General features: G+C 39.9%; 3 protein-coding genes across 5 annotated transcripts; 2 read left to right on the top strand and 1 right to left on the bottom strand.

Annotated features, from left to right (window-relative positions):
- Window positions 1-331: 331 nt before the first annotated feature.
- Window positions 332-25812, bottom strand: usp28 (ubiquitin specific peptidase 28). 3 transcript variants are annotated; one of them, XM_026181865.1, is made up of 26 exons: window positions 25669-25812; window positions 22961-23035; window positions 21548-21668; window positions 20761-20848; window positions 19594-19756; window positions 16081-16167; window positions 15835-15972; window positions 13729-13799; window positions 13549-13625; window positions 13323-13471; window positions 13083-13210; window positions 12798-12893; window positions 12550-12729; window positions 12137-12345; window positions 11212-11282; window positions 10719-10947; window positions 8965-9300; window positions 8147-8280; window positions 7342-7623; window positions 6971-7066; window positions 6198-6376; window positions 5805-5883; window positions 4867-4946; window positions 4281-4404; window positions 2372-2570; window positions 332-1569 (listed from the first exon to the last, which is right to left on the bottom strand). In XM_026181865.1, the coding sequence occupies exons 1-26, from the start codon at window positions 25726-25728 to the stop codon at window positions 1394-1396; spliced, it is 3627 nt and encodes a 1208-aa protein (XP_026037650.1). In that variant the 5' UTR covers window positions 25729-25812; the 3' UTR covers window positions 332-1393. The 3 variants fall into 3 exon arrangements, with proteins under 3 accessions (XP_026037650.1, XP_026037649.1, XP_026037651.1); XM_026181864.1 differs by having other exon boundaries at window positions 22961-23038; XM_026181866.1 differs by having other exon boundaries at window positions 8965-9297; window positions 22961-23038; window positions 25669-25811.
- Window positions 25813-25885: 73 nt separating this feature from the next.
- On the top strand, window positions 25886-34844 carry htr3b (5-hydroxytryptamine (serotonin) receptor 3B). Its single transcript, XM_026181867.1, has 10 exons — window positions 25886-25940; window positions 26617-26654; window positions 27314-27477; window positions 27668-27712; window positions 27854-27963; window positions 28544-28713; window positions 30119-30276; window positions 33080-33290; window positions 33874-34083; window positions 34492-34844. Exons 2-10 carry the CDS (start codon window positions 26621-26623, stop codon window positions 34755-34757), a joined length of 1368 nt encoding a protein of 455 aa, XP_026037652.1. The 5' UTR covers window positions 25886-25940; window positions 26617-26620; the 3' UTR covers window positions 34758-34844.
- A 2758-nt stretch (window positions 34845-37602) lies between these two features.
- htr3a (5-hydroxytryptamine (serotonin) receptor 3A) lies at window positions 37603-44564 on the top strand. The gene is made up of 9 exons (XM_026182290.1): window positions 37603-37710; window positions 38588-38751; window positions 39049-39093; window positions 39622-39731; window positions 39824-39993; window positions 40455-40615; window positions 42741-42951; window positions 43303-43539; window positions 43681-44564. The coding sequence occupies exons 1-9, from the start codon at window positions 37623-37625 to the stop codon at window positions 43989-43991; spliced, it is 1497 nt and encodes a 498-aa protein (XP_026038075.1). The 5' UTR covers window positions 37603-37622; the 3' UTR covers window positions 43992-44564.
- Window positions 44565-58442: the final 13878 nt, after the last annotated feature.

Raw genomic sequence — 58442 nt, forward strand, 5'->3', positions numbered from 1 at the left:
AAAATACAATAAAGTATGACTCCTTGGAAGAAGCAGCCAGCCCGGAAATGGGTATTATCAATTATCTTCTGTGGATTAAAACACATGGCATATGTGCTATCTATCCAAAATAAGATGTTTACTATAATGCAAAAAAAAAAATCCCCAAACATTGCTGCTCATTGATTTATTTTTCTTTAATACTTACTGGGGAACAGCCAAACTCCTTAGGCGGATTAATTCTGTTTGGGTGTTTGTGATGCTGCTTTGGTTTTGGGAAGGAACAACAGCTGGAACAGCTTCAAAGCCTGCCCACACAAGTCACAATAATAGTCTCAATAATAAGCACGGAGAGAGTATTTAAAACATTTATTTGTATCATCACAGAGCACAAGTGAAAGACTGAAATCAGTGGGCAAAAATGGCTGTTACAGTAGCTCATCTAGAAATCCTCATTCATTCACGATAACGTGTTGCATCTGCGACACAAAACAGGATTGCCAATATCAAGTCTCCTTTCAAAAGGCTTACAGCGTTTACAGATAGACCTTCAAAGATAATAAAGTAATATAAAACATATATTTTTTAAAAATCTATTAAACACTATTATTTTCTGTGCAGTATAAATTTTGTGGGTTTTTTTTAGTCTTGTATATTCACAATCCAAATATCAATCCAGTCACTTACTGCAGAGCTGAGCGACAGGACAACTGTTAACACTTTTTCAAGTTAACGGGGTAGCCCAGCTAAACATTTCCATATATGAACATTTGCACCAATCAGAATTTCAATGCCTCACTGTTCTCCAGCAAGCTGGTTTTGTAAATTGAGATGGTCAGAGCTACTTAAATCTTTATCGGTCTCTTTGTAGCAGGTAACATAAAGACAGTTTCAGACAAGTTTCAAACTTTTAGGTGTTACCTGAAAAGATAATCCCCGCTTTAGAGTTGCTGGTTCTCCATCTTGTACCAGGCAAAACATAGCAATACTGCAACCTTTTGGGCTTCTTTTTGCATATCCTTGTGATGTAGTCCTTAAAATTTTAAGTACAGTTTGTACCTCTTTTACACATTATAGCTGTTTGCGTATGGTGAGCAGTCAAAGTGCATACCTTAATATTCTTGAGAAGAACATTGACTTCTTTTTGAGGCTTTTGGGGTAAAATGCCACGATATGTGTTCTTGTAATAATTATGTATTCGTGTGGTGACAGCCCTGCATGGTCCATCATTTACCCACAGGGTTTGCTATGTGAACAAGGCAAGTGTGCAATGCAAAACAGCAGATATACTAAAATAAACAATCTGTGCTAAAACTACATGATGTCTCCGCCCTACAGTCTGTCAGTGGAGAAGAAACCATCAGCCGGGACACTTTCAGTTAAGATACACAGTTTAAAAAGAGTTGTTGGGATTTCACTTCACAATGACCACTGATGTGTTGTGGATGGATTCCATAACAGCAGCCAGGCGACTGCACAGGTCGTAGACCTGGGTGACGTGGACTTTGGGTGGGTCTTTAAGCACTACTGTGTCAGCTGAACCGTCCAGAACTCTGGGAAGCAACTCGCCGAGCTTCACCTGCAATGACTCTGAACACAAAGGAAGAGCAGCAGAAGTGAGCGACTTAGTTTATTGTTGATTTTCTTTATTGCAGTTTTGTTTCAATTTAAGGTTTAAATTTTAATTAGCTAGCAGCATTACTGGTATAGAATTAAATGTATGTGTGTAATTACAGCAAAATGTTGTCTAAGGGTGCACCTACACTATTGAGTATGCAAACTTTATACTGTATTGACTCAATATAAGCCTTTATGCCTCTGTCCCACATTCCTTTTAATTTAAATGTATTTCAAACTCTCAGAATAAGGGATCCTCATCTACTGTATACACATAAAATATTTATTCAAGATGCACCAACATGCTGACTTAAAGTAATTTGATTACATGTGAATTTTCCATATAATTTTGTTACATAAGTCATAATGTAAAATTTAATGGAATCTGGTCAAATGAAATTTACTTTACTGGTATACATCCAGTTTATATCAAGCACATTTTCCTCAGTGATGAATTATTTGAAAAAATAAACCCTTTCTTTCATATATGTCAGTTGCATTTAACTGAAAATTAATGATTTGTGTTTATTGAAAGTTAAAAAATAATTGAGTGTATTTTGACATTTTTGATGCAAACCCTACAGCAACCTAAAAGCATCCTAAAAGTCGGTATTGCAGAAAATGCACAAAACCATGGCAGCAAGCCACCTTATATATTTATTTCTTTTTGAGCTGCTGTAATTAAAACTTCTAGCTCATCATATGAGACATCATGTATACAGCTATAAGAATAATAGAGCTGGACGGTACAGACTGATGTACAATCTAAACTTACGATCCATGTCTCGGCCCAGGCAGCAGCACCAGTGGCTGCGGATGGCCTCCATTGCATCTCGGTCTTCCTGGGGTAAAGTCGAGTCCCGGTTCATCAGGTGAAGGCAGGGGATGACGGCTTCATCCATGATGACAATACCCTCTTCTACTTTGGCCTCCTCACCGCTGCAAAATAGCTGCGATGCGCTCTCATTTAGTGCCTGTGTGGTGGATGACAGGACATATGTACAAACCCTGTTCTGAAAATGCTAGGATGCTGTGTAAAGTGTAAAAAAAAACCAGAATACAATGATTTGCACATGTTATCACCCTATATTTTAATCACAAGCACCGGAACCACTGTGTAGCCCTCTCAACTCCTTTTAACAGCAGTCTGTAAACATCTGGGATCTCAGGAAAACAGCTGCTGAACTTTTGGGAATGTTGTCTCATTTTTGTCTAATAGAGGATTCTAGCTGCTCAACAGTCCTGAGCTTCCTTGTTTTATCTTATTCATTTGATTATGCTTATGAAATGTTTTCAGCTGTTTTAAGGTCTGGACTGCAGGGCATGAAGCCATGCTGTTGTAATAGATTCAGCATGCGGTTTAGCATTGTCTTGCCGAAATATTCAAGGTCTTTCCTGAAAAAACTGTCATCTAGATGGGAGCACAAGTTGTTCTAGAACCTGTATATATCTTTAAGCACTAATGGAGCCTTTCCATATGTGTAAGCTGCCAATTCCATAGGCACTAATGCAGGCTTTTTAAACTGAGTGCTGATGATAAGTCGGATAAACCCTTTCCTCTTTTGTCCAGAGGATGCAGCGTCCATGACCACGGAGCAGTTTTCCACTTTTGCTCAGTCCGTTTTAAATGAGCTGTGACCCAGAGAAAACATCAGCCTTTCTGGATCATGTTCATATATGGCTTCCTCTTTGCGTGACAGAACTTTAACCTGCATTTGCAGATAATATGGGGAACTGTATTCACAGACACCAGTTTCAGGAAGTCTTCCTGAGCTCATGCAGTGATTTCCATAACAGAATCAGGCCTGATTTTATTATAGTGCTGCCTGAGGGCCTGAAAATCACAGGCATTCAGATTTTTCCAAATTTTAGAACCTTTTCATGATATTTCACGAGTCATATTTCACGAGTCATATTTCACGAGTCTTTGCAATTTTACATGGAGGAACATTATTCTGAAATTTTTCCACAATTGGCAGACACATTTTCTTTTTGAAGATTGGTGAACCTCTGTCTGCTTTACTTATGAGAAACGCTGCCTGACTAGTTACCCAATCATGTAACTGACCTGTTGCCAGTTAACCTAAGTAGTGAAAATTGTTCCTCCAGCGGTTTCTTTTTAGCACCACTCACACCAGTTGCCTTGGTCCCAACTTTTTTGAGACGTGTTGCTGCCATCAAATTCAAAATGAGGTTGATACTAAACTATTTTAAATGTAGGGCATTTTAAAAGTAAAGGTTCGAGAGACACAATCAAAAGCTGCAAAACAGCAATTAAAGAACTGTCGTTTCCAAGTCAATATACTTTATAAAATTCAATACATTGGAGAACAAATCTACTCCTGCTCTAATACTGTCCGACTAGATTTTATACAGGCTGTAATGGGAAACTAAACCAAGCGCAGCTTATCAAAACATTTCCTCTCCTAAATGTGGCCCTCTTGGCCAGTCAGTCCTTCTATCCACATTTTTGGTACAGAGAAATATATTTTAGAAAATGTCAGGGGGACATGGATCACTCCCAGAGGATGGATTCTAATGATCTGCAAACATCTTATTTTAAGCAAACCAAAACCTCTTATTTTTAGATACTTTTTCTTTATTGATATTTCAGACTTTATAGAGAAGAATCGAGCTCAGCGATCTATCTGCAATTCGACGGAGTGGAAAATAGTCCTACTCACAGTGAGACACTTCCTCCTGTAAACAGCAATGAGAGACTTGTCCACACCACGTTTCTCTCCGTTTCGCAGCAGGGTGCTGTTGGTCTCGTAGGCGTGGGCCAAGTAATTCAGTGCATCACGCATCCTGCAGTACGCAAAGGCAACAACTGCTGTCATATTACACAAAAAATACACTTTTTGTAAAAAAAGAAATGGTTATTTCCCACACAATGTAATCAAAATGTAAGCAAAATATTTAGTTTTATGATCTGAAAACATATGAAAAGTATTTAAAATGAGGGTCCCCATGCTTTTAGAAATTGTTTCGTGTTATGTTACTCTAAAGTTATAGTATTCAAGGATATAGATATCTGAACTGTACTATCATTAACTATTCTTTGGTATGTACATCCTGGCTTTAAATGAGTGCATCTTTACTCTGTGTAAAGAATTCATAACTTAATAGGCAGTGTCAAAAGGATCAGTGATGTGTGAGATTTTTTATGTGTAACGCACGAATGAGCACAAACAACCATATATTAATCTGGAAAAATGTGGTCAGACACATGCTGATCGGGTAGGGTTGTGCTGAATATTCGACACCTACTTCCCGTGCTGGTAATGCTCCAGCCCAGTCAACAGATAGACAAAGACCGTCCTGAACAGCCTGTAATCGTCATGCCACTGCTGTGAGAGAGCAAACAGAAATATCACCATCACGTAATTCCCTCTTTTACACTCCTCCTATTTTTTCCACTTGACAGTATTTGAATAAAAACTTCTATTTTGTAGAAAAAAAAAAAAGAAAAAAAAAGAAGTAAAATCAGACTGTTAGAGGCTGCACAGATATAAAGACATAGAGAATATGTCATTTAATCAAAGACAAGTTTGGTGTTAGGTTTATGCTATATTCTTGACATAAGAAACAGTTTATTACTGCAGTCTGTGATTGGTGTCTTCACCATCCCAGCTGTCTTTCCATGCTGGACATAGTTCTCATTCCAGTGTGAACAAATGTCATGGGTTTACATGCTCCCTACTGGAATGTCAACCACGCAGACCCAAATAAACACAGATTAGGGATTTAATATACTGAACACAAACAAACTTCCTTCATAAAGCTGAGATAGCCATGTAATAATATTTTTATAAACGCAAAATACTTAATAAAACTGACATTTGAGAGCAGTGCAGGGTGTCTATTTTTACTTTTGGATTTTTAGCCTTTTATTGCTATTAAAGGCAAGAATGAGGTGATTTGGCCACAAATCTGTTAACAGAGCCACTAATTTTCCACAGATGCTCAGCAGTGGAACAAAAATTCAACCCAGTGAAGCTACTTAACAGATGTCTGCCCCTGTTCTGTTTTGGGGGCAAGTCTCAGCTGCTGTTACAGATCACTGCCATATTGCATCATGGACCTAATGACATTTTTTCATCAAATATCTGTTTGAAAATTATACTAATTTCTTTATTTGCATATTTATGATGTTTTCCCTGCATAAAAAAATCAAACATTTTATCCGTTCAGCCTAGAGACGGTACCATGTATTCTTCCATGTCCATGTCTTCTGGCTTAATGAGACGAAGTTTGGCCCGGGCTTCCCTCATGATACTGATGGCTCTGTAAGTACCAAAAATGATAAATGAAGTTTAACAGCAAATGCATGGAAAGGAGAAGATACTGTAAAGTTACAGCTCTGAACTCTGGACACTAGATGGCACAATATGCATGCTATATATTCTACTGTATTTTTAGTTACCATTCTGCTTTCCAGCCACAGTATTATACTCCTATTCCTGTATATACACACACGCTACAACCTTGAAATGCCTCTGTTCTATGTTAGTTCATTTATAAACTTTTTTATTTGGGGTAATCTAGGACAAAATTCATCTGTGTTACAATTATTTTGGCCACTCAAGGACTGTGTGCACCTCTCATCAAAACTGAGGTTGCGGTCAGTAAACTGCTCAAGCAGCGTCCTCTCAATGACACGCTTGGGTGCCTTGTTCTGGAAGAAGTAGACCAGAGCGTGCTGCAGACGTGCATCCTCCTGTGGTGTGGTCTCCTCTTCAGAGAGCTCATACAAGCGCGAATACTCTTCATGGAAAGCCTGAAAGAACCACGGGAAATTTTAATGTTTTTAATGCTTTATTTAATTAATTGTACACTTTAAGGCCTCAGTGTGACTTATACAAGGACCGCACATTTCACAAGTTAAAGTATTTTCTTTGTTGTTTAAAATCTAGGAAATATGGGGATTTCATCATGACTTTAGTGACAAAGTTAAAATACAGATCTTGCTATTGATGTTAATCTTTTTAAATATGAAACACTGTGCTTCATAGAAGTTCTTTATCAAATACAGAAAGAATACTTCAAGAGGCTTCTCACCCTGCAAAGTGAATCTTGCTTCCCGAGCTTATTGCAAGAGAACCTCCAGTTTAGGATAAAAGGAATTCCTTCAGGGATTAACTTCTAGCGAAAAAGTCCCATAAAATGCGCATTTTTGTTTTTGAGTGGATTTTTAATAAAACTGTCTCGCAGAGAGATAAAAACTGCAATTAGAGCACGGGTTGATCCAAGGACAGTTTATGAGTATCTGGGTCTAAATCAGGTCAAATCAGTCATACAGCTTTTACAGATTTTTTGCAATTTAGAGTTGATGTGTGATTAAAAGAACATCAATATCCCAAACAAAAAATACCTTGATGAGGCCAGCCTCAGGACCCTCCTTATCAAAAATTTGTCTGGCCTTGGCTATGGCTAGAATGACACCCTGCATAGCTGGAGTTAGCATCATCTGGGAAATGACATGACAATGTAGAGAAAAAAGAGAATGATTATACCATGAAATGACAGATAATTAGTCCAAAGGGTAAACAAAGAAAAAACATATGACACATATGATATATGACTCAAAACCTATTGTATCTCTTTAAATCTCATCAACGTTTACATTAACCCTGCATTTGATCATTTAGCTTATATTTGTGTCCACTGACTAGGAAAGCTATCAGCTGCAGGTATGTATTTATAACTGCTTAAATCACACTCCATTAAGACATTAGGCCTTACCTCTTCATTGTATCCGTCAGCATCCGCCCTCACCATGATCCGGCCCACATTGGGGATCTCCACTTCTGAGACCTCATTCTCAGTCTGTCGTGGTCTGGCTGGAACCTCCTCCTGCTGCTGCTGCTCCTGATTGCTTTGCTCTGCGATAGGTTCAGGAGCCTCTCCAGAAGCCTGGGGCTCTTCTTCAGTTTCAGAGACGAGGCCGGCCACCTCTGGGTCATCCTTCTCTACGTGGATGTCAGATGGTGTCTGATCGCAAAGCTCTACATCAGGGCCAGGGATCTGACAGAGAAAGTTTTCAGATAGAACACGTTAGTATATACTCTCTTATATCAGCGTATGCTTTCACAGCTTTTGGGGGTCTTGTCAGCATACCAGTAAGCTCTGGAAGTCTAGTACCTGGCTTGAACAGTGTGTCTCAAAGTGCTAATTTACAGTACTTTGCAATTCTAACAACAAATGTATTCAATGAGAAACATGGTGAGAAATATTGTGATTCAGAATAGTTATCTGCATTCAACAGAAGCGGGTTATCTGGGTCAGCAAAAACAGTTATGTTTATATTATGATCACAACAAAAAGTGCAAAAATTACTTCAAATAACTACTTGTTATCTGTACACTAATCTAAATAGGTCTCTAAATAAGCTCTACATAAGTCCTGAAGGGTCATCACCATGCTAACTGGGGAAATCTGATCGCTGACCCAGATGGACGCACTTTATTTTTGTGGCCTAGAATTTCTGACCCATATTCAACATGGTAGGGTAGGGAATGATAGGGTGAGGTGTCGTGTACTTGTTCACCTGATTCTGCGGCTCCTTCTCCTCTGAATCAGAGCTCTGGCTGACCCCCGTGGTGTCAGTGACTGTTGGAGTGCTGGTATCACCTGGCTGGCAGCCAGGGCCCTCTGGTGGTGGGGGAGATAAATCTGTTTGCGCTAAGGTCAAAAAAGAAAGACAGGCTTTGACTCTTCATGTGTCTTTTGAAAAGAAGAAGTGCTAAATATATAATTACATTACTGGATATATTCTAATCTCATCTGGTATTAGAGACCCCACCTAGAAGGTCTGAGCAATGATACAGTCTATTCGTCCAGCCTGAGGGCAGACTTCTGTCTAGAGTTAAGAAAGCTCTGCAGTAACAAGTGTTCATTACATTTTTGATGGGCTCTTGTTACACAGCCAATAAAACTACATTGGAGGGAGGTGATTTTGTTGGAGAGAAAGTGATAACTGACACCTGCTTAATTGGACAAAGAAGTGCAATCAACTAGTTCAATATTTCATGTAGAATTAGATTTTCTTCTATTGAGAATTGCTTATCCTTGCTAATTATATTTTGGGTCCATACAGTTTTTAAATACAATGTCTACTGCTGTTTTGGGCTCCTTAGGCTAAAGCTTGAACAGATATATAATACTTTGTGTTTTAATCTGCTTCTTAAGTCTCATCCTGTATATATTGTGCTCCTGAAAGAGGTTCAAGATTTGATTGAACTGGCTTAGTTGCCCTGGTGTGAACATAATTACAATGACTACATGTTTCATATACATCTCCACATTATCTAGAGTGGTGATGAAATATTTTATGTCATTCTCACTTTTTCAGGCATCACTACAGACCTTCTGGCTCTTTTCTGAGATCAGGTTCTGGCTCTTTCTCTGCTTCTTGGTCTGGCTGTGGCTCTGGAGCAACTCCTTCATCCACCTCTTCAGTAGTGGATCCTGACTGGGGTGCTGGCTCAACAGGTGACTGCTGTATGTTATCCAGACTGGGACTTGTGGGCTCTGCAGAGGCGGTGGACTCTTCCTGCGGGGTTGCTGTCTGGCAGAACTGCTCCTCCCATTCGCTGAGCTCCTGCTGGAACCAGCGGTTATCTTCGTGGACAAAGCGCCTGAGGATGGGTGGCAGAGAGTCCATGCCATGGAGCACCTGGCCCGTCTCATCATCTGTGTCTTCTGGGTGGGATGTAAGACATTTTAGTTAGGAAATTAACTGTCATTTATTATCATTTTAATGCCTTTCAAGTAATACCATTTGAATTCATGCATATTAATATCCATTGTACAAATAGGTATTTCAATATGCTACTATACTTAAAATGTTTGCATAGAAAAATGTTTATGCGTTTCTAGTTTCTAGTATCTAGCCACTACTTCACTACTGGGTGAACTCCATATAATTTATACATAAATTGTTTTCATTTCAGTTTCCTTTATCTTTACTGAATCTCACTACATGAGTCCAAGTTACAGGAAAAAACATATTTTTTGCTCCTTAACGTTGCTTAGCACTTACATAAGTACATACATAAGTGATGCTGTCTATCTAGTGATGTGTCCCCTCATATAAAAGGTCTTGAATATTTTAAAGACCTCAGAGTACCGTATCACCCCAACAGACTCACTCAGCAGTTCACAGACTGCTGGCTTGTGGTTACTACAGTATTTATAGGTAGAATAGTCACTCTTCTGCGGAACCAGCTTCCAGTTTAGTTTCAGGAGACAGACACCCTCTCTACTTTTGAGATTAGGCTCAAAACTTTCCTAAGGTTATAGTTAGGGCTGGATCAGGTGACTTTAAAAAAACATCTTTTAGTTACACTACAACAGACCTTTGCTGCTGGGGGACTTGCAATGAAGCACAGAGTGTTCTTTCTTCTTTAATAACCATTCTTTCACTCTCCTTTCACTCTACATGTATTTATGCACACTCACAGCATCTCTTGTCCTGTCTCCCCCTCCTCTCACCTCTAGCCCCTCTCTAAGCCTGGTTGTGCCCAAGGTTTCTTACTGTTAAAAGGGAGTTTTTCCTTCCCACTGTCGCCAAGTGCTTGTATCCATCATCTTACAATATAAAGCGCCTTGGGGCGACTATTGTCGTGATTCGAGCTATTTAAAACTGAACTGAATTGAATACTGGAATGAGGAATTCTTGACAAACCATTTTTATAATGATATGCTGAGCATTTTGTTTCATAAATACAGTGTGAATTTTAAATTTACTTGAATTTGGCAAATGAAATGTACTAGTTTGGTATACATTTATAAATCTATAAAATCTCAAATAAATCCTGGCTAATAAACAAAGTGATAAACCTTTGTTTTAAAAATAAATATATTTCAGTTGAATTGACTTGAATGGTACACCTCCGCTTGTCAGCTATAGTATGTTGATGCTTTGGTTTCTGCTCAGGTGTTTGATAGCATTCCTCTCTTGAATATTAAGGTTGGACAAAGGAATCTTTGCACTGGAGAGAGCAGCTGAAACCTCTGAACTGCCTCTTTGCATCAAGTAAACGGAGAACGCTCTGCAAAAATTGCTTTCATTCCTCTCATTTCCTCTTAAAAATAAAATAACTGAAAGGTAGGTGTACCTGTGATGAGCTGAGGTAGCCTGTCGTCAATGTACATTAGGCAGTAGGCACTTGCGTTGGTCATGCCTCCAAAGGAGTCTCGCTCCAGCTCATCCCACGATGACTCAGTGACACTTATGTCATTGTACTTCAGCCAGCGCTGGTTAGCATGGTCATAGATGTAAGCCCAGTAATGACCAGCTGATGCCTGGCCTTCATGGACAAGCACTGCATGGAGTCTGTAGGGGGCCTAAGAGTCACACAAGAGACATAGAGAAAGAACACTGGAATCCAGCTTCCCAACTTAATATCAGCTGTTCGCCATGAACTGCAACATTACTTTCAGTTGACCTGTTCTTATTTGTGTCCTGTTGTCCTGTTTACATGACACTATTTTCTGTTTCTCTGTAGATATCAGTAAAGTTTAATCTAATCTCAGCTCATTCACTTTCTACAGCTGCAGATGTAAAATATGTAATTGAATTGCTAAATTAGGTGAGTGTGCAGGCCTTACCTGGCAGAGACTGTTGTCTGAGTACATGCCCTCGAGCGTCTGAGTGAGCCTGTCAATGCTGGCCTTTAGTTCTGGCAAACAAGCAAAAAATAAACACAGACCCTGAAAGGAAATGATTTTCACGACTGTTGGAACAAAAATAAGTCAATCTGAATAATACTAATTTGCATGCTTGCATAGCTGTCCTACATTTTATATGATATGTGCCATAATGGGGAAGTTGAGAGAGCCGGCCAAATGTCTATCACCCGTATTCAAAGAAATATGACTCATCTTGACATTTAACATATTCTGATGTATTGTCTGCGCCTGAATGAGTCACAGTCAGCAGAAGAACATTGGCTCTATTTTTGTGCAGGTGCACAGCTCTGTGCCAGTACACTTTTTGTTCTTTACTCACCTGCAGCACTTATATTTAATGAAATGTATTTTATTCCACTGAAGATGGCGAATAAGTGTAGCAGACCAAGTGTCATTGGAAACCGTGGGGCTCATTGCAATTTCACTGTCAAGGCTACCCACATTAATGCATCATCATCATCTGCTGTATCCAGTTTGGCAGCAGTTTTATTGAAGCATATCTTTAAGCACAGTGTTTTTATTACTGGGTGTTCAAGTGAGTTTATATAATGTGGAATATGCCAGACAAGGTAAAAAAACCCAAGGAGATTTATGACCCCACTCTACTCTATGCATGTTTGGGTTTTATACTATGCAGCTTGATTGTTTTGGTTTACTCACTCTGAACTTATCAACCCTCAAGCAAGGCACCAAAAGACAAATCGTTTGCAGCTTAACAACTGAAAACACAACACAAAGAAAGCTGAAGGATGTTATGATTTCATATGATGCTTACAAAGCAATATAAGTAAATCTTTAAGGTAATATCAATGTGGGTATAAAAAGAGAATTATCATTAGCATACCATTTATGTCATTCTCAACTTCAGTCCTCCAACGCTGAAGACAGGTTTTAGCAAAGTGCAGCTCTTCTTCTGTGATGCTGTGGGGGGCAGGGTGTGGTGGGCAGTCAATAGGTTGTCTGCACTGAGTGAAGGGCTTGTATATGGGGGTCCTCTGGCAACTGGAAACACTGGAACCCAGGCTCTCTGATGAAACTGATTCTCCGGGATCACTAAAGAAGGCAAGAACAACGACACAGCAGTTACAAGCATGTCAGGATTTCCCATTTAAAGAGACGACTGTGTGGAACCACACTAACTGAGAATAAATTAAATCTATTAAAAGATGATTTCATTTTCGAGATCCCACTTGTGGCCTCGGTGAGTATAATGCTGTTGCTCTACACAAGAAGAGTAGAGTTGAAAAAGGTAAACACCTGCTTTCTTTGGCAATGGCTTCACTGAGGGGGGCACTTGGAGGAGTCGGTGACGATGCGGCCTGTCTCGAGTCTTCAGCTGGGGAAACGCTAGTCGGCTTGGTGGTAGCAAACTCCAGCACAAACTGGAGCATGTCAGCTAGAGGGTACTTTGTAGGTCCAGAGCCATAGTTTTTATAACTGTGAGTAAAGAAAGCAGATAATTAGATGGAGATTTGACCTTAAAAAAAAGAAAGGATAAAACTTACCACTCAAGTTTCTGTTGAAGGACTGCCAGTTGCTCCTTTAGTTTCTTTACTTCTCCTCTCCTCTCATGGGTCTGCTCAATGTTTTTGTGAAGATATCTGTAACCACAAAAACAAGAAGATTCCTACAATTAAAAATGTGGCAAAGTTATATTTAAATATTTACACCATACACACATCATAAAATACCAATGGAATAAAGTTGGATGACCATTTTGGTGGAAATGACCGCGGCCTAAGTTATCAACAAGCCTAGTCTGGAACCATCCCCCTCTGTTTTAAACTCACCTGTCCATATAAATGATTTGAGGAAACTCCAGTTTCTTATGTATCTTCTCAGGGCGCCCAAGCTGGGTGTTGAATTCAAATCTCGAAAGTTCAAATGTCAAGACTGGTGGTAGCTTTTTGAACCATCTCTGAAAACATGAATAAATAAAGAGTTTCTTAGCAGATCATTAAATTTCACAAACTCTAGCCGAGCGTGCTGCACAAAGAGAGATTCAATTTTAAGTTTATCAAATTCTTCACCTCACGTCCAGATGTGACATGATGCTCTGAATGAACCGACTCAATCTCCTTCTCTACCATAGCACCTTCTAAGCATTCATCAAGATTGTTGAAGCCATTGACTTGCAGGGGGTACTGGCCAAACTGCTCAATATTATATACCATCTTACCTGAGAAAAAAATCACATAGATACCAGGGGATGACTGAAAATCATAGACAACACCAATAAAAAGACCAAACTCATACCCTCGTATCTTCTTTCTGTCACAAAGGTACCATAGAAGAGCTGGACCATGGGGTTATGTTGTTTATCTTCTGCATTTCTAAAAGTAAAACATGGCATTATTTTAAATTAATTTAGCAAGCAGTAGTGCACTAAAGATGACAATGACAAAACACGCTGGGTGCCATCAGCTTAAAACGTACTTTCCACTGGCAGCCAGCTGAAATGCATCCTCGAGCCAGTCAAGCAGTTTGTGGGAAAACTCACTGACATCCTAAAAGGGACACATTTCAAAAAGGGCAATTTACTTGTCTGAGTCATTTATTTAATTGTCTTTCTGTTATGTGCTTTTTCTGTACTCTGTCTCTGATGTATAAAGACCTAATGAAGGGCTGTCTAAGAACTAAAGGGACTGCTGAGCATTAGTATGTGCTGAATCTACATAAACATATAAACAACAAATGGGAAGGTTAAATATTATTACATTTACATGACAATCTTCACTGAAAGTTAGATAAAGAAAAAGTCTTTTAGCTCTTAATTAAAATCTTAATAAAAGATCAACTTGTTTCAGTATCATCTCATGGTCTTCCCCAGTGAATGGAGCTTGTCTAAGTGTATGACCACCTGTTGCATGACCACTGGGAAGTCTTAAACCAAGACTAAATGATGACCAGGTGTGCATAGCACTACCTCTGGCATGCTGAACACTTGAACTCAGTCAGCCACATTAGCTAAATCTTCAGCTGATTCCCTTCTGTGAATTTTACCGGGGAATAAAAGAGTCTCAAATTGGCATCCTATTTAAACAGTTTCAGCCTGCTTATAATCTCACTGTCCGCTTCATTAGGTACACCTTGCCAGTGCTGGAATGAACCTTATAGTGCCCTCATAACTGCCTTAATTATTATGGCATAGATTCAACAAGGTGCTGGAAATGACATGAAGTTGCTGCACATTTGTAGACTGCACAACCGTGACGAGCCATCTCCTGTTTAGTCACATCACAAAGGTGCTCTATTGGATTGATATCTGGTGAATGTGGAGCCCAAATGAGTACAGTGAACTCATTGTCATGTCACAAAACGAGTCTGAGATGATCTGAGCTTTGTGGCATGGTGCGTTATTCTGCTGGAAATAGCTATCAGATGATGGGTACACTGTGGTCTAAAGGGATCGGCATGGTTGGCAACATGTGATAGGCTGAGGCATTTAAACAATGCTCAGTTGGTACTATGGGCCCAAATGCGCCAAGAAAATATCCACCACACCATTACAACACCACCACTGACCTGAACCATTGAGTCGAGGCAGGGTGGATCTGTGCTTTCATGTTGTTTACACCAAATTTTGACCCCATTATCCAAATGTTGCAGCAGAAATCAAGAGTCAGCTGACCAGGCAACATCTTCTATTGTCCAGTTTTGGTGAGTGCATAAAAACTGTGGCCTCAGTTTCCTGTTCTTAGCTGACAGAGGTCACACCTGGTGTTAGCATATTGTGCATTCAGAGATGCTCTTCTGCATATATTGGTTGTAACTCGGTATGACGTTATTTGAGTTTTGCCTTCCTATCAGCTTGAAACAGTCCTCCTGAATTCACCCAGAGATCAGCCCCTTTCTTTAATGCCTGCTCTTTTCACTTAAGCAGTCTTGTTGCTGCTCTCCCTATAGACTTTGCAAATCTGCAGGTAGAAGGATTGGAAGGTCCCAGCCTAAAATTCATAATTATTACAGATGAAGTAACAAACCTCTTTTAACTAAAGTGGCCCTGACAGAACTGGGCTAAGAGCAGGTCAGGGCAAACACGGACTGCATGTAAATTTAATGGATTCAGTGCAAAACCCAGATAATGATGCCTGCCGTCTGCTGATCCTATTACAATGGACACTAAAAAAAAAGTTTGTGGGCAGACTTGCTCTGGAAAATTATGGCTGGTTTCTGTCATGGTGGTTTAGAAGAGTTAAAACATCATAAATCCTTCAAAGACACAAATAAAATATTCAGCTGGAAAATAGAAAAAATAAAGAAAATGAGTCTGAGAAGGACAGCAGCTGAAAAATAGAGAGACTGCTGACCATTAAAGCCTACATGTCCCTGTAGTTAATGAGAAACAATGAGGCAGTGGCTACAAATTTCAGAGAAACCAGAAGTCTGAAGTGCCCTGCAGAAAAGGTGCTGACAGATGTGCTCTGGTTACTGTATCTGAGAGAGGAACACCTCAGCTTTATCAGCAAGTCAGAGAGTATTGAAAGCAGGTGCGGAGTTAGGTTGTTCCTTAAAAAGACAAATACTGTACATATCTTGTACCTGTTGGGCCTCATTGGTCCTGAAGGCGTCACGCAATAACTCCACAGCAGCAGAAGGATCCACAAACCTGCGGGTAGAGCCCACCATGAGGGCAAACAGGCAGCGCAGCTCCTGCATGAAGGCTATGTTCCTCTTGTCCTGTTAACGTAAACTCATCAACTTCATCACCCTTATATCACAGCGGCAAAGTAAGAAGAGTTATGTGTTATCCTGTTCTGTATATACTCGTGACAGTAGCTTACTTACTGAATGGCTTTTACACTTCTCCAGTATTTTCTCAGACAGATGGTAGTTGAGAACCAGTCTCCTGAACACAGGCAGGTGGAAGAGTGACTGTAACAAGACAGCATAACAAGGCACATAAATCCAGCCATCCACTGAAGGTTGGATATGGGAGATTACCAGATGGCAGATCATCGCTACAGCAGAACATTTATTGTAACTTGGTTGAGGAGAAAATGTGGACATATGTTTACAAATATGTTGCTTGATTAACAAAGAACACTGCTAATGTTCTGCCACTGACATTTAGCTTGCTGTTTGGAAATTTGCATGCGAGTGTTAAGTAGATTAAGTATTCACACATCAAACAACCATCACAATAACTGAAAGGTGAGGCTAATGACATCAGTTCTATTTTTTTAATGCAATGTTCTGCAGGGAAAAATAGTTGCTTGGGAATGGCTTGAGGAATACATGAGGCACAGGCAACGACCAAGCATCCAAACTTCCAAAGCATCAACTGCGAAAACCACAAAGAGCAACCAAAGTCCTGTATCCATGCCACAACGGGTCAGAGATATTTTGGTGGTTAAATAATTGGTGGAAGGTTTTGATGTTGTGGCTGATCTGCATATGAATACTGTGGTGTAGTTTCACCTGGATTCAAAAATGTAGGCTAAAATAGGCCAACATCCTCTGTTTTTTTGTTATTCTTTTTTCTTCACATACAGTGTTGCGAAAGAGTACCTGCTCCCTTCCTAATCTCTTATTTGTGGACATTTTTCACACTTACATGTTTCAGATCATGAAAAAAACTAGATAAAGATAACCTGGGCAAACACAAAATAAAGTTTAACATGATGAGTATATTTATTAAGGGGAAAAAAGCTATCCAACCCTATGTGAAAAAGTAACTGCCCCCTACAGCTAATAACTGCTTGTGCCACCCTTGGCAACAAGAACTGTAATCAAGTGTTTGTGATAACTGGCAATGAGTCTTTCATATCACTGTGGAGGAATTTTGGCCCACTCTTCTCTCCAGAATTGCTTTAATTCAGCTACATTGGAGGGTTTTTGAGGATGAACAGCCTGTTTAACCCTTTAAAGCCTGAACCCTGAAATTATTGCCAAAAAATAATAATAAAAGACACATAAATTGGCTACATTCCGTATTTTATGGGTGCAATTTATTACTTAAAAATGTATTGAGCTATTTATTTAGGTTTTTTCGGGGGGGAAAACGTTACATTGATGATGTAAAACAGGGGTGGGGGAAACTCCAGGCCACAAAGGCCACTGTCCTGCAGGTTTTAGATATTACCCTGGGTCAACACACCTGACTCAAATCACTAGTTCATTACCATCTGAAACATGTAAGTGTGACAAATATGCAAAAGACTAAGAAGTCAGCAAGTCGGAAAATAAGGTTTTATAACGGTATATGTCAATAGCTTAATATATTTACAGCCAGGAACAAACCCCATATCAATTTGTCATAAGATACCTATGTTTCTCAGGATAAACTAAATGCATTAATACTAATCTTATGTGTCATGTGCAGGGCTGATGGGAGCTTATAAGCACTTCTGAGTATCAAGATATGCATTTACATTTCAGAGGGAAATTCAATTACGGTTTATCTCAGTTTTACTGCAATTTAGTCCACAAAGGATAATTGAAGAAATATGAGCTGACAACTGAGTCACGTGGTCACTCAGCCTCAATCTGATAGCATAAAAATTTTCTAGGGGAGACGACGAGTCAAGCTCTGTTGAATCTACAACAGCTCAGTTGTAAAACAAGGAAGTGACTCTGGTACAATAAACAGAGAAAAAAAGGTATGATCTGAACGCCATTTGTATTCTAACAATACGGCCTTATTTCCCCCATTTCAATTTCCAGATAAAAGCCCGTCATATGCGGGTGGGACTTCTTAACAGATATGGAAGCATATCTGAGTTTAACAGAGAGAAACAATCACAGTCTCTTCTGTTTACTTTATACTCAGGCTGCCACCGCTCACTCCGTCCTCGCTCGCTATTTAATTATCAATATAGCCGGTGTATCTCAGTTAGGGTTCTGGTTTCTGCCGAGCTACCTGATAGGCCTGGAAAAGTTAAGTTAGCTGGAATGGACTTATAATAGAATTAAGAGCTCAGATTAATACTGTATGCTCAAGCTCACCGGGAAGATGTTTAACTTTATTAGCAAGATAGAGGGTTGATGAAAAGGTGAGATAGAAGGGAGATTCTTGTGTAGCTGAACAGGTTCTGCTTTCGCTTTAAAAAGATGTCTGTACTGTACATTTTAACCCAGTGTGGTCAAATTTTACCATGGAAAAACTAGGTGACAGATATTGCTGAAAGCAAAACAGACATGTGATGATTGACACTGGATCAAGGGAAGTTAGAAATCTTTGAAAGGAAACTCCAAGTCTATAAATGTTTGTTGAACTAAGTGCAAGAGCTATTTAGGTCTTGGGAGCAACAGAGGCGAGACTGTTAGAACAGGTGGAGATCGGTGATGAGTTTCATGCAACAGAATACATGCTAGGTGTCGCTATGTTTTCTGAATATGAATTTGAATACTTTTGTGGTCAAGTGTCATATGGGTCTAACATCGACATGTGTTATATATACACTACATTAAAAATACAACACTAATTTATGTTAGTGGGTATCAGGGTTATTACAGTCAACTAAAATTAAACTTAAAACTGTTTACTGCTTAAGCTATTACAGCTTGGCTGATGAGGCTTTGATGGCCTTGTTTTTGAGTCGATAGATGTCTACAAGATTGTGAGTCAGCTGCTTTCAAAAAAGTAGTGTTTTTATTGTAATACCTGAACTGATTTTGCTAAATCTTGCCTCTGACATATGCCCTTTATACAATGATAATTAAAAAGACTGAAACTCAAAATGCTTTCACCCAAAAATGAACCAAGAAAATCAATTTAGGAAACTAAATGAAACAACTTAAAACAAAAAGTAAAAAATAAAAAAAAAAATTAAAACACTTGTGACTGCTAATGCTAACCCTCAACCTCCTAATTCCTCCTCAAATTGGTGGTAAATATCTGTTATAAGTCAACAGATTCCCTATTATGTTTTGCATATTTGTTCTTCCATATGTTTTTTACTTGTCTTAAATACTTAAATTTTAAGATAGTTATTTTATAAGGAATTTTAAGTAAGTCTGTTACAGACAAGTCAATTAAAGTATTACATCCATTTGCTTAAATTCACATGGATCTCATTCTATATCAACATATTCAGGACGTTTATGGCATTACAATGTCATGTGTTCCTATTTGATCATATTTATGATTGAGGGTTTTTTTTTTTCATTCTAAATAAATTACACTATTTTACAAGCAATAATAGATTTTAGCAACATTTTGATTGTTTAGTATCTCTCTGTGAAGCATGATAGGGGTTATATTTATGGACATTTGTTGTTATTAATCTGACCTCTGTAACCAAAATGCTCCTTTTTCATCTTATTATTTGTTAGGTGAAAAAAGCTCCTTGTCCTCACCTGGATGACAGCACTGAACCAGCAGGTGTTTCCTACATTACGAATGCCCACAGGCCAATCTTCCTGACGGATCCACTCTGCAGGGCTACACATTTCACTCTGGGCTTCACATCTCTTCCTCTTTATTCTCGCAGCATTCTCCTCTGCACTGGCTTCCAGAGCCCTGCACAACATCAGTTTACCACTTTAAAATGGTTATCTGACAACGCTATTGAACACAGGTTAACTCATTCCCAGTGTTATGGGTTAGGGTTAGTATAATGTAATCTTTATAAGTAAAATCACCCCAAAAAGATTTGTAGAAAAACATTAAATGTACATCAAGAGGAGCAAATGAGTCTAACAGGTAATCAGTATTGTGGGAATTATGAGCATCAACATGCTTATACATTAAATCCAGCATTTGAAATGAAGAACAGCTCATGGTGAATGAACTATGCTGAAGTAACTGCCCTATTCATCTGCTCACATCTCAGTGGCAAAAGAGCTGCAATGCAAAACGCGGGCCTGTTACTGGAAGCAACTCCAGGTTCAGTGTTAAAACTGCAGCTCCCAAGCTGCACACAGTTTACCCAAGTGTCCTTGGGTAAACTGTGTGGGGTACTGCTGGACCAAAACCGCCATAACTACCCATTTTCAGTGTAAACTGAAACACTGCATGGGATGAAACGTTAAGAAATCTGAGGTTCCCCAAAGACATGGAGCTAAATCATCTTAGGGCCATCTATGATTGGATAAATGAAATCTCCTCTTCATCAAAAGTCAATGAATCACCATTACGATAATTAGTTAAGGTCTTTGATAGATGGTTATCATCTGAAAGAAATTTCATTTCAATCCATCCAGCATGGCTAGAGAGAAAGTGTAGTCAGACACTTAAAGTTCTTTGCTATTTTATCTACTTTTGATCTCAGATTAACTGCTAGACCACACTGTTTTGTGTGTTTTTGCTCCGTGTGAACTGTCAGCTGTCAGCAGTGACCTTTGCTGAGAGTGTAACACTCACACAGCCAAGATAATAGTTGTGGCATCCATGGCCATTTAGTAGCCTGAGAGGAAAAACACTCATGCCGCTAACATTTTAATTTTCATAGTTCTCTCTATTGAAATTAAAAAGTGAATTAAACCAAAAACAAGTGTTGTATCAAATGAAAAGTCGTCCTTTACCTATGAAATTCTCGCTCCTCTTCCTGGGCTTTGTGGGACTCCTGCAGGCTGAGTTCTATAGCGGTCTGCAGTTCATCTTTAGGAAGCCCTGAACAAAAAACCACAAGAGCGTTACAACAGAGATCCTATAATTCAACTTAAAATGGGTTAATGTAAAAATCACACTGAGCACTCATAATAAAATTCTGTTTCTTCTATGTGACTCTGCCTTCACTCAAACATTGTTTTCTAACTAAAGTAAATGGATGACCCATAACATTGCTCAGATATTCTCCTGTTAGCTTACTTACCATTAAAATCCCCAAACAGATGGCTATGAATGGCAATACTTTAAATGTATATTAAAATATGTGTAAGTTCACCTCGAAAAAAAAAAGCTTGACACATTCTTTGTACATTTTACTTGTGTTTGAAGAGCAGTGTGTTCCTTATCTGTTTCATACCTAATTTCCCTAACGCCACACATAAGTCAATCGATTTTGGCAAATCTGTAGTAGCCACTTTTGGCTGCCCCCTTGCCACAAGGGGTCACCACATGTTTGATTTGGCAGAGTTTTACTCTGGATGCCCTTCTTGATGCCACCCCAAAGGAGATTTGTGTCTCCGGCTGGACTCAAACCAACAGCCTTTTGCTGGCCAACTGAATGCATTTACTGCTGTCTTCTCTTCTCTTTTGATGTCTCATAGTAAAGCTTTCTTTATATTCATCCATTAAGCTCAGTTTGCATTTGTGCTGGAAGTGTCACTTCTGCTATCAGCTTTGTGTCAATTTGCATCCCCAGAGTACCTTTCTGGCCCTCCCAGGCCTCTCCAGATGTCCCTGACTCCTGTGGTTCTCCAGGGTCCTGAACCTCTGCAGTCTGGGTTGTCAGCAGTCCAACAGCATGTCCAATGTCCCCCTGACTGACCTTGAGGAGAGAGAAGAAGGAATATATAAATATTGAGGATTTTATCTGTGACTGCAACATCTAATAATACATCACAAGGATAAATCAACACATTTTAAAGACACACAAATCAAAATATAAACACATGGCCATATCCAGTCGATTGTGCTTTAAACAAGAATTTTAGACTTGTATGACTCAATGAATACATAACCCTATTGCCGTCTGCATCTGGTTACACGATGCCTGTGAAAGTTAACCAGTGTGTTTAATGTACTGTTTGTTTAACTGTTACTTTTATGATGTTCCAATTCATTCAATCTTTTAACGGGGTTTTCATATGCAGCTGTATTTAAACATGGTAAGCTTGAGGTAGAGTGCTGGAGTGAAAAAATGGGACCCTATGGGGTCTTTAACATAATTTACACTTCAAAGACTCTTTAGCTGCCTAATAGTGCGGGAATGGATTGCTACAGTTTAACAGTTTTAGATTCATGTTCTTCATGGTATTAAATCTTGCTATAAAACATCTCCTACCTTTTAAACTGTCTAATATATTTCTCCAGCTAAAAGCAGAATTCTCACTCATCAGATTAGGCGTCAATAAAGTTAAGGATGGAGATGCATTTACCAGACGTAGCATAACTTAGAAATGTTTCACATTTTTAGGGAATCTGGATATTAATCTAGGAATGTTTGTAAGGATACTTTACCATTATGAGATGTGGGCAAATAATCAATTAAAAAATACACACATTCAGATTAGTCTTTACTCTATGTATTTCATTTCTTTCTCAAAAATCATTTTAAATATAAACAATTTCCTGAATGTCTGGAATAAATCGTCCATTTTGTACCTTTAATAATGTCATCATTTTATAATAGCCCATAACACGTTTCAGATATTGTGGCAACAGGGAACGAGAAGCTTGATGAGTGGAAGAAAAAGTGTAAACCTTTTCTTCCATGAAATGTAAGTTCAGGTTAGCCTGACCTAAACCCCTTCATTAGTCGACTATATAGACAATCATATTAAAATGAAATATTATTAAAGTGAAACAGCAGATTCTTGTTGAGGCTGGTCTGCTGAGCAGGCTAAATAAGAAATGGTATTAGCTCTATCAGTTTGTGGTTCATGGTGTTTTAAATGGCCTACAAGCTTTTTAATCACATTAAAACTACAAATCTCTCAGCCACGGGAATCCCGTGAATGTTGTTCTACTGTCTGAAAGTCATAGTGTCAAACAACTGTAGTACCCTAAACATGAGATGCTGCAGATTCTAAAAGCTGATGCTAAGTTGTTGGGCCTTACATTCAGGGCTCTGTAGAGGATCTGTTGGTCCTGGATGCCAGTGATCTCCCTCAGCTGGCTGATCAGCATTTCACTCTGCTGAGAGAACGAAAACACCAGGCAGACTTTAGATCTTTCTATCACCATTACACACAACTTCCTGTATCGGATCCATGCATTAGAGGCAGTGATGGGCTGGCATTTCATTTCCATTTGGGTAGACAAAATGGACATAACTGTAGCACAAGTAGGCGATCCACTGGAAGTATTATTGGCTTTGAAGTTACAACTGTTACGAAATAAATATCACTACAGTAACAATGGCAACAATAAGTCCTCCATTTAGATTGGCTCAATAATCCTTGCTTTCACTATCCAAGTCTGTCCTCCATCAAGAATGAAATATGTTGTAAAGAATACGCCACCAACAAAATAAATGAATAGTGCTTTTGTTCTCACCAAAAGCTATTGGTAGTTTTTCTCTGATAGCTGAAATGGCACTCAAAGAAAGAAAAATGTGAAAAATTGACTTTCAAAAGAGAAAAAAAGAGCCCTGTTGTCAGAAGAGGCAAAAAAGATGATTTATCCAAAGGAATTCAAAAGTAAAACACCAGTCAACTTCCTTATGAGCATTCCCTCAGCAGAGAAAACACCAGGATTTCAGAGGGGATCTCACGATCATTCAGCTGGCATTACTCCTGCCAGAAAGTGACGTCTGGTCTATATATCACCAGTACTGAGGGTACACAAGACCAGTCTAAGAAAGTCACTTGTGGTAACCAAAAGATGTCAAGGTTAGTGTGTCATCCCACTTACAGTCCTCCTTACCTAATGTACATGGAGTGGAACAAACTGAGGACCACATAAGTGCATGGCTCATGCGTGGCTCATCTCTATTCTGTGACTTACACAGGCAGTTTGCTGAGTAGGAACAGTTAAACAAAAATGAAATTATATTTCCAATGAGTAGAACTGAAACATAGTTGGAAGAAGCTTTGGAATACCTAGAGATATTGAGAGGCAGTAATTTATGGGTGAGTTCCACAACAACAAAATGGATCAACTGATCAGAATGTCAGATCAGACACTGACAAAAAGCCAGGAGATGTAGATGAAGATGTTAAAGATGGACAGCTTTAGAAATAAGTACATTAGAGGGAGAGTTCAGGTTGAGCAGTTTGGAGACAAAGTGAGAAAGCCAAGGCTGGGATGGCTTGGACAAGTGCAGAGGAAGAATAGTGCACATACTGGGCAAAGGATGTTGAAGATGGAGCTGCCAGGCAGGTGGAAAAGAGGAAGACCACAGAGAAGATTAATGGATGTATTGAAAGAGGACATGCAGACTGGCTGGTGTGACAGAACAGGATGCAAGGGAGATAATGAAATGGAGGGAAATGATCCGCTGAGATTCCTAAAGGGAGCAACTGAATAAACCTTAGCGATTTGCTGGGATGTCAGTCTGTGTATCTGCCTTCTCTGTTTAGTTTCAAGTAGACCAGTGAATCAGGGACACTGGCCAATCGGGGGCACTTTCAGGTACCCTTCCTCCAATTAGATCCCCCTCTTTTAGCCAGCAGGCTTTGCATGGTCAGTCTCCCACCACCACATTATTTGTTCCACACACGGACAGGCAAACACAAGTGTTCCCAGGCAGTCATATACTTTGACCTCACAGACACATGAAGTTTTAAAAAAGAAATAACACACGTTTACTGAGTTAGAGGCTCTATATAAAGCCTGCAACCCTGACACCAGGTGCACATGTCATGGTATCTTTCTCTTACACACAAAGGAAGCCAGGAGCAGGCTGACCAGACTTATATGGAGTCCAGTGGCTATCTGAGACCCTCTTGGTTAGCCTCTATTTTCAGCTACTGACATGGATAGCACAAGCTTCTGTTTATCATTCCACTCACCATGCCACCAGGCATGGTGAGAGGGCAGTAGTGGGTCTGTCTCTTTCTGTCTTCAAACACACCTCCTGTGTCAATACCAAACCAAAAAAGTGTAATAAACGTTTAGATTGCATTGCATTTTCATTAACACCACATCATATATAATTAGAGGAAAGCCCTCCCTGAAGTATAAAATCACTAATCACTCCACACTGTCTTAGAATAATTACAAAAGCCTATTGAAAGAGCAATCGGTTGGATTAATACTTACTGAGCCAAATAACGGTTTAAATGTAAATGTTACGTAGTTTACGTTTAACTAGTGGGAATTATTAATAAAATATGTATTTATATACAAAAAACTCTGCATAATTAAAGTGTTATTATTTTATCTTTGCAAGCTCCTTTGACTACGATGACCTGGATGACTGAGAACCTTCACAGACATTATTTAATCTGTTGGTCACTAAACGAGCAAAAAAAAAAAAAAAAAAAAAAAATAGAAGTTCAATCAAACAAGGCTCAGTTAAGTAGTCACATCTGGTTAAAAAGCCATGTCGGAAGTTTGATTTAAAAATAAAAAGTGTATTTTATGCCTACCGATTTAAAAAACGTTATTTTTTAAAATTTGAAAACGTTTTAAAATGTATTTTTATTTTGAGTTACATTAAAGAATATCAGAGGAAACTTTAAAATCGCAGATTTTTGAACACACACTGGCCTCCGGGGGTTGTGCCCACACAACAGAGGGGTTAGTGTTAAGGTTAGCTCTGCAGGCGTCACAAACATGCCACTTATTGTGTTAATAGCAGCTCCATCATCCTGAGCTCTCACCGAGTTGGTTGAGTTTTCTCCATTTTCAGACTGATCGGCTCTCATTGCAGACGAAAACATGAATTCCTTCTGATTTTTTCCCCCCAAATGCTTCCAGCACTGCCTCCGACTCAAACCAGCTCCATCTGTCAGGCACGAGAGCGACAGGCCAGCTGTGCGCGCTCACCTATCCAGACACGCGCGTGCCTTGGAGCGATCGCTAACTACAGTCAATGGTCGCTAACTTAAAACCCGCGCGCACCCGTTACGTGATTGTCGGGACGTTTCCTCAGGTAATGAAATACTTCCAGTGTCTATGGCAGATTTATTATCCAACGTTAATGGCTTTACAGCAATTATGTAGCTAGTTTACAATACGGTGACTTCCGCCTCTCTTACAGAAAAAACAAAAAAACAAAACAAAACAATTTCCTCGTCTCTAAGAGCCTTATTGTTGTTTTTGTAATTGAATTACTGCTTTTCTTACGAGAAACTAAATGTGATTGCAATATAAATGATATGCATTTATATCCATGGTATTACAGTCACGGCAATCTGTAATGTGAAATATTTTTATGCCTTGCATTTTATGGCTTTATTTTCCACTCTCTGGTTCGCAGACATGTACAATTACCCATCAGTCCATTCTTTAGTTCTTCTGTTAGATGCTTCCAGCACTTTTACAACACATACTTAAGTGTTTAGAATTATCCGAAGCTGTAAACTGGACTAAAAACACCTCCAGGGAGCTGTCTCTCTGGGGTGTTTCTATCACATGTATCACCTTACCCGGGTAGTGGAAAATCAATGACAACCAAAAAAATGTCTGCTCTACCCTGTTCATTGCTCCTCCCCTCCTGTCAGGATTGCTGCTGTTGAACTTATTTGATGAAACTGTGGATATTTCTACTTTAACAGGGCAATCATTTTGGGTATGACTTGGATAACACCTGTAATCTTGGTTTTTAGCTTGATGTCTCTCATTTGGCTGACGCTGCTGATCTCAGGTAAGATGCTCTTTTTGTAATTGATTGAGATGTCCACATGAATTCATTTAGATGCTTCGTCTTTGTGGCATTTCACATCAGAATGAAGCAGCTGTCACATGTCCTGATTTTTTGTTTTGTTTTAATTGTTTGAGCCATTGCTTTGCTTATTGTATTTGGTCAGCAATACCAGACACATTCAGATGATAAATGCAGAGATAAAGAAAAGGTCACCTTGGCTGATGGTTATTATAAGCATCCTCTTAACAATGTGTTTAAATCCATACAAATTTATTTTAAAAATGTGGATTTCCGTACATTATTCTCATCGCTTTACATTAAAGTGGCAAAATGAAGGGAATGCGGAACAATGAATGGCTCATGCAGCTACCTTTTTGCAAGACTTAATAAGTGATCCGGGAAATTCAAAGGGGACTTCTTGATACCCCTAGCTTACCCCAAAACTTAATTATCCAATTCTTTTTGTGTTGTGTAAATTCAAGTAGGCAACAGATATTGAGTCTAGGCATGATATGATATCTTTTTTAGTAATCCACTGATGTAATAGTTTAAGCCTCAGATTTTCCTCTGCACCACTGGGTAGCAGCACATCGTTTTGTCCTTTGTGTCCTGTGAGTGTGAGTTGTTTGTCCAAGTGGTAATCTTTCTTTAATTTTCAGCCCATCTGGCTGAATGTGTGCCAGAGAAGCCAAAGAGGTCAGCTCTGAACCAGCTGACCAGGACCCTGCTGAGGAACTACGACTGCGGCGTTCGACCTGTTCACAATTGGACCACTCCTACTACTGTCTACATAGACCTGACACTACGGTCTGTCCTTGATGTGGTATGTTAGTTTTGAATGCTTTCTGCTGTGTTTGTATTGCTCCTAACGTTTATGATATTGCATTTTATTCAGTATCACTTTTCATGCATTTCTATGTTGTTTACAAAGCAACTCAAACAGTAACATTGGAAGAGTTAATATATAAGAAAAATTTTAGAAATTGTGTTGAAACTCATTTTCTTTTCTTCAGGATGGAAAGACTCAGAGCATCACTACAAGTATTTGGTACAGACAGGTAAATAGCCTTTTTGTGCTTCCTTATTGTTTCTTGCTACACAAGTTAAGAAAAAAAGGCATTTTTCAGTGTATTAAAATATATATCTTTATGGATAAAAGAGCTTTTTAGTTTAGCTGAAAAATCCTTTGCACTTTTCAGGTCTGGACAGATGAGTTCCTGGTTTGGGATCCAGACGAGTTTGAGGGTATCAAAGAGATCTCGCTGTCATCTGAAGCTATCTGGATACCTGATGTTATCATTAGTGAATTGTAAGAAAGTGTCTGCACAAACTTTTTTTCTTGTGTTCAGTGCAGTGTCCTTCAATTTTGCCCAAGTCTCAAACATGATTGAGTTTCTTTGATTTTAGAAATGTACCACAGATTCCTACTGATCTGATTGTTTTGTATTGTATTAAAGCAATAATACATCAATTGATAACATGGTTTACATTTGCAGTACATTAAAATATTCACATATCTTTTAACATGGCAATGTTTTTTTTAATTTAGTTGTAAACTGTTAGGAAATTACATCTTTCCGGTAACTGCTGATGTCATGTTTCTGTATTTGAAATTGGATTTTGGCATCCCAGAGGTAATCATGAAATAATCAGAATCACAATACTTTATTAATGGCAGAGGAAATTATGTACGTCTCAATCTCAGTAAGTCTAATCAAAATTAGGTTAGGATTCATGTTAAACCTGAGCATTTATAGGTGCTGGTTTAGCATGTCCCCGTTCATGGGACAAGGTCCACGAAACAGCCACTTTAGTTATGGATCAGCTCAACAAAAGGTGTCTTGATGATCTCACCTGTTCTCCCCTCTTTCTCCTCATATCCATTCCAGTGTGGACGAAGGGAAGTCCCCTCCGATCCCCTACGTTTACGTCAACTCTTCTGGCTCAGTAAAGAACAAACGGCCCATACAGGCAGTGCTAGCTTGCACTCTCGAGATGTATGCCTTTCCATTTGACAAGCAGAATTGCAGCCTCACCTTCCGAAGTTTGTTGCACTCAGGTCTGTAAAATCAGCCTACGTTTACAGCAGGAGAGTACAGTTTTCATACCTGTGGTGGAGACTTTCACCAGCTTTAAGTAGAGAAATTCAGTCAGAATGACTTCACTTGGTGTATCTGCTTAATCTCAAAAACAACAGCGTTTTTATTGTCTTTTATTGTGCAAGAGAAGACAGGATGTGACGAGATATATGAGTGTGTGTAGGTGTGTGTGTGTTATAGGGGCTGCTGTGTGGAAGTATGGGGCTCTATTCAGTCCAAAAGCCTATGTTAGTGAGGGAGGGAGACAAAGAAATAAAATAATAATAAAAATAAAGAAATTAGAAAAAATAGGAGCACCTATGGTGATTCAACAGGTTGAGGCTGATTAGATCAACAGTGTTTTTATTTAGTATCACATAAATTGAACTTTTGTTTTTTATAATTTCAGAATCAGAAAACCTTAATTATGTGGTCACAGTTGCTCGAAGAAAGTATGAACAGTAACTAAGTAAAATAAATTAAATGTTACAATATTTTACAAAGTTAAAAAATCTAACCAAAAGCTCTGATGAATTCATCCAGTTTACATCTGTTAATAGAATCATAGATATCTATTGCTGCATAAAGTTCAACAAAACTCACTTAACTTGTCTTATTCTTCTAATTCAATTCAATTCAGTTCAATTCAATTTTATTTATATAGCGTCAAATCACAACAACAGTCTCCTCAAGGCGCTTTATATTGTAGAGTAGACCCTACAATAATGCATACAGAGAAATAAACCCAACAATCATATGACTCCATATGAAGAAGCACTTTGGCGACAGTGGGAAGGAAAAACTCCCTTTTAACAGGAAGAAACCTCCGGCAGAACCAGGCTCAGCGAGGGGCGGGGCCATCTGCTGCGACCGGTTGGGGTGAGAGAAGGAAGACGGGATGAAAGACTATGGTGATCCACTAAAGCAGTAAACAGTCGAACTGTAGAAGCTGTACAGCTAATGTTTTGTAATTTCAGCTAGTGTTCTTTCATATGCCTTTGCAACCATCAGTTATCATTGCCTTGTAAACGACATAGCTTCAGCCCTGTGATAAAATCTGAACCATCTCTAGGACAACTGATGAAAGTCATCAACCGATAAAGACAGTGAGTGAAATGCTGAGCTTATTTTATTCCGTATTTGCAGTGTTTATCATTCCATTCAGCTGTAGGGTTTGCCACAGCTGACAGATGACATGTAGATATGACAGTGCACCTTGCTTAAAAATCTGTGGATAGTAGAAGGAAAACTGAATAATTTGAAACTGATTTGTCTGCCACTGTGAGACAAAGGTGACAACACAGTACAAGGAGATAGCAGATACACACTACGCTCATTGTTGTTTCTTCTGCCATCTTTTATTCTTCATTATCTCTCCCTCTGCAGTGCAAGAAATAAACTTGGCCCTGTTGAGGAATGAAAACACCACTGCTAAGGATAGAAAGCAGTTCATGAATGATGGAGAATGGGAACTGCTGTCCATTCCTTCACGCTACCGGCTGAGTCAACAAAACGAAACTGAATATGCCTACATCCAGTTTAACGTACGTGACTTATCGTACTTAGCGTACATTCATCACATTTACTGTTATTGGGAGTAATTTAAATGAAACCGGTTATCTTATAAATCTAACAGCAATCAAATACTAATATTTCGGGTGTTTGATAGATTATTACTTCAGAGGCGTAAACGCTCTGTAACAAGTGAGAGAGTAACTGTGCTGTGATGGCTCTGATTGCTAGTCGATGGTGAGCTTTAAACTGTAGTTCTCTGCGGGTTACACCCTGAAGCGTTGCGGTGGAATTGTAAAGTGTAAAGCAATTGGCTGCGACCTTCATGGATTGAGCTAGAGAGCTAATGCCAAATGATGAGGCTGAGGCTGTTTCTGGCAAGTAAAGAGACAGATAGAGAGAGAGAAGCTGATAGACAGGGGAGGGTGAGCAACCATAATGAGACTGTCTCAGTGGCTGCCTGATCAATGGACTTCTTGTTAGCGGGGAGCAAAATGGCCCCATAGCCCATTGCAGGTGGAGAGCAGGGAGGGCTGCTAGTTATCCAGCTCAAAGAGCCAAGGTTTTTTTTGTAATGGAGCATTTCATGGCTCACTGGGATATTGTTACACTGTGACAGTGTTGTTGCGTGCAATAGATATTTTATATAAAAACGTCTGACTTCTGAGAAAATGTTGCTTTTCACAAGCTGGAGAAAGTAACAGAGCAACATTCAGCTGCTATTAATAACCCAAATACTTGAACATGAACAAACAAATCTACACACATTCAGAATCGAAATCTATAGCCCGAGAAGACCTGATTCTCTATTCATCGAAATGAAAAGTCAAAGTGAAATCCAAACATATTCGTTCCAGTTTGGAAGTAAAAAAATGCACTAAAGCATTCATAGTGACGCCTATTCATGCCTTGGAACACAAGCTTATTTAACAGTGGGCCACTTGATGTCAATGCACACTGCTATATTGTTGTTACATAAATAATAATGGCTTGGCTCTTTTTTATCTCTCGTTGATGACTGGGGCCCATTTCATGAATTTGGCAATTGGGGTCAACTACTTTCACACTAATTTTCTCACTTTTAACTGATCTGAAGAAATGAAAACCTTGAATCCTATGCCCGAACATGGGAAAGGACTGTCAGACTTGCAAATTTATATTTAATTTGCGAGTGATGATAACTTGGGATGCCAGCAATTTTTGCAATCTGTACCAGAGTAGTGCTCATAAATCACTTTGTGAAGCAGGCTGTAGCTTGACAAATTGAGATGAGCTGAGTGATAGACGTGTTTGTAGACAGCTGATATTCTGCAGAGAACGATGGAAAATGACTTTGAGAGAGAGTGTCCTAGATGTGATGAATAAGACACTCCTGTGATTACATATCATATGTGCTGTGAATGCTAACAAAGTTTAACGAGTGCAGTGTAAACAGAAGTTACTTCGGGGACTCATTCTCTCAGAGAGAGTAATGAAAGGCTCCCTCACAGCAGCAGCTAGTGAAACATCAGTTAGCTGGTAATTATTATCAGGGATGGTTTCAACTTGTTATGACGGGAAACTTTCTAACAGGATTATGTTTAGTTTTTCATTAATCACCATCACGGCAGCTCAGACACATGAACACACTAGAGAGGGATTTAATGGTGGTTTTTCAGGGTTTGTGGTTATCAAAATCAGACATAATTGAATTTTATATTATTACTTGTACTCAACACACAAGTTCACTCGTGTTATCACACAGGAGCCAACAGGCAGCGGTGGTTAGGACTGTTACCACACAGCAAGAAGTCCTTGGGTTAAAATCCACCATCTGGCTGGGGTCTTTCTGTGTGGAGTTTGCATGTTCTCACCATGTCTGTGTGGGTTCTTACCGGGTACCCTGGCTTCCTCCCACAGTCCAAAGACATGCAGTCAGTGGGGTTAGACAATTTAGGTGATTCTAAATGAATGGTTGCCAGTCTGCGTTAACCCTGCGACAAACTGGTGACCTGTCCAGTGCATATCCTGCCTCTTGCCCTATGGCAGCTGGGATACGGTCCAACACAGAATAAATGAAAGAAAATGGATGGAGTGACAGTGGAAATATGTTCAAGATTCGTGAAGTTTATTGTCATATACACCACAAAATACAAGTAGTTACGCAGAGCAATGAAATTCTTACTTTGCAGGTTCCCTTCACACATTTAAATAACAACTAACTAAAAGAGTAAACTTAACCCTGAACATAGAAAATAGCACTGAAAATAATAATAAAGTAAAACAAGTGCAGCTTATGTGTAGGTGTAGTCAGAATTTAAAGTGCAAGTAGTTGCAACACTGTCCCAGTGTAATATATGCAGAGTATGCAATGTTTATATTGTATGAAGTTGTGTTATAAATATATACATATATAAATGTACAAAATTGCAAATTTACAGGTGAGAGATCATTACAGTTCAACAATTAGTTAGTGATTCAGTAGCCTGATGGCCTGTGGATAGAAACTGTTTTTTTTTAGTCTGGTTGTCCTTTATGTTACAGCTGATAATGTGTTTTGTGGATTATACAGACTAATAAGGACATTTATTTTGTGAAACAAGACAGTGCTGCTGCTGTTTTGTGTCCTAAGTAAAATGTTCCTCAGTTCCATTCAGGTGGGTTTGGGGGCAGAAATGTCAGAGATAAGTGTTTCATGCACACAGCTGTTTGTCTGGAGAGATAAACAAATATTCCTTGGTTATATTTAAAAGTGACTCCAAAATTAGGTGTGTGAACTGTCAAGACTTGTGGATATTATTTCTGTCTGTCTTCTGTCCTTCATACCTCAGCTCACTGGCCTCATCTTTTATTCAGGTGTTGATTCGCCGGCGCCCCCTGCTGTACGTGGTAGGACTCCTCATCCCGAGCATCTTCCTCATGTTGGTAGATGTGATGAGTTTCTACCTGCCTCTGAACAGCGGTACACGCATCACCTTTAAGATCAGCATACTGCTCGGCTACACCGTCTTCAGAGTCAACATGACAGATGAACTGCCTGTTACTGCTGTCAGAACTTCACTCATTGGTGGGATTTTAAAGACACACATATGTAAAGCAAACAACCTATATCCTGTTTTTTATTCTGTAACTGAAGCCAGAAAGGTTAATGTAAAATAAATTCCAATGTGCACTGTCTGCAAAACATTAATTTGTAGAATGACAATAGTATGTCTAGTAGTACTGGGGGAATACAAGAGGAAAAACAAGTGGAGCCTAATTGAAGAAGCAGAATCTGAAATACCTTAATTAAATTATGAAGCTCTGAGTGCTCCCCACATTTAATTTTACACACAGTAATTTATCTGGGGAGGCTGCAAACCTGCTCTGCCTTAAATAGAGTGCTCCATGAAAAACCTATAAAGAGTAAGGGTAATGTTAAACCACAGAAAAGATCACTCTTAGACTAAATACCCCAAGACTGGCAGTGTGTCACAATATGAAGGCAGTTTGAGGTAGAATCAGACTGTGAGCATGGAAATAGGTGTCTGGGCAATCAGTAAAGCTTTATTGTAAATATCGGTTATAGTTTGGATTTTATGTAACTAGACACTATTGTAAGTGTTTCTATATTCTCCACCAAGTTTCTGAACTATGCAATCTCCATTTAGGGGTATTCTTTGTGGTGTGCATGGCCCTGCTGATGCTCAGTCTGATCAAGTCTATACTGGTTGTGAAGCTGCTTCACTACAGTGAGAAGGAGGTCAAGGAAATGTCAGTGTCTGCCTGCCTGTTGGACAAGTACGGCTCAGCTGGTCATGTCTTTACTGAGAGTGCTTTAACTTCCATCAAGACCCTCGACCACATAAACCCGTCTGGAGGTAAACTTTAAGACTCGTTTTCCCAAATGTGCTATTGGCAGCGGATATAAGAGTACACTTTTTTTTTTTTTTTTTTACTTTGCTTCAGCAAAATTGAAAACAACATCATGAGTCATGGGAGGAAAAACACTTAAACGGGAGCCAAGGCACATCTTATCTGTGGGAAAATTTAAGCCCTAAAAATAGAAATAGAAATACACACTGTGCCAAAGCGTATGGAAACTCTTTTTGAAAGTAGGACAAAAATGCATTAGCGGAATAGTTGAGGGTGGAATAGCAGCAGGGTGGCACAGTGGGCCAAGTCAATGGGGCTATTGTACAGGATATAAAGCTGGTAAAGGATATAAACTGTCTCCTACTCCATAAATATATATCCATTACTTACATTGTAATGTTTTTTTTTCTTAGACTATGAGCTTGAAAACTCACTGGATGAGGATCTGCTGTCCCTGAATGAGATCCAGGATACTCCCACTGGGCTGGAGTGGCTCCTCCGAGAGCTGGTTTCCCTCCGTCTAGCTTTTTCCCAGGAGGACAGCGAGTCTTCAGCTCAGAGCGAATGGCTGGCCCTCTGCTCTAAGCTCGACTGCTTCCTGTTTCGCCTTTATCTGCTGGTTCTGGGCTTGTATGCTGGAACGCTGCTGCTGCTCTGGGTCAACTGGAGCTTTGCTTGACTTAACTGCACATTTAAAAACAGTTCTTGCCTATGTCCACTGTACTTGCAGAGATAAATACTGCACTGTTGCTGTGTATAGAATAAACCTGACTTAAATAAAAATATAGGCTACTTCAAGAAGTGCTCATATATATTTAACCTAAGAAACCACTGGTTATAATACACTTTATTTGTATGTTGTTGTTGTATTTTATATGTTGCAATGTGGCTGTTTTTTGACTGTTTTTAGTTTTAATCACAGTTTTGGACCTTTGGGGTCTAAGAACAGGATGTGGTCAAAACAACAGTTTATTCAGATTATATAAATTATTTAAAAAAACTATGTTTATTACTGACAGATTGAGTAATGCCTTTTAAATAGCCAGTACAAATATTTGGCAAAACTGCAAAAAGTACACTTGAAGTCTTCTGGAGCAATAGCTACTCTTTAAATATGCTGCTCGCGTAACCGCCACCGCTCTAGCCATCGTAGCACTGTATCATCATTCTGACAAAGACATTATTGTATCGGCTCTGTTATTATGTTTCCCGGCAGTGAAGATTTACTCAGAGATACTGTACAATAAAGTAGCTCTCAGGAGAAAATTCTCACTTCCAGTGTGATGCTATGATATTGTATTCATACTTTAATCTCCATCCTACTGCCACAAAATGGATCAGTGAAAACCTTTCAGAGCTCAGCTGCTGTGTCTCTACTCCCTGGTGGTTTCCTAATAGTCCTAATAAGAATATCAAATGTGCACAGAAAACTTGCCAGTGTAACGATCAATATTAATGTAGTTTTGACGGTATCAGCAACCTCTTTTTTCCAGTATATCTGGTTACACGATGTTATGCAACACATCTGAAAATAAATCTTTCATCATTGCTTTGTTAGTGTCTCTATGAGGCTTCCAGTGGCTGTTTAAGATGTCTGCATTCGCTTTGTTTTGGATATAAATGTAATCTGTAGATGTTTGTGCCTGTTTTTTTTTTTAAAATAAAAATAATAACCACAAAAAGAATGTGATTATTTTGCAAAGATAAAACATGACAGAAGAAGCAACAAAAGCTTTTGTGAGGCAAAGGAACGATGGATCCTGCCTTTCTGAAATACACATGATTACAGACTTAGTATGCATCCATTTAGAGAGACAGCTACAAGCCCTCAAAGGCTTCGCTGCTCATATTCATTATTTCTGAAACCCGGAGAGCAGGCGAGTGAAAAAGTAGGCCACAAAACCTTTCTTTAGGAAATTTCACATGAATGAAACTAAAGAGTTGTTACAACCCTCCATGGCTTAGAGCTAAAGGTTCAATCCAAATCAAACCTAGGTTTTTTTGTTTGAATTGCAATCTGAATTTGAAAACTACTTACATTATATGAGTCAAAAACCAAAGCTTTCAGTATTTTAGATATAGTCAGTGTGAAAGTGAACTACAATATCGTCCTCTTTCAAGGTGCAGTTAAGATCAGGGGCTAAACATGTGGCACAGAGGCCAGAATTTTAAGATTTTAGGATTAGGCTTAAAACTTTCCTTTTTGCTAAAGCATATAGTTAAGGTTGGATCAGGTAACCCTGAAATCTCCCTTAGTTATGCTGCAATAGGTTTAGGCTGCTGGGGGATTCCCATGATGCATTGAGTATTTCTTCTTCAGTCAGCTTTCTCACTCACTATGTGTTAACAGACCTCTCTGCATTGAATCATACTTGTTATTAATCTGTCTCTCTTCCACAGCACGTCTTTATCCTGTCTTCCTTCTCTCACCCCAACCGGTCGCAGCAGATGGCTCCGCCCCTCCCTGAGCCTGGTTCTGCTGGAGGTTTCTTCCTGTTAAAAGGGAGTTTTTCCTTCCCACTGTTACCAAAGTGCTTGGTCACATGATTGTTGGGTTTTTTTTCTCTGTATGTATTATTGTAGGGTCTACCTTACAATATAAAGCGCCTTGAGGAGACTGTTGTTGTGATTTGGCGCTGTATAAATAAAATTGAATTGAACTGAATAAAACTGGCCTGCCAAAGAGCCCAGTTCACCTTGCTACTTTTCAAAGGCTAACAGTTGCAAATGATTCATTAATCATTTAAATTTTTTAATAAGGCATACCACTATTCCTTGTATAGCCATGAAAATGTATTGAAAGTAAATAGTATTTCTAGATCCTGATAAATTGCAACATACTACTGTTGTTTAAATCCAAAAGCACAGAACATGTGAAGCTTACGTGCATTTGTGGACTTCACTGTTGTCTGGAAATTGTACAGCAAGTGTAATGATAGTAGACTCAGTAGTAATAGGGATGATGGAGCATTTTGAAGGCAGATCCAGCAAAGATTATTTCAGTGTTGTAAAGATAACTGGGCTGTATGCGGCACATAATCAGTTTACTCATAGTAAGTACTGTAGATAGAGCAATCCTGGCCACGAACATTTGCAGTATAGTATGCTCTGAGGTGTGAACAAAATATTATGCCCTTTCCTTAAAAGTTAATGGGCATATTTACCAAACAAAATGTACCCTGATGTAAAACTGAGGACAGCTGAAAACTGGCTAATAAAAATTCACACCGCCACGCTCCTTTTTAATTGTTTTTAAGGCATTAATTGCTGACACTTTGAGACTAAAATGAGATGACATTCTTGCCTAATGGTTTCTTAATTGGTAAACATTGTAACATACTGGCCTGTGATCGTATTATTGAATTAAATAACTTCTCAGACATGACATATGATCCAGTCGCAGAACTCTGGCTCCATTTATCTGAGCGAGCTGCTGCTTTATTGAACAAGGAGTGGTGTCAGAGCAGACGGATACACCCTCATGAGTGGAGTGACACTAACAAGGTTTTGATAGTGGATGTGAGCGAAGCGATGCATATAGTGGATGGATGTGGAGGATATAGGTGCCAGGCATCCTGAGGCCTTTCATCAGAGCGACAGGCAGACTTCAGCAGCAACAAGGGAAAACACAGGTGAACTAGCAGCATGAGATTCTCATCAGCCTGGACAGCACTCTGCTTCCTTCTGATTAATGAAGCCTCAAAAGAATGCACAGGTACACCAGAGGATTTAATTTTATTGTTAACCTAAGCCAGTTTTGGGCCTTGGGTTCACCAAATATCAGGGAAAATATTAATGATAGTTTAAAATGGTATTAGCTTTCCTGTGTAATATTTTTGCTAGTCTTCATTTGACTTTCTAGTCCAATCTTAGCTGTTTTATTTTAGTCACATCTGTCTGCTAACAAATTAAGTGTTTTTGCAAAAAGTTGAATCTTAATAATGAATCTTAGTAACTAATAATTATATATATCTATCATTTAAATTAAATAAAATTAAAGTGTCTCAAACAAAGAAAGAAATATCGCAGAAACAGCTGACATTAATTGTACGTATAAAAGATAAAGGATATATGTTGAGAAATAAAAAAAGCAATGAACACTTAAAGTACTGTTATATTTGTGGTGAAATACGTTATGGAACTTCAAAACATTTATGCTTTGAATGCTTGGAAATGTAGCTTTTTGATTAAATATACGTGACATGTAGCTGTTATCTGTCATCTGAAACAAGAAATGCATATTCCTTATGAAATACATTTAGTTTAAAAATATTCAGTGCATTTAATATTCATAATGATTTCCTTCTAATTATTTTTGATGAATTCCATTTTTATTTTTATTGAAGTTGACCACAGATGCAACCGATCTTATTACACATTTGTTTGTCATTTGTGATTTTAACTATTTCTTTAACGGCATATATTTATATGTGCATATATTATTATATATATATATAATATAATATAATTTTTTATGGGTTTTTCAAATTTTCACTGTAACTTTTTCAGCAAAGAAACTGGGCAGCAGCACTGGAAGATTTGCCAATGCCACCTTAGTGCGACTGGCAGAATTTTTGAGTGTCGGTTATAAGAAAGGAGTGAGACCAGTGAAAGACTGGAACACCCCTACTAATGTGGAAATTGACCTCATGGTATACTCTATCCTTAATGTGGTGAGTTATGCTGTCTACAAAGCAATTACTATTTTCTGTGTGTTATATATATATATTTTATATAGTATATATAACATTATATATATAAAGAAATCATCATTAAGTACACAATGTGTCATAATTATGCATACATGAGCATGCACAAATACACAGTCATTTTGTAAAACTGAATCTAAATCATTGCTTTCACATGTTAGGATTTTTTTTTTTTAAAAAACATAGAAGCACCAATGTAACGTGGACCATATACCATTTTTTGTTTTTCCCCTGATTTCTCTGTTTTGTTTTGTGTTAAAGGATGAGAAGAATCAGGTGTTAACAACATACGTCTGGTACAGACAGGTAAGAAAAATAAAAAATCTTGATGTATATTGTTTGCTTATTTTATCTGTAATTGTGGTATTATTAATTTATCACATATTTGATCTATTTGACATGGCAAACATGTGGTTACTCAACAATAAGTTTTAGTATTCACATTCATGCCATTTAAAACAAAAAACTTTCAGTTATGATTGATTTTTTTTCCCCTCTTTGAAACCATTACATTTTCTCATGGGGCTGTGTAAGTGCCATAAACACAGACAAACAAACCAAATGTTTGCTTGTCTTTGTTTGGACAAATGACTAAATCAATAAATACGCCATTAAAAGACACAAAGTATTATCTATAAAATTTAGACATTAGTCAACTTATAAAGTGCTGCATGAAATATGTTTGCTTTAACTTACATCTGTGTTTGCTTTTCTTTGTATTCCTTTGTGTTCACTTAATAATGACACCACACTCAGTCCATATTTTCTGACATAGTGCAATTAAAAAAATCTTTACATTCTGTTTGGTTCTTTCTGCACTCCTGAATATTTCAGTCATGGAAAGATGAGTTCCTGGTGTGGGATTCACAGGACTTTGATGGAGTCAAAAAAATTTCCATACCCACGGCTAATGTTTGGGTTCCTGACATCCTCATCAATGAGTTGTAAGATTATGCTATTACTAGTTCTAACAGACAGACCCTCTCGCATTTCTGTTACAATGATTAAAACTGTTATTTCTGCCTGTGACCTGCAGTGTAGACGTGGGGAAGTCTCCAGACATCCCTTACGTTTATGTCACAGATGATGGAGTTGTGCGCAACTACAAGCCCATCCAGGTTGTCACAGCTTGCACTCTCAATATCTACAACTTCCCATTTGATGTACAGAATTGCAGCCTGACCTTCCAAAGCTGGCTCCATACCAGTAAGATATTTCACCGAGTTATTAATTAATTTATCATTACATAACAGTCATTCTCACAATTTTGTTTTTCTAAAAACATTTTTATTATATGACATTTAAATGAACATTTTATTATTTTTATTCCTAAAAGTATTCCCATGTATAAGAATGCTAACAAGCCTCTAACAAGCCAAACGTACATTTTAGGTTAGAAGTATTTGTGAATGCTTTAAAAAAAATGCAATGAATAGTTCATATTTATCAATAACCTGCATGCAAATTGAACTAAACAGAAAAAAAAAGCTAAATCCAATCAATGTCTTTGAAGCAGCACCACTTCTTGTAAGTCTTGGCTAGAACAACTGCTCTGTTTGATGAATCCATCAACTCTCTCCCGCTGTGAGAGAGCACAGAGGTAGGTGAAGGCTGACGTGTTGCCATGGCTGTTTCACGCTGCTCCCAATATTGTGTTCGATTTGTAGTTGATGACATCAACATCACCCTGATGCGAGAGCCCGAGGAACTCAGTAAAGACAAGAGTGTCTTCATGAACCAAGGAGAGTGGGAGTTACTTCATGTACTATCCAAATATAAGAACTTCAGTGTGGACAAAGAAGAGTATTACGCTGAAATGAAATTTCATGTGAGTGTAAAGATTTACTAAGTTGTATAGAGCATACAAAAACTCAGAACCAATCTAATAGGTCAAGATAGAGAAACAGTGAAAACAATAGACTGACCAAAAATAAAAAATAGACATAAGAATTTCAGCTTCAATTTAAGGGGTTTATCAGAAGTACTGAATTAACTCTTCAGAAATTCAAGCATTTTTATACAAAGTCCCTCATTTTTGGAAGTTCAAAAGTAACCGGACAACCCCGATGTTAAACAAAAGAATTTTTTTATGATTAAATTCTTTGCACTCACTGACTGCCTGAAGTCCATGGCCATCATCTTTTTCCTCCGGCGATTAAGGACTATCCCATTTTTCTGCTTTGAAAAACTTGTGAGGTGCTTTTGCAGGTTGTTTTGCATCACTAACCATTTGCTCTGTGAAACGCTGTCTGGCTGGCAGGATTTGGTGGAATCTAGGAAAGGATAACCCTTTGCACTTCAGAATTCATCCTGATACTTTTATCAGCAGTTGAGTCATTACTAAACACCAGTGACCTGTCTCTATGGAAAGCCATGTTTGACAGATGATGTGGGCCATTCCTTTCCCTCTCCATACGTTTCTTTTCCAGTCAGTCTGTTACAAGTGAATCCTCGTTCCATGATTTGGATTTTTTTCCAGAGCTGTGCAGGCTCCTTTAGATCTTTAGAAAAGTCTAATCTGGCCTTCTTGTTTTTGAGTGGAACAAGTGGTTTGCACGTTGTCGTAAACTGCATTTACGATGATGAAACCATCTCTCAATTGGAGACTTTGATCATGATACACATACCTTCTTGAGAGTGCTCTTGGCTTAGCAAGGTGTTGTGAAGTTGTTTTTCTTAACCATGGAAATAATTCTGTGATCATTTACTTTAGTTATCTTTTGTGGTCTTTCAGACCTTTTGGTGTTGATGAACTACAGTGAATTCATTCTTTTTAAGCACACATCAAACTGTCGCAAAAGCCACTAAAAAGGCTTTTGCTATCTCTCTGACAGGTTTATTTTCATTTTTCAACCAGATGACGGTCTTGTTTACTTGCACAGACATCTCTTGGATGTCTCTTGAACAGGCACCAAATGCAAGTTCAGTACTTGGAATTGAAAAAAGACAGGCATCACCTGATCGTGAAATGTTGTCAAGCCAATTCTCTTTGAACCTGTGAAAATAGGGGACTATGGATAAAAATTGGTATAATTCCTAAACAACTAATGCAACACTTTTGTGTAACCTCTTGAATTTAAATCTTCACTTTAATAAAATTATCAGTGTTTTATTTCAAATCCACTGCAGTGGTCCCGAGAGGTAAAATTACAATTGTTCAAATACTTCCAAATAACTTTGGACCTGACTATGTATTCATCATCATGCTTTATAGTCAGGGGCTGCACATAAGTGGTCCGCAGGTGCGCATTCGCTGTCAAAATAAAAGACGCGCACCAGATAAGAAGTTGCAACGCGCGTTTGAGATAAGATTTTCTGGAGGAGGACAGACATTTGTTTAGAACTCTTAAAGATGTCGAAGATGCAAGCTCCTTTAAGCAATTACTTTGGTGTTCCTCCACCTCCAAAGAAATGTCAGAAGGAGTCCGAACCACAAAAGAAGCACGTATTCTCGGAAAAGTGGTTGCAGGAGGTGAGCTGGCTTCAAACAAATGATAAACGCACAGAGATGTGGTGCAGAATATGCCGTGAAAATCCCACTCTACAGGACAAAAACAGTGCTTTTTATATGGACGCAAACGCGCGTTGCAACTTCTTATTGGGTGCGCTTCTTTTATTTTGACAGCGAATGCGCACATGTGGACCACTTATGTGCGCCCCTGTTTATAGGTTATAGTTAATGTTCTTACTATGATTTACAGAGAAAGCTGAAAGGTCTTTTTAAAAAAAATCATTTTACCTTGTGTGTATTTTTCTCATTGCCTGTGGTACAATTACTCAAAATCTATTCCCAGGTGATAACACTGTTGATAAACTGCTTATACCAACAAGAAACAAGAAACATGTTCCCATCTGTTCCCCAGATTCCCAGTTTTTATGAAAAGAAATGCTAAACATGTCCTCCCTCATTTGATAGCACACATTTTAACTTGACTCTAAACTAAATCTCCCAGGTGGTGATCCGACGGCGACCATTATTCTACACCGTGAACCTGCTGCTGCCCAGCATCTTCTTAATGGTGATGGACATTGTGGGTTTCTATCTGCCACCAGACAGTGGAGAGAGAGTTTCATTCAAGATCACTTTGCTGCTGGGCTACTCTGTCTTCCTCATCATTGTGTCTGACACTCTGCCTGCCACTGCCATAGGAACCCCGCTAATTGGTGACTAGAATCAATTACGCTCACCGGCAGTTTGTATTCAAATGAGCATTTTCTGTGACTATGTAGAGATGAGTTTAAAATATTTTGCCTGAAGGCAGTCTTACTTTTCTTTAAATGTATGGGTAAACAAAACAGAGAAAAATATGTCAGGGGAGATCAACACCATGAACAGCTATTGGTTTGTAGTAAAGCATGCAGTGACAGATGGCTGAGGGCAAAACATCACCTGAGCTGAAAACTATCCCAGGATGGATTGGGTGTCAGGCCACATCCTTTCACCATTTACCATACTACCCTTTATCATTTATATACTACAATTCATTTATTTTTTTAATCTTATCTGTCCTACAGGTGTGTACTTTGTGGTTTGCATGGCCCTCCTAGTAATCAGCCTAACAGAAACTGTACTGATTGTACGTTTGGTCCACAAACAAGACCTGCAGCCCCCTGTGCCCCAGTGGCTGAAGTATCTGGTGTTGGAAAGAGCTCCAGTCCTTTTCTGCATCCACAAAAAGCACCGGCTATGTTCCAGACTTTCCTCTCAGTCCACTGACATGGAGAACTACAAGGAAAACAACTATGGAAGTGGTAGGTATTGAAGAAAACAAGTAAAGTGGCTAATATAATTCATAATCGCACTTAAATAATGCAGAAAATAAGGAAAAATCCCTAAATGCTTTTAAGCTTTAGCACTGTAAATAATCCTACAACTCCAATCAAACCCTACAGCCCCGTGCTCACTCCACCACACCTGTGAAATCGGCCGAAAGCTCAGCCAGCATGAGAGAGAAGATGGACTGCTTGGACTGCACCTGACTCCAGCTAAGGACAACGTCCCACCTCTCATGGACAACATCCTGCAAGAGGTGACAACGATACGTCACTTCCTAGAGAAGAGGGACAAGTGCCGTGAAATTGCCAAGGAGTGGCTCCAGGTTGGCTATGTGCTTGACGTGCTGCTCTTCAGAGTCTACTTGGTGGCCGTGGTGGCCTACAGCATCACCCTGGGCACACTGTGGTCTGTTTGGCAGGCCGCCTAAGTTATAGCACTGTACTGCTGTGGGCACAAGCTCGAAAGCAGGAAATCAAGAATGCCAGAGTTAGTCGGCCTGTGCCACATGTAGCTCATAGGATACATTAAGGCACTCACATAGCAACTGGATATGAAACAATACAAATAGTCCCACACACATGAAAATGCACTTATTATCCATCATTATGAGGGATTACAAAGAATGAGAAGCAAGAACAGAAGCGTGTGACTCAGATCTGCAAGACAAACATGAAAATACAGCATAAAATGCAGGTAAATATCGTATAAAACCCAGACGAATATAGCAAAAGTGCTGTGACAAACCAGGAGATACACATAAAAAAAGTAAAATTGGTCAAAGTGGTGACATTAAGGTTGTTATCGCAGATGTTGCTGTGTCAAATTTGAACTCAAGTAGTCTACAGTCGTTGTTGGGTTAAGTGGTGAGTGGTAGGTTCTGGGAGCAGAAGATATATGTGAGAAATTAAAGTGCTTAACATGCATAGAAGAAAAGTGCTATGTAAATGCAAGTCCAAATATCCAGCATGTGTGTTATCTGTACATTAATTTATATTAGTGAGGCAAGAATTGCATTTTATTAACTGCTTTGCATACGAGTGATGTTGTTTGTTTATTTAGTGTCTTTTTTGGACAGAAGACTGTTAATTATTTTCATGCTTCAAAGCATGAGAAATATGTGAAATCTATTGAATTCTTTTTATTACACACTTTCTGGTGTTTTTGTGCCATCAAGAGATGATATATAATTATATACAGTGAAAAAATACAATGTCTGTATAATTATACACTGAAAAAATGTAGAATGTTAAAAAAAAATGTAAAATGCATAATGTTCATTTACAACCAGTTAAAAATACCACTGGTTAGTCATCAAATAAAAGAAGTAAAAAAAAATAATAAAAAAAATAGCAGTCTTTGCTTTTTATAGAAGTCCATGTGTGCCACAGTATTTCATTAAAAATACACAGTCATATAAAACATAAAATCAAACAAAGCAAATGATAAAAACTACATTTATAAGAGCTTCCATTTATGTAATGGTGTGTAAAATGACGTTTTTTAAAGATATGTCTTTGCACCTGGACACTATGAAATGAAAAATGACTTCCATAGTTTAGGTTTCGGAAGCTGCATTGTTCCACTCTACTAAAAATATAATGCTGAAGTTCAGAGTTTTAAAAAATCGTAACAGAGAAAAACACCTTTTCATAGAATTTATCACAAAAAGAATCATAACCAAGCCACTGAAGCTGTAACGTGCCTTGCAAATGAACCCACAGATATTAGACAAACACACTCACACACAGTACAGTACGTGTCACATGTGATGTGCAGTTTATAACAAAATAGACTTTTAGCTGTTTTTCTGCCTACAGTCCACCACAGCTGCCAGAGGATGGCACCATGTACAATAACATCAGTTTCCCTCAATAGCAGTGAGTCACTGAAGGTCTGATGTGCATATTATCAGTGGCCCGCATGAATGCTTCTTATCAGTTTTAGTGCACCCAGAGAATTTTTAGAGTAATAGCAGAGGGGGAATACATTTGCGATATTCACTGCCATCTTTTTCTCTAGTATGATTAAATGATTGTGTAAGTTAGACTAAATGCATTTTGTGGATTTTTCCCCCCACTTTCATGTTCCACAATTTGGACAATGTCACGTTAAAGGTTAATTAAATCAGTTTACACGACCTATCAGTCTGTTCAACTTGTAGCTCTTTGTGCAAAAACACAATGCAAATGAGATGAATGACACTATATAAGGTCTCCTCCCTAGCCCCATCACAATTGCATGCTAAAAGATGAATAATCATTTTAAAGTATAGCTCTTCCTTAGTTTTGTTTTTCTCTCAGGAAAATGGGAAATAGGTACAGCAACATACAAACATACATGGAAATAAAGTACACAAAAAGAGTTTGTACATTTCCAATAACCTCGAATGTTAATATTGGTAATGACTACTTTTATTCTTCAGTACATGCCTGAACTTTCTGAGAAAAGCTTTCTCGCAATTTCCTTAAGTAGTCCTCAGGAATAGTTAACCGGGCTTCTTGAAGGACATTTAAAGCTCTGCTTCGGGTGTTGGCTGTCTTTTTGTTCTGTTCGCTGTCAAGATGATCCCACACTGCTTCAGTAATGTTGACATCTAGTTACTGGGGAGGCCAATCTATGACTGGCAGTGTTCTGTTGTGTGTTTTTCTCTCCGGGTATGCTTTTTCTGCACTGGCAGTTTTAGGAACCTTTTTTTTTAGGTCAGTGTTAAGTGGCTTAAAAAACAAACAAAGCATTGCTCTGGTCAGGTACAAGGACTGGACTGAAAGTGACTGAAAAAGCAATCAGAAAGCCTGAAGAACTATTGCTCATGACCACTTAAAAATGAAAAGGAAGTGTGTCTCTTTGGAAGCAAAATTTAAAGGAATAAGGGATCTCTTAAGTCTTAAGACTCGCTTAAGCTTCTATTTTACCTCTGAGCAATAAGCTGTGCAACTTAAGGTATGTGCTATGTAAAATGCACTGTGATGATAACATCATATCTGAAAAGCTCTAACATATATCAACTTAGCTTCCTCTTAAATCATTGACCGATGACTGGGGTTATGTCTGAACTGTTTACGTCTTTGCTGACAAGATTTCAGATTCAGATTTCAATGGCGTAGTTCATGTGGTTGATTTAAAAACAGTCTGGTTGAGTAAGCGATTAATAGTTGGAATTAAACCATCATTAATCCTCCCTTCACCACCAAACAGGGAACCTTGGAGTCATCACTCTAATAATCCACTCTTTACATATGTGGGTCAAAGATCAGCACTCAAACCTGATTCTGTAAAACAAAGCCCCTACACTGTTCCTTCTACCATCCTGACAAACCATTCACTTACCACTGCCCTTTCCTTCCCCATGCCCCAAAATAACATGAAAGTCACATCAAAGTCCAACAAATCTGCTCACAGTTAGTTTTTGGCCTCATTTCCTGTTTTTGTTTTCTCCCAAAAAAACAAGAAAAGAAGAAAAAATCAAACGGGAAAAACTACACTAATCTGCAATGTGTTTTGGATGTAATACTTTGGCGTGTTCTGCATAAATGAACAGGGAAACTGGAGAGCTGCCTCATTAGTTTCCAATACGCTGAAGTCAAGATCTGATCTCGTGTGCCAGAGAGAGGAAATGAGCAAATATAGGAAGATTATTGGGAAATATTGGAGACACTTTTGATGTGACACTGTATTTATTTGTTGGACACACACAGCCGGGCTTGCCTTCTCTAGTTTTATTGGGCATAAAATTCTGGGAACCACACAGAACTGACAATGGATGTTTATTACCCCAGATATGAGCGGCGATGACATTAACTACAAACACACAACACTGCAAGCATTTACAAAATATACTCCATATATATTATGCACTGCGCAGTAATGCACACTCAGGCAGGATGATTATACTGATGTCAGAACACCTCATTGTTAGTACATTTAATTGCTGACTATAGCAATGAAAGGACAGTTAGAGGGATGTCTTTTGTTTTTTCCTATCCTGCCTGTGTGATGTGAATGCAACATTTAAGCCTCACCAGCACTGAGGATGAAATTTCAAAGCTTGCTCTAAGTATCATGGTACAGAAAAGACCCTCAAATCAGTGAAGTCAAAGGAGTTTCTTCTCAGGAAACATACATTTTCTCAGCAAATGTTGTACAATCCACCTATTCAGTGCTGTGTTTTGTTTGGAAAGGGTAGCGTGTGGAGATTTTAGCCTGATGATGGCACTGGGAAAAAAAATATCAGGCCTTGTTAAAGCATTCATACAAAAAAACATGTCCAATGCACCAGAGGAGACAAATAAATCCTGCTCCCTCACCAAATTATGAACATGATTATGTTCATAATACTATTTAACGTAAGCATAAGTAAGTAAAATGATGAATAATAATTACCATATTTCTTTTTTTTAAGTTTTCTCAATTGTTTTGATACAATTCAACAATCAAAGCTTGTTTCACATGAGTTAGAATATGCAGTCGAGCACTTCACTTAAACACAGTGACCGCTGAGTAAAAGCCTTTACTCACTGCTGTTTTAGGACTTTGACATCAAAATGTTTTTCTACTTTTTATCAAAAAATACCAAAAATTTTTTTTTACTGGCCCTAAAAAAATAGTGTCCAGACCCAAAAATGAAATGTGAAGAATTAAACATTTTACACAATAGAATCACCTATTGGGATCCAAACCAGTACTAGACAGATCTACCAAAAGGTGTACCTAATAAATTGTCCAGTGATACTGCTATTGTTACACTACTAAAGATATTTGTTACTGTCTTGATGAACTTCAGAATCAGAATACTTTAATAATCCCTAAGGAAATTATGTCATTTGAATATGAAAATGTCAGGGTCCTGGGACTGGGCGACCCAGGATCCCTGGGCAGTCATGGACCTGTGTATTATTATTATTATGTATTTTTGGTGTCGTTTCCCCTTCTCTGTGCGTGTACATATGTGTGTTTCTCTGTGCTGTGTTAGTCTGTGTCCCACTCATATGTTTAGGCGAGGTATGGGTGTGTATGTCTGCGGGTGTGCCTGGAGGATGGAGCTCGGCCACCTGCAGGCCTGAGGGGTGTGGCCCTGCGGAGGGACTGGCCACACCCGAAGCCACACACCTGCCGCTCGTCGGGGGAGCTACTTAGGAGAGTCTTGGAGCTCCCACCGACGCGGGATCATTGAGTTATCTTACCAAGTCAGTGTGTGTTAGCTTAGGTCTGTGCTGTGCATATAGGCCGCCGGAGGAGCAGCAGCGCCGCTACCGCCACTGGATCCCGGGCAGGCCGCCTGGGGAGCAGCGCCGCCGCTACTGGGCCCGGGGCTCGCCACCGGAGGGGCAGCAGTGCCGCCGCCACTGGAGCAGTGGCAGGCCCCCAGAACCGTTTTTCTGCTGTTGCCGGACCCGTGGCTGCCCGCCGGAGCTGCAATGTCGCCACCATTGGACTCGAGGTAGGCCCCCTGAACTCTTTTGTTATGTTGATGGGCCGCCTGAGACTGTTTTGTGGCATTTTTTCTTTTTGTTGCTCCGCTGCGGGATGCGCGGTCGGACTCTGGGATTGTGACCTTGGGGGGGTTGTTTTCTTTGGGGGTTTTTGCTTGTTTTGGTTCTGCCCTCCGTCCGGGACCTCCCGCCGCCCGCCCTGGGTTGGTTGTACTGTTTTTGGTTTGTGTTTTTGGGTCGTCGGGAGCCGACCCTTAGAGGGGGGGGGGGTACTGTCAGGGTCCTGGGACTGGGCGACCCAGGATCCCTGGGCAGTCATGGACCTGTGTATTATTATTATTATTATGTATTTTTGGTGTCGTTTCCCCTTCTCTGTGCGTGTACATATGTGTGTTTCTCTGTGCTGTGTTAGTCTGTGTCCCACTCATATGTTTAGGCGAGGTATGGGTGTGTATGTCTGCGGGTGTGCCTGGAGGATGGAGCTCGGCCACCTGCAGGCCTGAGGGGTGTGGCCCTGCGGAGGGACTGGCCACACCCGAAGCCACACACCTGCCGCTGATCAGGGCTCGTCGGGGGAGCTACTTAGGAGAGTCTTGGAGCTCCCACCGACGCGGGATCATTGAGTTATCTTACCAAGTCAGTGTGTGTTAGCTTAGGTCTGTGCTGTGCGTATATGCCCGCCGAGGGTTAGTGTTGACGGCTGCGTCTCTGGTTTCCCTACAGGAGGAGGAGTGGTCCGGAGAGGCAGCACGCACGGGGGTGCGGAAACACAACAGCGGGGAGCACGAGCACAGATATCGGAGGGAAGCACGCACACGGGGTTCGAGGGAGCAACGGGGAGTTATTGTATTTACAGCCTTTTCACTGTAAATAAAGAGCACTGTTTGCATCGCAGAGTCTGCGTTTTGGGTCCTCCTTTCCCCACATCCCCACGGTCTGCCAGCCAGACCGTGACAGAAAACACCCTTTTTCTACTAATACTGTCCAGCATTGCATTAATGTTTCCAGTCCAGTGACTTCAAGCTTGTATGAAAGAGCAAATACAGTAACGCCTATTCAGAGGTTTACTTGCAACAAATAGAAATGCATACTTTCAGGTTAGTGTCAGCTGCTCATCCAAGTTTCCCTTTTAAGCGGCCCCAAGGATGCTCTACTGGATACTGTTGACTGAAGGCCATTGGAGTACAGTTTTTTCAGTCTTCTGTATTTTGGTGAGACTGTGTGACTCACCAATGTAGCCTTAGTGTAGCCCAGTGGCAAACAGATGGAATTAGAGACTGTTTATTGTAATTATTATTAAAGGTGTTTTATTTTGTTCAGTTAAAAGCACTCATGATTGGAGAGAGACTCTAAAGAAAAAATCCAAATTATTTTGTATGGAATTGCATTATTTGTGTTATTTATTTATTTATTTTGTTTCTCAAAGGTTATTTTTTGACCTGGATACAAATGCAGTCCAACCAATGGGATTGTTTGTCCCGCCTTGTTTTTCATGTTTGGTTGGGCTGCTAAGGCTGCTTAGACTACACGTGGTAGCTGTTGAAACAGCGAAGCTGTTGGTGTCTGCTTGATTAGCCGCCAGATTTGGATAGCCGAAGCTAGTTTTATGAATACGAAGTGCTTTGCACTGGTGAGTAACGAAACTGTTATAGCCGCTGATCGGCATCCTGAAATGTTAATGTTGTTCGCTTCAAAAAACAAACGCTAATGGTGACTGTACTATGCAAGTAGCTAGCGAGTGTGCTAAACGCTCACTCCCGTTGTTAAGCGTTAGTTGAGAACTTATTAGCTGTTGTTAGGTTAAGGAAAAAACAGTATGTCTATCTGTTGTATTGAAATGTTTTATTGTGTTACTTTTATTCATCACTGTTGTTACTTGACCGTGAGCAGAGTATATTGAGTTTGCTGCTTTTAATGAGCAGTGTGAATTGCTTTAATGATTGGTGATAGCTACATTGCCATGTAATGAAAACGTTTAGAATTTGATTAGTTGTACAACATTAGAAATTGAAACACATTTTGTTCATGATTTATACTTTAAACAGAAGTGTTAGTTAAGTGTGAACCATGTTCATTTGAAGTAATTCTGACCTCACTCTTAGGTCAGGTTTTTTGAGTTGGAGAAAGGAGCCGAGACTCCTCGGAGAACATTGGATTACAGACTTTGTGGAAATCCGCAGAAGAGGAATAATTTTCCATTGCAATGGATGGCGAGCCACAGCCCATTTGGAATTGAATCTTGAAGTCTGGTTGCCTGAACTGTGGTAGGACAGGACAGTGCAAACATACATCGATCGTGGACTGAACTCACACCAATAACTCACCAGATCACCAAACAGGCCTGATCTGGATCCTATTGACACTTTAAAAGACCCGGGTCTAACATTCTTTTCTTTTTTTATTTTGGGTATCTGTGCGCGCACACACAATTTTGGTTGTTATTGTAAAGGCAATACAGTGCACAAATTTCAAATACAGTTGAACTATTGCTTCATCATTTGCAGTTGTGTTTTCATTGTGGTTACCCATCCTCTGGGCTCCTGTCGTTCCTGAAATCTTCTGATTTGCCCATTGTTTATATATTTTGTTACATACTGGTTACAGTGTAAAAGTGGCGAGCCAGCCAGGAGCCTTGAATTAATGGGTGACGATAGTGAAGCATATTGTGTGATTGAGCTTTTGGTAAGACCGTCTGTCGCACCAAAAGATGGATTTTGTTGAAAAATTAGGTATTAAGGTCCCAAATGCTGTCATAGTGCGTGGGGTAACAGGATCAGAAAAGGATGAAGAGATTTTTGAGTTCTTAAAGCAGTACGGCTCTATTAGTAGGGTCCTCACCATTGATGATCAAGTATCTGAATTCAACAAGGATCAGATAGTGGAGTATAACTCAGGAGTAGCAGTGCAAACATTAGGACCCTTGTTGCCCTATGTCCACCCCTCAGCTGCCAATCCTGATGTAGTATTTTCTGTACATGCTTTGACAGATGTTTATTCCCAGAGAGTTGGGGGGAGTGTCACAGATACTTACCTGAGTGAACTGCGAGGAATAGCCAAGCTAAGTGGGAAAGATTTTGAAGAGGTACTGAGAGAGGTGATGACAAAAATTGAAAAGTCTGTGGGTGTCGCCGAAGAAAGTGTTGCACTCAGTACTGAGGTTGAAATAGAGGAAGTTGATCATACTGACAGGCCCAGCCAGACCCCTGCTACTTTTATTGAATCAGCTGGTATTTCAGTCTGTCCTAAGCTTGGCCACGCTGATGATGAATATCGCACACCGACTTTAAGCTCTGGAACCAAGAGATCCCTGACTCTAAATCCTGGTGAGCTTAACCCACCAGACGTACAGAGAATTGTGGTTGAACACATTGTAAAGAGTGATGATAAGATGTCACGTACCCATTCCACCTTGAGACTGAGAGCTTTTTCTGGGAAGATTCCCCGGCCATATAATGAAGCTGATTATGATACTTGGCGCTCTCATGTTGATTTAATGATGGAGGACACTTCTGTTTCTGACTTGGAGAAGACTCATAAAATTCTCGAGAGCCTCCTCATTCCTGCTTCAGATGTAGTTCGACATCTTGGACCTGAAGCGCCACCATCTACCTACCTGCAATTATTGGAATCTGCCTTTGGCACAGTTGAGGATGGGGAGGAATTGTTGGTGAGGTTCATGAACACATTGCAAGATCCTGGAGAAAAACCCTCAGCTTACCTGCATCGCCTGCAGGTGGCATTGAACCGTACTGTACGCAGGGGAGGTGTACAGCCACAAGAGGTCGACAAACACCTCCTGAAACAATTTTACAGGGGTTGTTGGAATCATGACTTGCTTGCTGTCTTGCAGCTAGAACTTAAGGATCGACAACCCCCATCACTCGCTGAGCTTTTGTTGCTGCTGCGTACTGCAGAAAATAGGCAAGAAACAAAAACTAGTAGAATGAAACGGCACCTTGGTACTACCAAACCTAAGGTTGTCTCCCATAGACAGAGTGTTCAGGAAACAAGCGAAACACAAGCTGAATCTGAATCAAGTGACCTAAGTAAGTTAAAGAAGCAAGTTGCTGACTTGAAGAGTCAATTGACAGCACTCATGAAACAAAGAAAACCCACTGCTTCTAAGAAAGAACACATGCAGAAAGATGAAACTAAAAAACCTGACCATGCAAAGACTGAACCAGGGCCCCCTCCACACAGCGCTTTAACTGTAAAGCCAAAACCGTGGTACTGTTTCCGTTGTGGGGAGGATGGTCATATTGTGGCCACCTGTGAGTCAGATCCAAATCCTGCCCTGGTAGCTGCTAAAAGAAAGGAACTGAGAATCCGTCAGCAGTTATGGGAAAGCCAACACCGAAACACACCTTCGTTAAACTGAATTCAGTCCCTGTCGTGGGACAGATGGGGACTGCAACGGGTCAAACACGTCCCGCTGATAAGAAGCCTAAAGTGACCACTAAGAAGGGTGCCATGTTAACATTGAATGCTGAGCGTGGTAATTTCAAATTACCCAAAGGTTTAATAGGGGCGAAAACTACAGCACAGGTTCAAATAGAGGGCAATTGTGTTAGCTGCTTAATGGATACAGGCTCTCAAGTCACCACTGTTCCCCAGTCGTTTTACAATCAGAACCTGTCACAACATGAGATCCGGCCTCTCTTTGAGCTTTTGGAGGTTGAAGGAGCCAATGGCCAATCTGTGCCTTATCTAGGCTACATTGAGATTAATGTTGTATTCCCCAAAGAGTTTTTAGGTGCTGAGGTTGAAGTCCCCACACTAGCATTGGTGGTTCCAGATGTTCGTACAGTCCCCCAGCCACTAGTTTTGATAGGTACTAACACACTAGATCTACTTTACGAACTCCATTGTGATACCTGTCCTGAAGAGTATGAACCATCACAATATGGTTACAAAGCAGTGCTAAAGATTTTGGGGCTGCGACACAGGCAGTGCAAGGATAACCGCCTTGGTCTGGTCACCTCGCTCGGAAAAGACCCCCAGCTAGTTCCAGCAGGACAAACCGTAGTGTTAGAGGGGTTCATTGATGTTAACAGTCATACCACTGAGAAATCTGTCCTCTTAGAACATCCCTCCTTGTCAGCACTGCCAGGTGGGGTGTTAGTTAAACCTTGCCTCATTGACTTGCCCCAGAAAGCGCCATATAAAGTGCCAGTCGTAATGACTAATGAGCTGGATCATGATGTTGTTATTCCCCAGAAGTGTGTGATTGGGGAAATCAGTGCATTTCATCGTGTTCTCTCTCACATGAGCATTGTGTGGTGACACCAGATTCTAGCACCAAGCAGAAGCTAGGCCTCAACTTCAACTTCGAGGACTCACCCATAAGTGCTGAGTGGAGAGAGAGAGAGTAACACAAAAAATTGCCAATATGCCGGAGGTCTTCGCGCAAAATGACATTGACTTTGGGAGAACTAATCAGGTAAAACACCAAATCAAGCTATCTGATGAGACTCCATTTAAGCACAGGGCACGCCCCATACACCCAAATGATCTGGAAGCTGTCCGAAAGCACTTGCTAGAACTTCAACAGGCAGGTGTGATCAGGGAGTCCACATCACCCTTCTCTTCTCCCATAGTGGTGGTGAGGAAGAAGAATGGGGATGTGCGTCTCTGTGTTGATTACAGGAAGCTCAATCTGCAAACAGTGAAGGATGCTTATGCACTCCCAAACTTGGAGGAGACTTTCTCCACGCTGACTGGTTCCCAGTGGTTTTCTGTCCTCGACTTAAAATCTGGTTACTACCAGATTGAGGTTGAAGAGGCTGACAAACCGAAGACAGCTTTCGTTTGTCCCATTGGATTTTGGGAGTTTAACCGTATGCCGCAGGGCATTACAAACGCTCCAAGCACATTTCAGCGTCTCATGGAGAAATGCATGGGGGATATGAACCTGAAGGAGGTTCTTGTCTTCCTTGATGACATCATTGTTTTCTCTAAAACGCTGGAAGAACATGAGACCCGACTGATCAAAGTTCTCAACCGTCTGAAAGAGTACGGGTTGAAATTATCCCCTGAGAAATGTAAATTTTTTCAGACATCAGTGAGGTACTTGGGACATGTTGTGTCTCGTAATGGGGTGGAGACTGACCCTGAAAAAGTGAAGGCTCTGCAAACTTGGCCAGTGCCTACTGATCTGAAAGAACTGAGGTCTTTTCTTGGTTTTGCAGGGTATTACAGACGCTTCATTAAAAGCTATTCTAACCTAGTGAAGCCCCTCACCAATCTGACCTCAGGTTACCCACCCCTTCGCAAAGGTACCAAGCCCAAAGCTAACACTCCTCAGTATCATGATCCGAAAAAACCCTTTGGTGAGCGATGGACTCCAGAGTGTGAACAAGCTTTCCGAGCGATCATTGAAAAGCTAACTACTGCTCCGATCTTGGGTTTTGCTGACCCCAAGTTGCCCTACACTCTCCATACGGATGCCAGCACTATGGGGTTGGGTGCTGCTTTGTATCAGGAGCAGGAGGGGCAGATGAGAGTAATAGCATATGCTAGCCGAGGTTTGTCCAAGAGTGAGTCTCGCTACCCTGCCCACAAACTAGAGTTTTTAGCTCTAAAGTGGGCAGTTACAGAAAAATTTTCTGATTACCTCTATGGTAGCCAATTCATGGTTGTAACTGACAGCAATCCCTTAACATATGTTCTGTCTACAGCCAAGTTGGATGCAATGAGCTATCGTTGGCTAGCAGCACTCTCCACGTTTAACTTCCAGCTTCAGTACAGAGCTGGAAAGTTAAATTCTGATGCAGACGGTCTTTCAAGACGACCACATGGAGAACTGCTCAATGACACCGTTTCACAAAAAGAGCAGGAACGTATACAGCGGTTCACTGAAACACATCTGTCTGGTCAAGGAGTCACTCTTGGCCCAGACGTGGTCCCAGCTATCTGTGAGAGGCACCTCATTGGCTGTAGCCCAAGTGAAAACAAAGAGATGGATTGTGCTTTCACCCTGGTAGACTCTTTGGCCATGTCTGTATCTGCTATACCAGATGAGTTTGTGAATGAAGATCAGTGTGGTGGGTTACCAGTTATTCCCCATATGCCAGTAGAGCAGCTAAGGGCAGAACAACGAGCTGACCCGTGTTTGAGGGAAATTATAGCTCAACTCGAGACTGGGGACAAGGTTCCACCCACTGTTAGAAAGCAACTGCCCGATATTCCCTTACTAATCAGGGAATTCAGTCGCCTTGAGCTACACAATCAAATACTGTACCGAACACGACAAGATGGAGGTTGTGTAACCTGGCAACTTGTTCTTCCAGAGCAGTTTCGAGACACAGTCCTCCATAGCCTCCATGATGATATGGGCCACTTAGGGATTGAACGCACTCTCGACCTGGTGAGAACAAGGTTTTACTGGCCAAGGATGGCTGCAGATGTTGAGAAAAAGGTTAAAACCTGTGATCGCTGTGTTCTGAGAAAATCCCTTCCTGAAAAAGCTGCTCCTTTGGTCACCATAAAGTCCACCAGACCTCTTGAGCTTGTTTGTATGGACTTTTTGTCCATTGAGCCTGATAGGAGCAATATTAAGGACGTCCTCGTACTTACAGACCACTTTACTAAGTATGCCATTGCCGTCCCAACTCCCAATCAGAAAGCTCAAACAGTTGCCAAGTGCCTGTGGGATAATTTCATTGTCCATTACGGCATTCCTGAACGTTTGCATAGTGACCAAGGGCCTGACTTTGAGTCACACATCATCAAAGAACTATGCAACATCCTGGGTGTTCACAAGATTCGTACTACGCCCTACCATCCTAGGGGAAACCCTGTAGAGCGTTTTAATAGGACGCTGTTGAGCATGCTTGGCACATTGGAAAACAAGGACAAATCACAGTGGCATAGCTTTGTGAAACCATTGGTTCATGCGTACAATTGTACAAAGAACGACGTTACAGGGTACTCACCTTATGAATTAATGTATGGCCGTAAACCCAGATTGCCCATTGACCTGGCTTTTGGTCTTCCCCTCAGAGACGACGGCTACAAGTCACATTCGCAATATGTGCAAAGTTTGAAGTCACGTCTGGAAGAGAGTTACAGGATCGCGGCACAAAACTCAGCAAAAATTGCTGACAAGAATAAGACCAGATTTGACTTGCGTGTAACCGCTTCTAAATTGGAAGAAGGAGACAGAGTTTTAGTGCGTGCTGTACGCCTAAGAGGGAAACATAAGCTTGCTGATAAGTGGGAGTCAGATGTTTATGTGGTGGTAAAGCAGGCGGGAGATCTCCCAGTTTACACAATAAAACCTGAGAACAGAGACGCTCCTTGGCGAACTGTCCATCGAGATCTCCTACTCCCTTGTGGTTTTGTCACACCCACTAAGGAGAAGCCTGTTATGACAAACTCCACACGCAAGCCTGTAACACGGCAATCAGCTAAACAGTATGATGAGACTGAACCTTCTGAGACAGAGGAGGATACCGTTTGGTTTCGTGAGAGGCGTCCCAGAGAAACCATTCGATTCACCACATTGTACGAGATTCCAAAATCATCCCCTGACACCGATGATGGTGAGGCAGCACAGATAAATTTAACTGAAGACTGCTTAGCTGTTAATGATACGGTAGTCAGAGAAGACTTGTCTCATGGAAATGCAGAAATCATTTTGGAGGATACTGCCTTGGATGCCGTGAGTGAAAAACGCTCAGCTGCTGATGTACCTGGAAGTGGAAATGACTTAGCAGACACATCCACCTTTCAGGGAGATGTTCTTCTAAGCAGAGAAGACTCTGACAGTGAGCCTGAGGCCTTTAACAAAGAAGATTCACAACAGAGCGTGGAAGGTGATAAAACGGACACTCTTCGACGTTCAGTGAGGAATAGAGGTCCGCCAGAAAGACTGCAATACACCCAGTTGGGTAATCCACTGATATCTATTGTGCAATCCTTATTCCAAGGCTTGAGCTTAGCTTTTACTGATGCTTTGCAAGAGAGTAAGGAGGTTGGAACTTACCAGGAGCCACTCTCTCAAGTGGTGAGGTCACAGCCATCTCCCATGCAAAGGGACTTGCATGAATTTAGGAGGGGAGAGTGTAGCCCAGTGGCAAACAGATGGAATTAGAGACTGTTTATTGTAATTATTATTAAAGGTGTTTTATTTTGTTCAGTTAAAAGCACTCATGATTGGAGAGAGACTCTAAAGAAAAAATCCAAATTATTTTGTATGGAATTGCATTATTTGTGTTATTTATTTATTTATTTTGTTTCTCAAAGGTTATTTTTTGACCTGGATACAAATGCAGTCCAACCAATGGGATTGTTTGTCCCGCCTTGTTTTTCATGTTTGGTTGCGCTGCTAAGGCTGCTTAGACCACACGCGCCATAGCAGTACCTGTGGGGAAAACGTGGTAGCTGTTGAAACAGCAAAGCTGTTGGTGTCTGCTTGATTAGCCGCCAGATTTGGATAGCCGAAGCTA

Source organism: Astatotilapia calliptera, chromosome 10 (genome assembly GCF_900246225.1).
Source record: "Astatotilapia calliptera chromosome 10, fAstCal1.2, whole genome shotgun sequence".
NCBI classification, from domain to species: Eukaryota; Metazoa; Chordata; class Actinopteri; order Cichliformes; family Cichlidae; genus Astatotilapia; species Astatotilapia calliptera.

Bases quoted from the DNA above. Each gene is read 5' to 3' on its own strand.
- usp28 (XM_026181864.1), bottom strand. From the start codon at position 25,728: ATGTTTTCGTCTGCAATGAGAGCCGATCAGTCTGAAAATGGAGAAAAC. The intron at 20,849-21,547 runs GTACTCTGGGGA...TTTTTTGTTCAG, and splicing joins GGCCTGGGAGGGCCAGAAAG to GGCTTCCTAAAGATGAACTG. The intron at 15,973-16,080 runs GTAAGTAAGCTA...TTACGTTAACAG, and splicing joins AGAAGTGTAAAAGCCATTCA to GACAAGAGGAACATAGCCTT.
- htr3b (XM_026181867.1), top strand. From the start codon at position 26,621: ATGTCTCTCATTTGGCTGACGCTGCTGATCTCAG. The intron at 33,291-33,873 runs GTGGGATTTTAA...ATCTCCATTTAG, and splicing joins TGTCAGAACTTCACTCATTG to GGGTATTCTTTGTGGTGTGC. The intron at 34,084-34,491 runs GTAAACTTTAAG...TTTTTTTCTTAG, and splicing joins CCACATAAACCCGTCTGGAG to ACTATGAGCTTGAAAACTCA.
- htr3a (XM_026182290.1), top strand. From the start codon at position 37,623: ATGGATGTGGAGGATATAGGTGCCAGGCATCCTGAGGCCTTTCATCAG. The intron at 39,094-39,621 runs GTAAGAAAAATA...TGAATATTTCAG, and splicing joins CATACGTCTGGTACAGACAG to TCATGGAAAGATGAGTTCCT. The intron at 39,994-40,454 runs GTAAGATATTTC...TTCGATTTGTAG, and splicing joins CCAAAGCTGGCTCCATACCA to TTGATGACATCAACATCACC.